Genomic DNA, 72,089 nt, shown 5'->3' on the forward strand with positions numbered 1-72,089 from the left:
AGTGTGACTTGCTCCAGCTCTACGACTGTTGATTTGGTAGCATCGGAATCATAGGGTACTATGAAGGACCGATGAACCCCGTAATCATCATCTTTGTTAGTCCCATGTTCGTCCTGTTGGGTCAAGGCCACATTGGTGATTGCTATTTGGCTTCCTGTTTTGTTTTTGAATGCGGCTCCATTGTTGATGAGAGTGTGGATACAGGAATCACTTCATCGACGATAAACATTTCCTTTGCGGTAGGTTGCTCCCGGTAGATCGTTTTATTTCCCTCTAATGTCAGGCGTTTCAACACCTGATGAAGGTTCGAGGGCACAACTCTCATGTTGTGGATCTACGGTCTTCTGAACAGAGCGTTATACAACATGTTCCTCTCGATCACATAAAAAATTATCTCTTGGATAGTTTCGGCCGCGTTTAGCGGCAATGTTATCTCTCCCTCGGTAGTTTCACAAGCCATGTTGAACTCATTTAGCACTCGGGCTGCAGGTATAATTTGGTCATGTAAGCCGAGTTGTTCTACGGCTCTCGATCGAATGATGTTGGCCGAGCTTCTTAGATCAATCAACACACGTTTAACTCAAGTTTTATTCATGAGTATAGATATTACCGGTGCATCATTATAGGGTTATGTGATTCCTTCCACATCCTCGACACTGAAAAATAAAGTCCCTTCTGGCATGTAATCTCGATTCTGTTTTTCCCTCGTGATTGGTACTTTGGTATGCTTAAATATTGGAACATCGACCTCTCCGATGATCATATGAATCACATGCTGAGGCTCTTCTTGCTCGTTTTATTTATTGGAAATTTGGAATCCCTGTTTCTGAAATGATTCTTGGCTCGGTCGCTCAGAAACTCCCGAATATGCTTGTTGTTGAATAACCGGGCTACTTCTTCTCTTAATTGCCGACAATCTTCCATTTTGTGGCCATCGGTGCCATGATATTCACACATTTGGTGGGATCTATTCAGGCTGGATCAGTTTGTAGAGGTCGAGACCATCTGGTATCCTTGATTCATCTGATAGCTAATACGATGGCGGCTACGTCTACATTAAAGTTATATTCTGATAATTGAGGTGCTTCTTTGGGTCCGATAGGATTGTTGAAGCCGCTCTTGCTCATAAGCCCTTGAGAACTCTAACCTCAATCACTTCTCCTTTCATTCAGTATAGGATTCCACCAAGGTCTGCTACTCCTGCGATTTCCAATATATGGCTGGTATCGATCTCTGTTTGACCTTGGTTCTCGATCAATATCCCTCTTAATTCTATAGATGGCTCTGATAGGATAAACGGACCCGGAAGGAGCCCTGAGTTGGTCATTTTCGACCCTGATTTTCGATTGATACCGATTATGCACATCGGCCCAAGTGACAGCCGAATATTCTATCAAATTCTGCTTTAACTACTGCGAGGCCATCGAGCTTCAAACATTGATTCCTTGGGTGAAAGCTTGAACTGCGCAATTGTCAGCGACTGGTGGCAGGTCCATCTGTTCCATTTGGAATCGAGACACAAATTCTCTAAGCATTTCGTTGTCTTTTTGCCTTACCTTGAAAAGTCTGATTTCCTGGTTTCAACCTTGACGGCTCTGGCGTGTGCCTTTATGAAAGAATCTACAATCATAACAAATTAGTCAATAGAATTAGGTGGTAAATTGTGGTACCATATCATATCCCCCTTCGACAGGGTTTCTCCGAACTTCTTTAGTAAGACAGATTCGATTTCGCCATCCTCTAGGTCGTTCCCTTTGATAGCACATGTGTAAGAGCTGACATGCTTGTTTGGATCGGTTGTTCCATTGTATTTAGGAATCTCAGGCATTTGACACTTCTTGGGGAACGGTTTGGGAGCTACGTTCGGGGGAAAAGTCTTCTACACGAATTTTTTGGAGTCCAGTCCCTTCAATATCGGTGATGCCCCCGAGATTTGATCGACCCTGGAGTTGTAAGTTTCCCCCTCCTTGTCATTTGCGTCAATCTTCTTTTCCCCGGACTAAATCCGTTTTGTCACTTCCTCGAGCATCTTCATGATTGCAGGATCGGTCCCGTCTCTTTATCGTTCGATTTCTTTGAAATCGATTCGACCCCATGGACAACTTCTTGTGAAGGTTCGGGTTCGATCTTGCTCGGCGGGTTATTTTGATTCTGGAGTTGGGCTATCACTGCCTATTGGGCATGCAACATTTCAAATATCACTCACAGGTTGATCCCACCGTCTTTGCTGCCACGTGCACTTTGAGCGGCTGATCGAACGTCCCGGCAGATGCTGCCTTCGGGATTGACTGCCAAATTGGCATTGAGGGCTATATGTGAGCTAACGTCGATTGGATATACATCCAGAACTCCATCGAGGTCAATCGGGGGTACGTCGTTTCCCGGTGCTATGTTATCATTCTCGTCGTGGTGGTCGGAACCATTGTCCATGTGAAGGGGTGCTGATTGAAAGTTCGACATTCTGATCCTGGGATCAAAGATACTTCAAAGAACAAGTGAAAAATAGTGTGTTATGAAAGTTTGCACCGAGTAACCACTATTATCCTTAGCCCCACGGTGGGCACCAAATTGTTACCCTAAAATCGGATAACAATTGAATTTATACGCAGTTTTAAGGATATGTGACATAACTCAGCACAAATTGAGAAAATATATATATTAATATTGAAATTAACTGCAAAAGAAATAGGACATTGCATCAACTGGAAAGGGTGAGGTATGCATGGATGCCTAATATTCCAGTGTTATGGCCAGACATAATTCAATATTTTGAAGGATATAAACCTATATTGATCACTACAAGAGTAACATGGCAGCTTCCTTTTCATGGTTGGTACAAATGCAATACTGATGGAGCTTCAAATGGAAATTCTGGTCCTAGCTCATCAGGCTTTTGTGTGAGGAATGATGAAGGTGATGTGGTGTATGCAAGGGCAGTAGACCTGGGGGTGAAAACTAATGTGGTGGCTGAAGCTAAGGCTATTCTTCAAGGATTGGAATACTATGTGGAGCATGATCTTCACCCTCTCATATTGGAGACTGACTCATTAGTGATGAAGAAAGTGATAGAAGGGGAATGGGATCCTCCTTGGGTAATTGCAAATGATGTGAAAAACAATTATAGAGATGAAGTGCAACTTCAATGTGATCTTTAAACATGTGTTCAAAGAAGGCAACTCAGTGGCGGATTTTATAGCTAACATTGTGTTTTATTTTGTAGGTACATCTGAGTTTCACTCATTTTTGAACTACCTAGTGCAGGGAGGAGGTTGATTAATTTAGATAAGTCTCAAACTCCTAACCTTAAGGTTAGAATAGCAAAGAGAAGAGCCCCAAACTGATGGATTCACAGGATTGGAATCTGCACATACCTACGTGTTTCTTTTATGTCTCATTCTATATGCTATTAAGGTACTTTCCAGTGGTATTAGCATGGTCACATGCTCTTCTCTTTGCTATTCTAATGAGATAAGCAGGTATTGGATGGTGCAATTTATTCTACTTTTGATATGTTCAAATGTTAAGGAAAAGGTTGAATCTGTTATGTGAAATTTTTGGAGATTGTTGAATCATTTCTCAGTGGTATTAGCATGTCTTCATGCTCAATCTGAGGATGGTTTAGCAATGTTTAGAATGATTTCTACAGTAAAGGTTCGGGAAGAGAAGGATCTGAGCTTACAAGATCATAAAATCACCCAACTCCATAGGCTTGGCGGCACCAGGCTAAAGTCTGATGATACCCTGGCGTTACCCTCCATCCCCAGCCTGGCTTTTGCCTTGCAAAGCTAGCCTAAAGCCATCCCCAGCCTGGCTTTTTCCTTGCAAAGCCTGCTTAAAGCTAGCACCAACCTGGCTTTTGCCTTGCAAAGCCTGCCTAAAGCCAGCTCCATCCTGGTTTTTGCATTGCAAAACCTGCCTAAAGCCAGCTCCATCCTGGTTTTTGCATTGCAAAACCTGCCTAAAGTCAGCTTCAAGACATGTGTAGCCAGGCTCTTTTACAAGATAATATTGATGATCGACCACATGATTTATACTTGGATAGATTCAGTACACTGCCTATGGATATTATATTGTAGAAACTCTAAAGATTGGAAGACTATGATGGCTTCAATTCTGTGGTGGAGATATTTGGAATTCATTTTAGCCTATGGACCGCATACCTTGGCGCCTGGTGAGAGCTTGATAGGTGTTGCTTGGTATTTGCCACTGGCAATTGGATTCACATACACTAACAGGAGAAGGAAGCATTCATCGGACAATGTTGTAATAGCTAGTTCATTAGACGTTAGCATTTCTATCTTTTTAGTAACTAGTAGCTTCACGCAACTTCTATTTTGGTTGGACATCTTGTAAGCTTTGGACCCATTTTGGGATTTTATTTATATATTAGCCACTAGGCAGCCTGCCTAGTGGTATATTTGCTATAAAAACAAAGAATAGCCTTGGCGCTCGAGTTCGATCACCCTTGAACCAAGTGAAGTTTCAACTGATATATGAACAGAATAACAAGATAATGAAAACTAAAGAAAGGCAGTATATTGCTTTGTGTTACATAAATGTGATGACAGACCCCCTTTATATAGTAGAGAAATCCTAACCTTGATACAAATCTAAATATAGTAAGAAATCTCATGATTAGCTAATTAATCAACCTCTTTTTGATACGTGCCGGGATTTTCGCCATGATTCTCGCCCAATTGCGGATATTTCGGCTTTCCGTTAGTTGGCTCGGTAAGCTTCCCTGGATCTCGCTCGATCTCCATCTTGCTTGGTCACAAACTTGGCCGATCTCGTTCTTGATCGGTCTCTGGGTCACGAGCTCGACAATCTAACTTTTCACCATGGTTCGATATAACACGAGGTTGAACCTTAACCTATCATATCTCAGTCTCGACTAACCACATAAGCGGCTAGCTCGGTTTCGACTGTATACAATACTAATTTGTATATAATTTATAAATTATATATGATCATGCAGTTAAGTTAAAACTTGATTGGCAGCCAAACTTCTCCGTCCAGTATCCGTGACGCAAATAAGTTTTATATGTATTATAGATAGATAAAAATTGAGTTAGGCGGGTTGGATAGGTCTGAGCTAGCTTGCCACCTTTAGTCATGTGTGTTTAAGGATATGCTTTCCGGGGTAGCAATGGATGCATTATTCACTGTTTTTGCACTTGAAGAACAGTGAAATATATTTCGTACGTACTCAGTAAGAAGAATAGCCTCCAAACCCCAAACACACCCACAAACCCCAAACACACCCACCATAACCATGGAAAAAGTCAAATGAGAAAGGTTCAGATGAATATCCACGTAATAAATAAGATTGGCAGCCAACGTTTAACACCAAGGATTTTCGTCGCAATGGTAGCGCGTCTGACTCCAGATCAGAAGGTTGCGTGATCGATTCACGTCGGGTTCAATTCCCCCGATCCAAGACGGATTTATCCCTTTTTTCCATTCAGATGCTATCTCTTTTACGCTTTTTTAATTGTATACAAATAAGTGGACAAACCCAGAAAGGACGAGACTATTTTAGTTCTACCATCTAACAAAGAAGTTGTTCGTAAATTCAAAAAGAAATATAAAAATAATTTAAAAGGACATCAAACAATTTTACTAAAGAAAATCAAGTATAAAAAGGGAGAAGGGCAAACCATCCCTAATTCTCTATAAAAGAGTTATCGTGTGCTCTTGTGGGAGATGGTAAGATATAAATTAAAGTGAATTGATATGTATTTTATTACTATTAATTAACTATGATTTAACGATAAAGTTCACATAAAGACGTGTTATATATTTAATAGTCGGTCTAAATATCGAATGCGGATAATTTTTTACTAGCTAATCAACAAATAAATGACACCTTAATAGTTAAAATTCTCGATCTTGCTGTAATAATTAGCATACAACAGTTTAATAGTTAAATCAATCAAGCTAAGAAATATTCCAGCAAACTTCTTGTACTCCGTAGCTTTTTCTCCTCAGATTTTCAAAGTAAGCAACAGACTGAAAATCTGAGAAAAAGCTACGGAGTACAAGAAGTTTGCTGGAATATTTCTTAGCTTGATTGATTTAATAAACTGAAGCAAACATTATCTTTATATAGGCTTACAAATAAATAGACCACTAAACCATTAAACTTGTAACAATCTGATCGGTCGTTTTACTTTCTAGAATCTCGTTCCCCTGAATAAGACTTTTCGTACTTACTTTTACTGAATTATGACTTGCGGGGATGGCTAGTTCGGGATTTGGAAGAGTTCAGATTGAAATCGGAACACTTGGTTCCTTAAAGTTGGCTTAAAAGGCCAAGTTTGACTTCGATCAATATTTTGAGTAAACGACCTCGGAATCGGGATCTAACAGTTCCAATAAGTTCGTATGATGATTTCGTACTTGGGAGTATGTTCGGATCAGGTTTTGGATGACCCGGGAGCGTTTTGGCACCTAATAGTGAAAGTTGGTTCTTGAAGGTTTTGGAAGTTCCTTAAATTTGGTTTGGAGCGGGTTTTGGTGATATCGAGGTCCAAACGGAACTTCGAGACCAGGAATAGTTCTGTAATATCATTTAAGACTTGCACGCAAAATTTGGTGTCATTCCGAGTAGTATAAGTACGTTTCGGCGCATTGGAAGAAAATTGAAGAAACTTGAAGTTCATAAGTTTGATTCAATTGGTTTTAGGGTGTGATTCTTAGTTTTAATGTTGTTTTTAGCGTTCCGAGAGTTCGTGCGAGTCCGTTTTATGATTCCAAATTTGTTGGTATGTTCGGGCAGGGCGCGAGGGTCCCGAGTGGCAATCAGACGTGGTTCAGACCAAGTTGAGAATTTGGAACCACATCTAAATGTACCAGATCTGTCATAACCGCACCTGCGGTTGGTCAGCTACAGGTGCGAGCTCGCAGAAGAGAGCCAAAGGACGCAGAAGCGGCCCAGCATGGACTGCCCAGCCATCGCAGATGCGGAAGAGGGACCGCACCTGCGAAAGAGCAGGTGCATTGGCAGTGATCGCAGAAGCGGCTTGAGCCGCAAAAGCGAGACCCCGCCCGCAGAAGTGAAACCAGTCAGCCTTAGGATCCTCTGCAGAAGCGGACCTTTGACCGCAGAAGCGGTCCCGTAGAAGTGAAATTCCCTCTGTAGGTGCGGAAATCCCAGACGGCAGAACTTTCATTTAATACGGGACTTAGGCATTTTTGACTCATTTTCTTCCACACTTGGGCGATTGGAGAGCTTTTAAGGAGGGGATTTCGACCTAACTTTTGGAGGTAAGTAATTCCAACCAAATGTGAGTTAAATACTTAGATTATGGGTAGATTAACATGTAAATATTAGTGAAAATTAAGGGTTTAGAGGAAAACCTAGATTTTTGATAAAAAACGAGATTTGACCACGAAATTGATTATGAAACTTAGTAAAAATCATATAATTTTGTTCCTAAGGTTATAGGTAACAACTTTCTTCGAAAATGTTCGGAATCCAAGCATGTGGGCCAGGGGGTGAATTTTAGGAATCTTGCAATTTGGGTTGGGTAATCACTTTAATAGTGAAAATATGAACTTTTGAGCATAAATTGATTAGCTTATATAATATTTGATTTGTTTCGAGTCGTTTGGCATCGAGTTTGGAGGTTTGAGCGTATTCTTGAATTGGGAAGTAGGCTTTGAAATGAGGTAATTCTCCTTTCTAACCTTGTAAGAGGGAATTAACCTCATAGGTGAATTAAATAAATATTTGTACCTATTTGTGGGGGCTACATATGTACGAGGTGACGAGAGTCCGTACGTAGCTACTATTATGCTATTGTCCGGCCAGTTTAGGACCTGTATCATGCTATATTTGAAATGTTTGCATCCTTACTTGCTAATATAATCACTTGAGTCATGTTAGAAATTGACAAAAGAATTATAGAAGGTTATATTCACTACTTGACTGTATATGAGAAATTTGCGCTTTCTTAAAAATAATTGTTATTTGTGGATCGGGCCGAGCGCTTCGGTAGCAAATAGACGCATCTATGGTTCGCGCCTTTCAACTCTTTGGCAGTGCACAGTTTAATATTATGTTGGACGGGGCCGTACGACCTCGGGATAATTTGCACATGTTGACTATTTGGAACTCTCCGTGATTTATACTGCTTAAATGTCTTGAAATGTAAGCTGTTAAATGATATGACTGAAGTTGAAAATATATTTGTGAAAGAAGAATTTATCACTTTTTGTTTTTGAGCTTTCAGTATTGTTCATGATATCCATGCTTAGCATAACACTTTAATTATATTATTGTTAGCCCATAGTAAGTATCTAAGTCGAGCCCTCGTCTCTACTTCTTCGAGGTTAGACTAGATACTTACTGGGTACATATTGTTTATGTACTCATACTATACTTCTGTACTTAATTGTACAGGATATGAGGCAGGTGCATCTAGTTACCCGCCCAGCATGCGTAGTTGATCCTCAATTCGAGACTTCACGGTGAGCTGCTTTCCGAGCTGTTCTGCAGCAGCTGGAGTCTTTCCTATGTTTTACTTTTCTGTATATTTCCTCTCAGACAGTAGGCTAGCAGTATTCTTTTGTATATTCTACTAGATTGCCCACACACTTGTTACACCAGGTCTTGGCACACTCACTAGTAGACTTATGATTTTGGGTTTGGTTACATGATTCTGATTAGTACTTGTTGCTTCCGCTTATTTATGTTTCACTTGCGAATTTCTAAATCTTTTTAACAAATAAGGAAATGTTACCACTTAAAAATTTATTTAAATGGGAAACCACTGATTTGATCGGTGTAGGCTTGTCTAACAATGGTGTTGAGCGTCATCACGACCTATAATAGAATTGGGTCGTGAAAACATGGTATCGGAGCACTAGGTTCACATAGGTCTCACAAGTTATGGGCAGACCTAATTGAGTCTTGCAGATCGGTAAAAAGACGTCTGTACTTATCTTCGAGAGGTTATGGGGTATTAGGAAACTACTCTTTATTCATCTTCTATCATGCAGTTGATAGTATACTAAATTCTCTCTCTTATTCTCTTACATATGGTGAGAACGCACATAGCAGACGTTCCGGACCCAAGAAGAAATGCTCCCCCCATTGCTAGAGGTCGAGGCAGAGGCCGAGGGAGGGCACCAGCCCGAGGTAGGGGACGAGACGTCCCAGAGTTGCCCAAGTTGCACCACCAGCGGATCCAGTAGAGGATCCCATTATTGAGGAGCAGGGCACGGTGCCCGTAGCAGAGCCTACCGCGGTAGATTTCATGACAACACCGGGCTTTCAGGAGGTCGTGGGTCGTATGCTTCAGTTCATGGATTCTATGACCCAGACTGGTTTATTTCCAGCAGACCCAGCCATATCCCAGGCAGGAGAGGGAGCACAAAACCCTACTGCTCAAGCTCGTGGGCATGCAGCTGCAGTGTATTAGACTTCAGGTACACTACCCACGGACGGGGCCCAGCCAGTTGCAGTGGTTGTGCCTGAGCCTAGACCAGTTGCAGACGGCGAGCTGCAGAAGCTATTGGACAAATGGACTATATTACACCCTCCTGTCTTCGGAGGGGAGCGTCATGAGGACGTTCAGGACTTCATTGATAGGTACAGGGACATACTGCACAACATGATGATATTGGAGTCTCATGGGGTAGACTTCACTACTTTCTAGCTGGAGGGCAGGGCCCGTAGATGGTGGTAGTCTTATCTTCTTGGCAGACCAGCGGGTTCTCCTCCCATGACTTGGGGCCAGTTCACACAGCTTTTCTTGGATAGGTATATTCCACCCTCCGAGAGGGAAGAGTTACGGTATCAGTTTGAGTAGCTTGAGAAGGGTCAGATATCAGTGACCGATTATGAGGCGAGGTTTTCTGAGTTTTCTCGCCATGCACTTACGATACTTCTTACTGAAGCAGATAGAGTGCGGAGGTTTGTTGCAGGGTTGCACTCCATTATTAGGGCCAATATGGCCCGAGAGGTTGAGATGGGGACTTCTTATCAGTTGGTAGTGGAGATTGCTTAGAGGATTGAGGGCTACCGTCAGAGAGGTAGAGAGCAGATGCACCAAGACAAGGGGACCCGTTTCTCTGGGGAGTTTAGAGGTGCCCCGGATAAGGGGCAGAGGTCAATTTAGGAGGAATCAGCTTAGCAGGCCCACATATTCAACACCACCACCTCCTCGGGGTGCTCCGGCGTGACCCTATTTCAGCGCCATACCAGAGAGTTCTTACCACCCACCAGCCATCCAGGGTTCTTCCAATGGGTACTTAGGCCACCAGAGTTCTTCTAGCTCCTATTTTAGTACCATGCGGGAGAGTTCATACCGCCCACCGGCTATTCATGCTTCTTCCAGTAGGGTCAGACATCAGGGCAGCAAATCACCGCACCGAGTGGCTATTTCGAGTGCGGAGATCTTAGTCAAATAAAGAGATTCTGCCCCAGGCTTTGGGGCAAGGCAGTGCAGCAGGGTCAGCAACCCATGATTAACACCGGCTGTCCGACCGCCCAGAGGCAAAGGGAAGACTAGTAGGGGTCGTCCTAGAAGTGGAGGCCAGGCAAGGGGAGGTCAACCAGCTACTGTTCAGTCAGGGGGAGGCCAACGAGCCGGCGCTCTAGCCAGATTCTATGCTTTTCCGGCCAAACCATATGTATTAGCCTTAGATGTCGTGATCACAGGTATTATTTCCATCTACGGTAGAGATGCTTCAAGATTATTTGATCTAGGGTCCACCTATTCGTATGGATCATCTTTGTTTGCTCATTTCCTGGATATTCCTCGTGAGTCCTTGGGTACTCCTATTTATGTGTCCACTCCTATGGGCGATTCTTTGGTTGTGGATCAGATCTATCGGTCCTGTGTGGTCACATTCTGTAGTTACGAGACTAGAGCGGACCTTCTGTTACTTGATATGACCGACTTTGAGGTTATCCTGGGCATGGAATGGTTATCTCCATATCATGACATCTTTGATTGCCATGCCAAGACTGTTATTTTAGCGATGCCAGAGTTGCCGAGATTGGAGTAGAAGGGTTCCTCCGTTAGTACGTCTAGTCGGGTTACTCTTTTCTAAAGGCTCTACATATGGTCAAGAAGGGTTGTTTGGCTTATCTAGCCTATGTTCGGGATACCACTGTAGAGTCTTCGATGATTGATTCAGTGCCAGTAGTCCGGGAATTTGCCGATGTGTTCCCTTCTGACCTTCCAGGCATGCCACCGGATTGTGATATTGATTTCTGTATTGATTTGGCTCTAGTTACCCAACCTATATCTATCCCACCATACCGCATGGCTCCGAAGATTTGAAGGAGTTGAAGGAGCAGCTTGAGGAGTTGTTAGCAAAGGGGTTTGTGAGACCAAGTGTATCACCCTGGGTTGCACCGGTGTTATTTGTGAAGAAAAAAGATGGGACTATGCGGATGTGCATTGATTACCCCCAGTTGAACAAAGTTACCATCAAGAACAAGTACTCGTTACCACGCATTGATGATTTGTTTGACCAGTTGTAGGGTGTTAGGGTGTTCTATAAGATTGACTTGAGATCGGGGTATCATTAGCTGAAGATTCGGGACTCAGATGTCCCAAAGACTGCTTTCCTTACTAGATATGGCCATTATGAGTTTCTGGTGATGTCCTTCGGCTTGACTAATGCCCTAGCGACGTTCATGGATTTGATGAACAAAGTGTTTAGGCCTTATATTTATTCATTTGTTATTGTCTTCATTGATGACATATTGATTTACTCACGTAGCCTGGGGGAGCACGAGCAGCATTTGAGAGTGGTGCTTTAGACATTGTGAGACAAAAGCTATATGCTAAGTTCTCCAAGTGTGAGTTTTGGCTACAGTCTGTGGCATTCTTGGGGCATGTTGTATCAGGAGAGGGTATTAAGGTGGATCCCAAGAATATTAAGGCAGTTCAGAGTTGTCCACATCCCACTTTGGTGACTGAGATCAAGAGTTTCCTAGGGTTGGTAGGTTATTATCACTGGTTTGTGTAATGCTTTTCATCCATTGCAGCACCGCCGACTAGATTGACCCAAAGGGTGCTCCATTCTGTTGGTTCGATGATTGTGAGGCGAGCTTTCAGAAGCTCAAGACAACTTTGACTACAACACCTGTTTTAGTTTTGCCTTTCGGTTCGGGGATGTATACGATATATTGCGATGCTTCACGTGTTGGCTTAGGTTGTGTATTGTTGCAGGAAGAGCGAGTTATTGTATATGATTCGCGTCAGCTGAAGATTCATGAGAAGAATTACCCTGTGCATGACTTAGAGTTAGCCGCGATTGTTCATGCTCTTAAGATCTGGAAGCATTACCTTTATGGGGTGTCATGTGAGGTTTACACTGATCATCATAGCTTACAGCATTTGTTCAAGCAAGGGGATCTCAATTTAAGGCTGTGTAGATGGCTGGAGCTACTGAAGTATTATGAAATCACGATTCTTTATCATCCGGGCAAGGCAAATATGGTCACGGATGCCTTAAACAGAAAGGCAGAGAGTATGGGTAGCTTGGCATTCATTTTGGCAGAGGAGAGGCCACTAGCTTTGGACACTCAATCCTTGGCTAATAGACTTGTGAGGTTGGATATTTCAGAGCCCAGCCGAGTTCTTGCATGTGTTGTTGCCCAATCTTCACTATTTGAGCAGATCAAGGCTTGACAGTTTGATGATTCGCACTTGGCAGTCCTCAGAGAGACGGTACTACAGGGTGGTGCCAAGGAGGTTTCTACTGGCGAGGATGGTGTTCTGCGACACCAGGGTCATCTATGTGTGTTCCTAATGTCGATGGCTTGAGGGAGAGGATTCTAGAGTAGGGACATAGTTCTCGGTATTCTATTCATCCAGGTGCTACAAATATGTATCGTGACCTAAGACAGCATTATTGGTGGCGGCAGATGAAGAAAGACATAGTGGAGTATGTAGCTAGGTGCTTAAATTGCCAGCAGGTCAAGTATGAGCACCAGAAGCCAGGTGGCGTACTTCAGCAGAAGACTATACCTGAGTGGAAATGGGAGTGCATTACTATGGACTTCGTAGTTAGGTTGTCGTGGACCTTGCAGAAGTTTGATGTAGTTTGGGTTATTGTCGATAGGTTGACCAAGTCGGCACACTTATTCCGATTGTGACTACCTATACTTTAGAGAAGTTGGCCCAGATTTATATTCGGGATAAAGTTTGGTTGCACGGTGTGCCTGCTTCCATCATATTAGATAGAGGCCCTCAATTTACTTCACATTTCTGGACAGCCGTACAGAGTGAGTTGGGGACCCGGGTAGAGCTCAGCACAGCATACCATCCACAGACCAATGGGTAGTCGGAGCGGGCAGTTCAAATCCTAGAGGACATGCTTAGAGCATGTGTGATTGACTTTGGAGGGTAGTGGGATCAGTTCTTGCCTTTGGCCGAGTTTGCTTACAATAACAGTTATCAGTCTAGCATCGAGATGGCTCTATTTGAGGCTTTGTATGGTCGGCGGTGTCGTTCTCTCATCGGGTAGTTTGAGCCCGGCGAGGCTAAGTTATATGGTACTGATCTAGTGAAGGATGCCTTGGAAAAGGTGAAGTTGATTCAGAAGCGGCTTCGCACGGCACAGTCCAAACAAAAGAGTTACGCGGATTAGAAGGCGCGAGATGTATCATTTATGGTAGGCGAGAAGGTTCTCTTGAAAGTCTCGCCGATGAAGGGTATTATGAGGTTCGGGAAAAAAGGCAAGTTGAGCCCTAGTTTTATAGGCCCATTTGATGTGTTGAGGCGAGTTGGGGAGGTTGCTTATGAGCTTGCTTTACCTCCCAGCCTATCATGAGTTCATCCAGTTTCAACGTGTCTATGCTCCGGAGGTACCATGCCGACTTGTCACATATGTTTGACTTTAGCACTATTCAGTTAGATAAGAGCCTGGGTTATGAGGAGGAGCCAATTGCTATTATTGCTAGACAGGATCGCCAATTGAGGTCCAAGAGGATTTCAGCAGTAGAATTTCAGTGCAGGGGCCAACCAATCGAGGAGGCGACCTGGGAGTCCGAGGAGGACATGCGGAGCAGATATCCACAATTATTCAGCACTTCATGTATGAATATAAACCTGTTCGAGGATGAACGTTTGTTTAAGAGGTGGAGAATGTAACAATCCGACCGGTCGTTTTGCTTTCTACAACCCCGTTCCCCTGAATAAGACTTCACATACTTGCTTTTACTGATTTATAACTTGCGGGGATGGCTAGTTCGGGATTTGGAAGAGTTGGGATTGCAATCGGAACACTTGGTTCCTTAAGGTTGGCTTAAAAGGCCAAGTTTGACTTTGGTCAACATTTTGAGTAAACGACCTCGGAATCAGGATTTGACGGTTTCAATAGGTTTGTATGATGATTTTGGACTTGGGCGTATGTTTAGATTTGGTTATGGATGACCCGGAAGCGTTTTAGCGCCTAATAGTGAAAGTTGGTTCTTGAAGGTTTTAGAAGTTCCTTAAATTTAGTTTGGATGAGATTTTGGTGATATCGAGGTCCAAACGGAATTTCGATACCGGAAACAGTTTCGTAATGTCATTTAAGACTTGCACGCAAAATTTGGTATCATTCCGAGTAGTATAAGTATGTTTTGGCGCATTGGAAGTAATTTGAAGAAACTTGAAGTTCATAAGTTTGATTCAATTGGTTTTAGGGTGTGATTCTTAGTTTTAAAGTTTTTTTGAGCTTTCCAAGAGTTTGAGCGAGTCCGTTTTATGATTCCAAACTTGTTGGTATGTTCGGGCGGGGTCCCGGGGGCCTCGAGTTCCAATCGGACGAGGTTCAAATCAAGGTTAGAATTTGGAACCACAGCTAAATGCACCATATTTGTCATAACTGCACCTGCAGTTGGTCAGCCGCAGGTGCGAGCTCGCAGAAGCGGCCCAGCATGGGCTTCCCAATCATCGTAGATGCGGAAGAGGGACCGCACCTACGAAAGCACAAGTGTGTTGGCAGTGATCGCAGAAGCATCCTTTTAGTTGCAGAAGTCGGGCCGCAAAAGCGGGACCCCGCCTGCAGAAGCGAAACCAGCCAGCCTTAGGCTCTTCCGCAGAAGCAGACCTTTGACCACAGAAGCGGAAGTCCCTCCGCAGGTGCGGAAATCGCAGAAGGCAGAACCTTCATTTAATACGGGACTTAGGCATTTTTGACTCATTTTCTTCCACACTTGGGCGATTGGAGAGCTTTTAAGGAGGGTATTTCGACCTAGCTTTTGGAGGTAAGTAATTCCTACCAAATGTGAGTTAAATACTAAATTATGAGTAGATTAACATGTAAAAATTAGTGAAAATCAAGAGTTTAGAGGAAAATCTAGGTTTTTGATAAAAACGAGATTTGACCACGAAATTGATTATGAAACTTAGTAAAAATCATATATTATTCCTAAGGTTATGAGTAACAACTTTCTTCGAAAATTATTAGAATCTAAGCATGTGGGCCCGGGGGTGAATTTTAGGAATCTTGCAATTTGGGTTGGGTAATCACTTTAATAGTGGAAATATGAACTTTTGAGCATAAACTGATTACCTTATATAATGTTTGATTAGTTTCGAGTCGTTTGGCATCAAGTTTGGCGGTTTAAGCGCATTCTTAAATTGGGAAATAGGCTTTGAGACGAGGTAATTCTCCTTTCTAACCTTGTAAGAGGGAATTAACCCATAGGTGAATTAAATAAATATTTGTACCTATTTGTGGGGGGATATGTATGTACGAGGTGACGAGAGTCCATACGTAGCTACTATTATGCTATTGTCTGGGTAGTTTAGGACATGTATCATGCTATATTTGAAATATTTGTGTCCTTACTTGCTAATATAATCACTTGAGTCATGCTAGAAATTGATAAAAGAATTATAGAAGTTTATCTTCACTTACTTGAAGATTTGTATGAGATATTTGACTGTAAATGAGAAATTTGCGCTTTCTTAAAGATAATTGTTATTTGTGGATCGGCCGAGTGCCTCGGTAGTAAAAAGACGCATCTATGGTTCACGTCGTTCGACCCTCCGGTAGAACACAGTTTAATATTATATTAGACGGGGCCGTACGACCTCGGCATAATTTGCGCATGTTGATTATTTGGAACTCTCCATGATTTATACTACTTAAATGTCTTGAAATATAAGCTATTAAATGATATGACTAAAATTGAAAATATATTTGTGAAAGAAGAATTTATCACTTTTTGTTATTGAGCTTTCAGTATTGTTTATGATATCCATGCTTAGCATAACACTTTAATTATATTATTGTTAGCCCATAGTAAGTGTCTAAGTCGACCCTTCGTCTCTACTTCTTCGAGGTTAGACTGGATACTTACTGGGCATATGTTATTTATGTACTCATACTACACTTCTGTACTTAATTGTACAAGATCTGAGGCAGGTGCATCTAGTTACCCGCCCGACGCGCGTAGTCGATCCCCACTTCGAGACTTCACGGTGAGCTGCCTTCCGATCCGTTCTGCAGCAGCTAGAGTCTTCCTTATGTTTTATTTTACTGTTTATTTCCTCTCAGACAGTAGGCTAGCAGTTTATTTTTGTATATTCTACTAGATTGCCCACACACTTGTGACACTAGGTCTTGACACACTCACTAGTAGACTTATGATTGTGGGTTTGCTTGCATGATTCGGATTAGTACTTATCCGAATAAATAAGGAAATGTTACCACTTAAAAATTTATTTAAACGGAAAACCACTAGTTGATCGGTGTTGGCTTGCCTAACAATGGTGTTAGGCGCCATCACGACCTATAATGGAATTGGGTCATTACAAAACTGACCACTATTACCACTAATAAAGAAACAACTATCCACTACAGTTAACCATAAAACTGTACCATAACTACTGATAACCAATCCAAGAATATAGGACACTACTAACAAACTCAAATTTGACCAAGTCCTACTTTGAATCATTCGTCAATATGCCCCCTTGATTCAAAGTTACAAACACCAAGCAAAGCTCTTAAGTAGACAAACTTGTCTACTGCCAAAGACTTTGTCAGTATATCAGCTAATTGCTCATGAGTGCTACAATGCTTCAGAATTATCTCCTCCTTCGCAAACAGATCACGGATAAAATGAAAGCGGACATCAATGTGCTTAGTTTTGCTGTGAAAAGTCGGATACTTTGTCATGGAGATCGTTGCTTTGTTGTCACAGTATATCTCAGTTGCACCTTCTTGCTTATGTCGAAGTTCTGCTAATATCCTTCTTAGCCTGATAGCATGGCAAGCTGCTGAAGTTGCTGCAATGTAATCGGCTTCAGAGGTGGACAAGGTTGTTGTAGCTTGCTTCTTTGAGCTCCAAGTTATTACTCCTGATCCAAGAGAAAAAACATGTGCTAAAATACTCCTTTTATCATCTAGCGATCCAGCATAGTCACTATCAGTGAACCCACATAATCTGAAATCGAAAATTTTTGAGTACCAAATCCCATAGTTCATAGTTTCTACAATATAGCGCAAAAATCTTTTTGCTGCTCCAAAATGAACCTTTGAACGTTGCATAAACCTGGAAATAACGCCAACTGGGAATGCAATATTGGGGCGAGTGAGGGTTAGATAAATTAAACCTCCAACCAAGCTTCTGAAAATTTTAGCCTCAGTCTTCAGTGCTCCATCATTAAGCTGCAATTTTTCACTAGCATTCATAAGTGTAGCTACAGGTTTGCAATTAACCATGCCGAATTTATTAAGACGATCTCTGGCATATTTCCTTTGTGAAAGAAATATTCCATCTTCAGCTTGATGGACTTCAAGGCCAAGGAAATAATGTAATAAACCCATATCCGACATCTCAAACTCATTCATCATTTGAGACTTAAAATTCATTCACAAGAGAAGTAAAAGAACTAGTGTAAATGATATCATCAACATAAAGACAAACAATGATGAAATTATTACCTTCCTTATTCACATACAAGGTGGGTTCATTTTCACTTCTCATATAACCTTTTTTTCTGAAAATACCCATCGATCTTGCTATACCCCGCTCGAGGGGCTTGCTTCAAACCATACAATGCCCTTTTTAGCTTGTACATCCTTGTCTCATTGCCACCCTTTATGAAACCTTCTAGTTGTGTTACATAAACTTCTTTTTGTAAGTCTCCATTGAGAAATGCTAACTTGACATCAAATTGATAAACTAGCCATTGCAATTGTGCAGCCAGTGCTTGAACAAGTCTCACAATTTCAAAACGAGCTACTGGAGAAAATATTTCTTCAAAATCAACATCATATTGTTGTGCATAGCCTTTTGCCACAAGATGAGCTTTGTGCTTCTGTAGGCTCCCATATGCAGCGAACTTTGTCTTGAACACCCACTTCAAGCCAATTGCATTTTTGCCTTCCGGTAGTTACACCATCTCCCATGTGCCATTCATTTCGATAGATTTTATCTCTTCTAATTATAACATCGCTTTCTACCATTCTTCCTTTTTAGCTACTTCTTTGAAAGATATAAGATCTGCAACATTGAGAGCAAATTGACAGGTGTCATAAATATCATTAGCATATTTAGGATTCGACTTTTTAAGCCTTGTTGATCTTCTTTTTAGCTCATCTGAAGACTCTTCAAGAGTTGGAGATGAAGAGCTTCTGCTAAGTGATGTCGTAGTTGATGAATTTGGATAAGCTGTAGAAGAACCAACTGGTGTAGCAGTAGGTGTTAGCTGTTGACTTCCATCAGAAGTAATTCCAATGGGCATAGGAACCTGCTGTTGTATCTTCTCATCGTTTCCACTCCAATCCCAGCTAGCATTTCATCAAATACTACATAACTTCTAATTATGGTCTTGCCACTAAGTGGGTTATATAATCTGTAAGCTTTAGATTGTGTACAAAAACCAATAAAAATGCATTTTTCAGATTTCCCATCTAGCTTATGACAAAATTGAGAATTTACCAAGCATAAGCAATGCATCCAAAAATTCTTAAGTAGCTTACAGATGGTTTTCTACCATGCCAAGATTCATATGGAGTTTGATTAATGACATCCTTTGTGGGAGAAAGATTTAATAAATAGACTGATTGACAAAGTAGGGGGAGGTGAGTCTTGTCTCCTTTCACTTTGTCGTACTCGGAGCTTTAGCCCAAAATTGATTTGGAAGTCCTTTCGCTTGTAACAGGCTTCTTGCCATCTCCACAACATTGCTATTCTTACGCTCAGTGACACCATTTTACTCCGAAGTATAAGGTGTTGTCAACTCCCTATGAATGACATTTTCTTTACAAAAAAATTAAATCCAGTGGACAAGAATTCACCGCCTCTATCAATGCGAAGAGCTTTGATGAACAAATCACTTTGCTTCTTAACTTTGACTTTGAAGTGCTTGAATTTCTGAAATGTCTCTGATTTGTTTTCCAAAAAATAAACCCAACTCATACGACTACAATCGTCAGTAAAAAGTAGAAAATAACTATCACACCTCCTTTTTCAACCCGAAAGGGTATAGGAGAGTTTTTCCAATTAAAGTGACATAATCGAAAAGGGATTATTTATTTTATTCAGAGTCTCCACTTGGAATATTTATGGTTCCCAAGTCACTGGGTTATTTTAAATCCCAAGTTGAGGAAAGTTTGACTCTATTTATGGTCTGCAAACACAGAAGATCGGGTAAGAAATTCTGTTAACCCGGGAGAAGGTATTAGGCATTCCCGGGTTCCGTGATTTTAGCACGGTCGCTTTAATCATACGTGGCTTAAATAAATTGTTTAGTTATGTACTTTAGAACCTATGTGAATTTTACCCTTACCGCTCTAAATTAAGAAATTAACCTGAAACGAGTCACGCGTACATGTACTCATTTCGTTTGGCGCGTCAAGAATCATGTCACGCATACGTATCCACAATTAATCACACTTTATTATTATTATTAAGAAAGTTTGGCCGAAGTTGCGCGAACGCATACCTCAATTTATTTTTAGAATCATAATTATATCACGCAGATGTGTACACAATCACGATGATAGATTAAGTCGCGCCTAAAGCAAGCAATGAATATTCATTTTAGAAACTGTAATTATGTCACGCGAACGTATACATAATTACGATATTAAATTCAAAGTGCGCCTAAAGGTTCGCCTACCGGGTGTTGACGGCCTAGCATGCTGCTAGCGGACAATATAATAAAACTAAAATAAATAAAACTAAAAGAAACAAAAATTAATTTCACTCTCATTCCCTTTTAACTTCTTATTTCATGCATTCGACCAAGCCCGATCCTAAAACATGAGAACAAATTAATCATTATTGGGCTTTGGTCATCCCCATTACTCCCACGACCCAATTCAGCCTAAGAAGCACGCAAACAGTTGCGATCCAATTTTAATCTTTAAGAGTTCTATCGTAACTCTTGTTAAACCAACTCAATATTCTAATGGAACAAAATAGAGTTTATTTTTAGCAGAATAAGCCACTCTTTGTCATCCAAATAAACCAAAGACACGAAGGTGCTAGTTAAATGAAGAATTGTGAATATAACGAAGTGAAAACCACATACACTATTTACTCAAAAAAAATTATAAGAAAAACTATTTAATCATAGGCAGACAGAAATGTAGAAGCTGATTTTGAAGTAAATGCATACCTTTTAGCTTATTGAAAATCCATTTTTTTGTCTTTTCTTCAACAGTGTTCGACAAATTCTCAGTAGAGCTATTGATTGTTTCACCGAAAAATACGACGAACCGCGAACGGAGACTCGAATCGGTGATAAGAACTCGAACCGGAATCAACCTCATCTCAAACGAAACTCCATCTCACCACTAGTGAACGCACAAGTTAATCCCACAGCAAAGGCTAAAGCAACGTAAACAACCCAAGAAGCAAGAAGTTGAATGGATGATTCTGGTGCAAGTAATACAACGGACACAATGTAATGAAGGGAGTAATTATAAGAACATTGTACAGTGCTTATCCTGCCCTTGTTTCTGTCCGTCCGTTTCCTCTCTTTTTTTCCAGTATTTGGGCATTTTCTAGTTGAGAAATGGAGATGAAGGCCTGGTCTTGTGGGAAATAATGTTCAAAACAAGCTATCTAGTAGCTATCTCAAATGTCACTACCTAGTTTTAATTTGTTAAGCCCTTCAAGGATATTAAACAAACATAACACTCTGGAGATATAAGTTTAATTCAGAAAAACTATCCGGTGGTCATTAATCAAAAAATAGAAGCAGCTAATGGCAGTGATGATATTAAACCGGACGGATTTAGGAGAGGAAGGCATCCTGCACTCACCGCTAGCATTTCAAGCATTTTTGCACCTTATTTCCAGTCAGAAAACATGCAATGTTGACAACAAAATAATAAGGCCTATTTCTGTGACTGTGCATGTGATCGCAAGTGTGTTTCATAACAGGGAGATCGACAGGGAATTAGTTGAGTTGGCTATATGAGGGTGGTGAGAGACAGCGGACGGCGACAGATGCGGCTTCGAGAGGAGTAACGACTGGAGATGGTCTCTCTAGGTTTTGGTTCTGAAGAAGATGGGTGGGGAGCTGGTTGTTTTGGGAGTTGCTGCTAGTTTTGGTGTTGGAAGGTGTGAGGTCATTCGTGGGGATGGCAAGGAGTTGTGTTGTTCTTTTGAAGGTGAGTCCATGAATGGAGGAACTAGATGGAGTTAGGGTTGGTCGCTGGTCTGGTTGGGTGGTTTCCGGCGAGGTGAGGGTCGTTTGGACAGGAACAACAGCGCCTTGGAGAGGAATGGGACGTTGGTTTAGGCGAGTTTGGTGGTGAAGAGCGTTGCTGCGTGTGGAGGCGTAGTAAAGGCAGCAGCGGCGGGCCAAATTTGCCTTTAAAAATGGCCATATAACTTTACTAGATTAAAAAATATTGATTCCTAAAATAATAACTATAAAATTATGAAATCAATCCTAATTAAAATAAATTACTAGAATAAAACTAAATACTAAAAGGGAAATTATTTTTGTATATTTTTTAATTTTATGAAAGATAGATAAACTAAAAGTAATAAAATATCATTTAGCTAAATAAGAGAAAATATTTTTTGTAGTTTTTATTTTTGTGACAAAATAAAGTAAAAGAGTCAAAACTAATTGAAATAGTGATATTAGGACTAAACTAAATATTTATATGCTAAAATATGTAAAATCTTGGGGAGGGTCAAAAATTACATGTCTACAACTGCCCCTCTTTGACTGAAAACGCGAAGAGTTTTCAAACAAAGAACAACGAGACAGGTTTTTTGACGCGACCCTTATATAGAGAGACCAAATACTAAGAGAAAGGAGAATGTGACCGAGCCCTAGTATTTGAGTTGCCTACATATCCTTGGTTGTAAAGGAATCAAGCCACGTGTAGTTCAGAAGTAGGAACAATGATGGAGTGTACCGAGGTGGAGAGCAGATTGAGGTGTCGTTCCTTCGAGATTCCGTTCTGCGGTCCTGTTATTACATCGAAAATGAAAAAGACTAATTAAGCCTGTCAGCTATGAGTTACAAGATTCCTATCTATAAGTCTTCTGAAACTTGATCTTGAGTCTTGAATGGTTCTTCATGCAGACTTTTGATTTGAACCTTGATGCTTGATAGCTGCAGGTGCTGGTTCATTCTTCCACGACCTCTTCGGATCAAGACCGGACACGCAGTGCTCATGACTTCAGCCATGTCTTGAGAAGCTCACATCTTTTATCTGCTTCTGTATTTGGATTCACTTCCCTCTTTTTCTTTTCTTTCTTTTTTCTTCGATTGAGACTTCTTCTTTGGTCATCTCAAACCCCCATGCCTCGAGATAAAAACCTTATTCTTCAAGCAAGTCGTGCTACCTCCAATTTGAAACTTGAAATGAATTCTGAAATGACTTCCCCCATTCTCCAGGTGGATGCCTGCTACTAACTGAAAACTTGAAATAAATTCCCTTGTTTTCCAGGTGGGCGCCTGATGCTTAAACTTTGAGATAATTCCCTTATTTTCCAGGTGGGCGCCTGCAACTTAAACATTGCGATGAATTCCCTTGTTTTCCAGGTGGGCGCCTGCTGCCAAAACTTGAAATGTATTCCCTTATTTTCCAGGTGGGTGCCTGATGCCAAAACTTGAAATGAATTCCCTTGTTTTCCAGGTGAGCGCCTGATGCTGACTCGAAATGAATTCCCTTGTTTTCCAGGTGGGCGCCTGATGCCAAAACTTGAACTTGAAATATACTCCCTTGTTTTCCAGGTGGGTGCCTAATGCTAAAACTTGAAATGTACTCCCTTGTTTTCCAGGTGGGCGCCTGATGCCAAAACTTGAAATGTATTCCCTTGTTCTCTAGGTGGGCGCCTGATGCCAAAACTTGAAATGTATTCCCTTGTTTTCCAGGTGGGCGTCTGATGCCAAAACTTGAAATGTATTCCCTTGTTTTCCAGGTGGGCGCCTGCAATTGTGACAAAATAAAAGAAACTTTTCTGCCCCAATTTGGTACCGGGGACATCTGCGAGTGTTAATCAAATCTTGTTATTCAAATGAGCTCTGAAAATTTAAAAGCTAAATCCCATTATCCATGAGGGCCCTGAAAATTTAAATTAAATCTCATCTTAAGAGTGAAAACCTGAAAGCTAAATTCTATTTCCTAAAGGTAAAACTTACGCTAAATCTCATTATCTATGAGGGTCCAAAAAACTTAAAACTAAATCTAATTATCCAGGAGGGCCCTGACAACTTAAAACTAAATTCCATTATCTAGGAGGGTCCTGACAACAAAAAATTAAATCCCATTATCCAGGAAGGTCCTGAAAACTTGAACTTAAATCTCATTATCCAAGAGGACCCTAAAAACTTAAAACTAAATCTCATTATCCAGGCGGGTCATGAACACTTAAAACAAAATCTCATTATTCAGGAGGGTCCTGAATACTTAAAACTAAATCCATTATCCAGGAGGGTCCTGAAAACTTAAAACTAAATCCCATTATCCAGGAGGGTCCTGAAAACTTGAAATTAAATCCCATTATCCAGGAGAGTCCTGGAAACTTGAGAATGAACTTATCTGAGCCATGCTCTCTTCCTGGAGGATCTTTGTAAAACGAACAGAATTCCTTGCCACTAAACCATGCTTTCCTCATGGAAGGTTCCTGCAGATCGAACAAATTTTCTTTCCCCTGTAGACATGTGATTTTTGACCCTCCCCCAAGATTTTTTATATATTAGCGTAAAATATTTAATTTAGGCATAATATAGATATTTTAAGTAATTTTGACTCTTTTACTTTATTTTATTACAAGAAAACAAAAATCACAAAAATAGGTTCATTAATATTTTGTAGTCATTTTTAATCTAATTTTTTTTTTAAAAAATATATAATACAAAAATAGTATCGTATTTTTATTTGAAAATCCCAAAAAATAGATTTGTTTTAATGGTTAGTTTTATTTTAATAATTATTTGAATAGTAAGAATAATTAATAAATGGGCCCGTATTTTTAAATCTCGTTCGCAGCGAAGGAATAGAACTTAGGCTCGAGCAACTCATTTTTAAGCCTAATTTTGGACCTAGCCCACAATTGCCAAGCCCATAATTCTTAGGTCCATACTCCTCGGCCTAAAAAAAACCGTAAAAACCTACAATATAAAAAGGGACCTAAAAGCACTAAAGGGAGGGGGGATTGAAAAAAAAAGCTGCTCAGAACAAAAGGCTGCGCATGAAAAACGAAAGGCGGAAAACAAAAAGAAAACAAAAAAGCTTAACGAAGAAGGAACGGAAAAAGGGAGATAACGAAGGAAAACTAAAAGCAGCAAAAGGCTGCGCATGATCGAAACGAAATAACGAAAAGAACGGGGGGCTGAAAACGGAAAGGAACGAACAAGCTAAAAAGCAAAATCAGCGCAGACAAACACGACCCCCCCTCCGTCGGTCTGGTTTTCTTCTTCTCCAAATCCTCTCACCAACCTAACGACCCTAGAGACAAAGCTGCGCAGCAAATAGCAGCCCCTTCCCCGCTGTTCTTCACCTCAACCAGACCACCAGCCCACACGACTCACCCCCGGCTCCAAAATACAAAGCCAACAGCCACACTCCCATCAAACACACGCACACAGGCGCAAAGGGAGGGCAGCAGCAGTGGGAGATCGGGAGTAAGAGGGAGGAGGCGAGTGACATTCTAAAAATCGATGGAACAGTAGCCTCGATTTAGGTTCGTTCGAGCTGTCCGTTTGGGAATCTGAGGTTGCGATGCGAGGTCCATTGTTGAACTTTGTCGCGGTTCCGGCGAGTTTCAAGTTCGTTGAGGTCCCCGGTGCAAGCTTTCCGTTTAGTCATTGATTCGAGTAGTGTTTGACTTATATCGGTTTTATTCAAAGGAGTTGCTGGAACAGTCGGACGCTACTTCTGTATTGCAAACGTAAGTTAAGCTCTTATCTTTTTTTTGCAAGCTGTGTTATTTGGCTGGACATAGATTAGCATTCCATCATTTATTAATTGTGAAATAATTATGTGTGAAAGTAATTTATTTTTTCCGAGTCCTTGATACTTCAAGATGACGTTAAGTTTAGAAATGTTAATAGCAATGCATCTGACAATATTTGTCTTCAAATGTGAATGAGAAAAGTATTTCCTTGATCCAATTGGAATCACGCCTAAGATTATTAGTGGATTTCCTTAATTAGAACCTCCGCTAGTCATCTTGTTTCTTAGGAAATTAATTAACCTTTTTGTATATTCGCTAGTATACTCTAGGCGCGTATTAACCAATCAACCATCGTTATTGTGTACACGTTCGCGTGATATAATTATAATTTTAAAAATAAAATTGGAGTATGCGTTCGCGCAACTTCAACTAATTTATTAATAATAAAAATGCGGTATTAATTGTGAACACGTTCGCGTGACATGATTTTTTGACGCGCCGAACAAATGGGTACACGTACGCGTGACTCGTTTCAATATCATCTTCTTAATTAAAAAGCGGTGAAAGGTAAATTCACATAGGTTCTAAAATCAGTAATTAAACAATTTAGTCAAGCCAAGTATAATCAAAGCAACAATGCTAGAACAACGGAACTCGGGAGTGCTTAACACCTCCTCCCGGGTTAACAGGATTCCTTACTCGGATTTCTGGTTCAGAGATTGTATAACAGAGTCAACCTTTCCTCGATTCGGGATTCAACTGGTGACTTGGGACGCCATAAATTATCCCAAGTGACGACTCTGATTTTTTAATAAATAAACGATCCCATTTCGATTGTCCTTTAATTGGAAAAACTCTCTTGTACTTATACACCCTTCCGGGATGTAAGGTAAAAAGGAGGTGTGACAGCTTTGGCGACTCTGCTGGGGAGATCCCAGAATCTCTGGTTCAGGGTTCAAAATTCGAGCTTATTAATATGATTTTGCTTGGCTTTATTTATTGTTGATATTATTGTATTTTGTGAACTTTTTGTGCTAAGTACTATCTGTTTATCGCTTTAATATTGTCTGGATTGTGTGAGCACGTGATTTTTTGCCCTATGAGAACTACTCCCAAAAAATTCAAAAAAACAAATAAAATGGTGTTGTGTTGTTTGTGATTTATTTGTATTTTGTCTGTGCATGTTTATTTCTACTTTAATTAAGAAAAATACAAAAAATATATGTTACATGCACATTTGAGATTTAATTGTGCACTTAGGAATTAATTGAACCATGTTTTGTTTTTAAGAGAAAGAAAATTACAAAATAATGTATTTTTGCATTTTTAGCATTTCATGTCCAAGTTATGTGATTTATTTGATTGTGTGTGTTAATTGTTATTAAAAGTTAGTTAGTACTTTTATAAATTAATCTAGTCCTATAAGTTAATTTAGGATTTTTGGAATTTTTAGTTTTATTAGTTTAAGAAAAGAAAGGCAAAATAAAAGAGTGTTAAGTCATATTTGGGCCAAATCAATTTAAACTCTATCATCCCAAATAATTTTTCTTCCCCTTTGAAATTGAAACCCAGATACCCAGCCCATACCCCATCCCCGACCCGGTCTGCCCCATAGCCCAAACGACCACCCCCCCCCCCTTTCCATTTTTCATTTCTCATTTCCAACCCCTAACAACAAACCCTAAACCACCCGCCCCCTCTCCTCTTCATCTTCTCCAAACAGCTCCTCCAGCTCCCACGACCACGTCCATGGCTGCCCTCCGTCTTCTTTTTCTCCAAACGACCCCTCCAGCTCCCACGACCACCCCCATGGCTGCCCTCTTCTCTTTATCTTCCCCAAACAACCCCTCCAGCTCCAAACGACCTCCATGGCTGCCCTCTTTCTTCTTCTTCGAACCAACGACCCCCCCCACTGCCATCTCCAAGCTCCCTCGACCTCCATGGATGCCCTCCTTCTTCTTCGAACCAACGACCACCCCACTGCCAAACGACCACCTCCCGTCGATAACCTACAGCCCAACGACCCTCCAGTCGCGAGCTCCAGCCTTCTCCATCGACGTCCATCGCCACCTGAAACAGCCTGCCTCACCTTCTCCATAGCCACCCTCCAGTCCAAAACGAGACCAGCCACCCTCCAGTCCAAAACGAGACTAGCCATCCGAGGTCGTGCTCAGTCGTACGTCAAGGCAGTGCGTCGAGGTTCCGTCCGAGCCCGTGTTTGTTAGTCAAGCGTCGAAACAGTGTTGTGAACGAAGCTGTATTTCATCGGAAGTTCAGCATTGTTCGACGTCGGATCGTTAGCATAAAGGTCAGCCATAGCTCATTCACGGATTTTTGCTTTTTCTTTGGAGTTTTGTTTTCACTGTGCGTAACGGAGCAAGAAAGTGCAGTAGTAAAGGTCATATCTCTTACCTTGAATCTATGCTATTCACGGATCTATTTGTGGTTTCGTTTTAATGTGGGTTCATTTTGATAAAGTTTTCGCATGAAGTATCCTACTGCATATTCGTTGAAATTATATGTGTATGCGTTTTGACGACTTTCCTACTGTTTTGAGTTCAATTGATGATTGTGTTTAGTGATTTGGATATACTTGTTTGTTCTGTTAAGTTTGTTCTGATATGAATCTGACCTTATTGAATTGTCCTAATGTTGTTGATTGCGAGTTAGTTTCATGTGTTTAATTAGTCAATTGTTAGGATTTCTCAATTAAGATTGGTTATAGCTGCTATAGTTTGGTTAATTGATTAGGAGGATTGGATATAGCTGATGGGGTAGAATGGTAATTTCAATAGTTTCAGGGGTATTTTGGGATTTAAAGTTTTAAAAATGATTAATTTGATTGCTCTGTCCACTAAGCACTAATAATATTAAAATATGACATTGTTTAATACATAGTGGGGGACAAGACATTTGCTAGTTGGGAACAAGACATTTGCTAGTGGGGAACAAGGCATGCAAGTGTGAGGAACAAGGCATGCAAGTGTGGGGAACAAGGCATGTAAGTGTGGGGAACAAAACATAATGGTATGAAAAGCTTAAAAATGGTTGATTAAAATATGTTGCCCATACCCATTTTTGGGTTATAAATAGGGTCATTTCAAGACAGAAAAGGGGCTGATTTTTTTGGAGAGGAAAAAATCAGTTCTCTTTCAGTCTTTTTTTGAGAGAGTCTAGGCTGGATTTTTAACATTTAAAAGTTCAGTAATCTGAAAGTAAAAAAAGAGGCTGGTTTTTAATCCTAAAAGGTTCAGTGTTTGGAGAGCTAAGAAACTAAAAAGTGAGTCTTTTCTTTTACTGCTGAATATCAGAACTAGTACTGTTGCTGTTTCATTGGTGTTGCTGTTTGGTATTTCTGGGGTTTCAATTGGTTCTTCATGAGTTTGCTATTGGTTATTGGCTATTGTTTTCACTGGGTTGTTCTGTCACTGTGTTGCTGTGTTATTACTGTTGCTGATTGCTCCTTCATCTTCTTGTATTTCTGTTATCCAGGTACACGTTCTAAAGCTCTCAAATTTAAAGGAAAGGAAGTAAAGAGTTGTTGGAATGGATTTCTGAATTTCTCTTGTTTCTTTGTGTTTAATTTGATGTATAAGCGGTAGTTCACTTGATATTTCATAGTATGTATTGGAATGACTTTGGAATGCATAAAATGGACTGATTGAATCTATTTCTACAAATATGGAATATCAATTGTAACTAATCTTAGTTGGTGATTACTAGTTACGAATTCCCCTTCTTCATATAGACCCTAATACACATTTTAATTAAGCTAAAATCCCTACCCAAAAAAATGAGAGCAGCCGCAATACACAATAGATCCCTCAGCCGTTGAGCTTCATCTTCTCCACACCTTGAGCAGCGAACAAACACAAAAAATAGACCCTTTCCTTCTCAACTTTTGGCAGCGCCTCTTGCAAAAGGTACTAAAATATCAAGATTCCTCCTTATTCAGATTGTGGACATTTTTGTATACTTGCTCTTCCCGAGCACGTTTTACTGCAAAAGCTTCCTCATCAAGCACTTTAATTGGCGACCACTCAGGCAATTTTAGCCAATCATCTTTTCTATTGACAATAGAGTTATAGAAGCTTCTCAAGGTTGGTTTTATTTTGATGGTAGCATAATTAACTGTCGTTCCAGCAACTGCAAAAATGACTGAATAACGAATAACACTAAGTTGACCACCTGACAATTTCATCAAAAATAACAGTTTTTTCTACTCTTTGCTGTATTTTCGAGAGCTGATAGCCGCAAACCATCCCAAATAGTTCACTTCCACCACTATTCAAGCGCAATCGAGGTTCGAGTTCGAGTTTTGGTTGTGGTTCGATTTTGTTTTGCTGTTTGTTTAGATCTGCTTCTCCCCTCATGCTCAAAGGTACTGTTCCATAAAATTTGGCTCAAAAATTGGAATATATCATGGATTAATGTATGAGTTTGATTTTCTTATTTATTATGATGAGTGTTTGAGTAAATGTTATGGTTTATATGGACTGATTGCTTGAGCATGTTTCTTCTTTCTGTTCATTGTGGGATAAATTAGTTTTGTCATGTCTGTTGGTTTAAAGTTTTAGCCATAGAATGTTTTGTTTCCTTTAGTCCATAAATAAAAGGTTTTTTTTGGCTCTTAGTTAATTTGCTTAAAATAATTTAGTTATCTTTAGTAGTTTAATTTTATTGGAAATGTAGTTCCATGAATAGCTGAGACGTAAATCTTTCATTGGTTGTTATTAATTTAACATAATTTGGAAAAAGCTCCAAAATTTCAGAATGATTCTTATATCTGTTGCTAAGTTATTTGATATTATGAAATTGACTACTCTTTATGTAGTTTCTTTGGCTGCTTCACTCTCAAATCTTAAATTATTATCGTTACTGTACACATTTGCGTGATATAATTATGGTTTTTTGTTTTAAAAAATAAATAAATCGAGGTATGCGTTCGCACAACTTCGGCCAAACATTCTTAATAATAACAAAAGCATGAATAATTGTGTACACGTACGCGTGACATGATTCTTGACGCGTCGAGCAAAATGAGTACACATACGCGTGACTCGTTTCAAGGTAATGTCATAATCAAGTGATTAAAAGCAGTTAAAGGTAGAAATGTACATAGGTTCTAAAATAAGCAATTAAACAATTTAACTAAGCCATGTATGATTAAAGAGACCGTGCTAAAATCACGGAACTCGGGAGTGCCTAACGCCTTCTCCCGGGTTAACAGAATTCCTTACTCAGATTTCTGTATTTCGTGGACTGTAAAAGAGAGTCAAACTTCCTTGATTCGGAATTTTAAAACCGATGACTTGGGATACCATAAATTATCCCAAGTGACGACTCTGAATTTAAATAAATAATCTTGTTTCGATTATTGTCATTTTAATTGGAAAAACTCTCCTATACCCTCTTCCGGGGAAGAAATAGGAGGTGTGACAGCTCTGGCGACTCTGCTGGGGATAAGGACCCAGAACTTCTGGTTCAGGGTTCAAGAATTCGAGCTTGTTAATATGATCTATGGTTGGATTTATTGTTTGTTGATATTACTGTATTTGTGGACCTAATGTGCTAATTGCCGCTTATTTACCACTTTGATATTATTTGAATTGTATTAAACTGTCTTTTTACGCCCCCCCTTCTGAGTGTTCTAAAATATGGTGCACACGTACGCGTGACCCACCTTTTTATTAGAAGTCATACCAAATATAACGAGGCTGGGTCAGTAACTAGGCCAGGTAGACTTTCATGCTCCTAGTACGTTGCCCCCATCTCGGCTCGAGTTGTCCGCTCGGGTAAGCCAGGTCTAGAATACAACCCCAGGTTCAAACTTAGAATAACATAGCCTCATGCCGGATCTCTAGTAGGAACGTTTGTTTGCATCACGTGTATTTGATTTTGGGGACTTAACACAGGGGTTGGGTTCGTCTAGGACAGGTGTACCCAAAAATAAAAGACCATCCTAATGCATCTTATGTGCTACATGTTCCATTCTTCAAGGGTAAAAAAGGGTAATTTGGCGGACCAATGATGGTTGAGGGTAAATGAGAAAGAAAAGAGGGCGAAGTGTGAAAATAAAGCAAGTAGGGCCCAGTTATGTTTTTCTTTCACGTTTTTTAAGAAAAAGACAAAAAAAAAGATTTTACATTTTCCTATCAGTTTTCAAAAAAAAAATCAAAAAAGGAAAAAGAAAATTCAAAAATAGTTTACATGTTTCATCATTTTTCAAAATAAAAAAGACAAAAAAATATTTTCTCTAAATTAGTTATTTTTTTTAATTCTCACCCGTATCCAATCTTCATGAACTACGCATACCTGATTTTTGTCTTTCGGGGCGTGATTCGTAGGCATCCCACATAGGGTCCGATCTTTCCAGTGAGTCTTAAGTTCTTCGCTTCGCGAGGTCTTAGCCAAATCTTGTATATCTAGCCACTTTTGGCCACATCAGTCATTTTGCAAAAGTGGTTTGTTTAATTGTTTGGAGAGTCTTGAATCCACAATTAGGTATCTCTTTACTTTAAGGCCCATCCTTGTCGAATTTGCATGCCTAGCCGCTTTTGGCCACATCAGCCATTTTGCAAAATAGGGCTATTTTCGCAAAAGTGGTTCAATTAACCCATGTCTTTGAGTCCTAGGTCCACAACAATATGTTCTCTTTAGTTTAAGGTCCATTACGTTGAATTTGCATGCTTAGCCATTTTTTGGCCACATAGGCCATTTCTACAAGTAATTTTTCCATGTCTTAAAGGTCTTTTGTTGAGTTTGCACTTCTAGCCATCTTTTGGCCACATAAGTCATTTTGTAAAAATAGCCTCAATCATGTCTTGCATGTGTCCAATAGGGAGTGTTATTGTCTCACATAGTGTTCTAAGTCTTTAACTCTATTTGGTTTTAGTTTTTCATACAGGTGTGGATCTACTTACTAGAGATTGAGCATGACAGACACCCCAGGACCATCTAGTCAGGACCGCAGCATCCACAAGTTGCTTAAGGAGATTTTTTTATGTTTTGAGTCTGTTTATTTTTATGTTGTCTTGTACTTTATAGTCATGTCCAGTAGTAATGATTCTTTTAGTTGGTGTCGGAGTTTGTCGTAGTATAGTTGAGTTGAGTCTCTCGTTATCATATTTACTGTTTTGTATTTAAAAATAAAAAAAGTTGTAATGAATAATCCAAAAAGATTTTTATTTTTTTAGTTTCATTTATCCATTACTTTTCTAGAACTACGCTTGGTCTGATTCATGTGGAACATGATACGTAGGCAACCTACATAGGGTTCGATCGAATCATTTTAAAAAATTAAAATTGAAAGAAAAAAAAAGAGAGAGGTGAAATTATGGGATGTGAGAAATGAGGGGAAAGAAAATGAGCAAGCCAAGAAGTGCTAGAAAAGAAAGAAAAGAGAAGATTGAAATGAACAAAATTGGGATGATGCCAAGTGACCTTTTGATCCTCGAAGTCATTCTAGAACCGTTAATTGTTGCTAGGTGCATTGCACGCAATGTGATATTTTTAACTATTAAATGCCCTAATGCTAACAGGATGACCCTATTTTGTTCCTTTTGTTATCTTCATTGAGCGGAAGGGTGGTTGGTTTGTGGTTCTTAAGTAACTCATCCATACAACACAAGGTCAAAGAGTAAGGTAGCCATGACTAGCAAAGACTTGGACACATGAGTTATTGATCCGTCTAAGGAGATTATTGAATCAGAATGTGAGTTGAAAGAAGAGGTCTTAAGGTTGAAAGGACAGATGGCCGAAGTATACCAAGCCTGGATTAGTGGGCGTTCTCCACCATTAGTTCCCGCTAACTGCACTGAAAGCCTCGTCACCATTCCGCCATTGTCACAAATCCAGCTTTCTGCTGCTGTTGATATCTCCCCACAACCTTTTCACACTCCACCCACCAAAACCACCTCATATTCCGCTCCTTTGACCACTCATGTTTTTGTATCCCTCCACCGGCTACTTTTCCTCGATCCTCTAGCGAGACTGGGTTCAAAGTCCCTGATGCCCGACACTATGCTCTAGAACCAACTTTAAAGGTCTCAGATCCATACTCTTACGCTTATAATTTTGAGCCTCCCGGTGAAACTGAAAAGTCTGCTAAGACAGTGGAGCAAGATGAGATAACCAGGATGGTGAAAATATTAGAGCAGTCTTTAAGAAACATGCAAGGGATAGAGAGCCAGGTAAGCGTGCCTTACAAAGACTTGTGTTTGTTTCCTAACATCCAACTGCCTGCTGGGTCTAAGATGCTAAAGTTTGATTTGTATGATGGGCGTGGAGATCCAGTAGCCCATCCAAAGGGTTATTGTAGTGAAATGAGAAGTGTTTGCAGGAAAATGAATTGTTGAGTGCATATTTCAGTGAGAGTTTGAGTGGGGAAGCCTTGGAGTGGTATACTCGTCAAGATGTCGGTAAATGTGATGCATGGGGTGACATCTCTCAAGATTTTGTTTGGCACTATCAGTACAATGTGGACATTATCCCAGATCACTCTTCCTTATCTCAGATGGAAAAGAAATTCGAGGGAAATTTTAGGGAGTTTTGGTTCAGATGGAACAATCAAGTTGCTCGGGTCAGTTCTCCGATTGATAGAAAAGATGTTGTTGAGCCCCGCCAACGATAGTATCCAGTGGGCATTCCTGCTAAACGCCTTCAGCCTCAATACCGACCCTATGAATATCCCCAAGCTCCACAAAATCCACCCCAGTATTATCCTCCGAACAATGTCCGGTCATCTGTCCAACCACTGGGTCATTCCTCATGGCGAGCGCCAGCACCGCATAATGCACTTTTACCTTCACAATATTTTCAAGCATCCAACAACCCTAGGAAACAGGGCCATGGAGGGGAACAAAGGCAAAAAAATAATTTCACGCCAATCGGAGAATCCTACACAAGCTTGTTTGAAAAGTTAAAACATTCTGGCCTGATTGAGCCGCTCCTCGGCTATACTCCGGACCCATATGCAAAAGGTTTTGATCCTACTTTACGGTGCATGTACCACTCTAATGTTCAAGGTCATAGCATTGAATATTGTCGTGCTTTGAAAAGGGAAATAGAAAGAATGATTCAAGAAGGGATAATCGTGATCAAAGACAGTGACATGGAGTATGCGAATCCTCTTGGGAACTTGCTGACTAAAGTTAATGATATTGAAATTGGTAATGGTCTTGATAATATTGATGTGGTACTCATCGGCTAAGATGCCGAGCTTGATAATTGGAAAGACACTCCATTTCTTGGATAGCCAGGGAGGAGTCTTGGTGGTTTAATTTGTTGTCATTTCTGTTGTCCGGGTTATTTCAGGGTGGTAATCCGGATATTGTCTTGCGGCTCAAACCCTTCTATCCTTTTATTTTCCTAGTTCCTTTAGTCGTAGTAACTCATTTAGTGTTATCTAGGTTTGTTCCAGGGTTAACCCCAGTTTATTTTACTTGTTTTATTGTTCAAACCCTTTCACCATCTGTCTAATATAATTTTTCTATTTTCTGTTATTTCTAGTCATTTTTTTGTTTAGTTCTCTTTTCCTTTTATAGTTCTTTTCAAGCTGGCTCTAGTGACATGATATACACACATAATTCTAGGCATGGTCTTAAAAGTTAGTTTAATCATGAAGCAATGAAATAATTTTGAAGATGATAGAGACACTTGAGGGAATAAGTACAGATTTGGACATTTCGAGATCATTTAAAGCCCGAACTATGTGAAACTGGGGCAGATGGTTTGGGAAGTTATGAGGACGACAAGAATTTGTTAGAAGAAAGTGCGTCCCAGATAATTTGAAGCAAGCAACTCACTATTAGAAATTAGTCCCGTGGTGACGGTTCCGAAACCGTTGCGGCAGGAATTGAAACCGTTGCCGTAGAGATATTGCGACGGTTTTGCGGCCGCTACAACAGGTATCGTCGCAATAGAGCTATAGGGATGGTTGTGTGTAACAGTTTCATAACCGATGCATAAGATGTCCTATTGCAACGATTATTCTATGAATGATATTGCGACGATTCTTTACTCTATAAAACGGTTAAAAACCGTTGCAATAGAGTTTATTATCAACTGTTGTTCAGGCTATTGCTACAGTTATTTTATAATTTTGCAGCAGTTACTTAATGCTAATGCGACGATTACGTTATACTATTGCAACGGTCACTTTTGGCTTATGCGATTGGGGCTCATGCTATTGCAACGGTTATAGTGATATATTGCGACGATTATTTTATGGGCTACTGCAACGCCTATCATATCTCTATTGCAACAGTTATACAAACCAACAATATGTAACATACCTTGAAATATATATAATTTACGAGAAAAATTTATTTTTAAACAAAATCAGAATCCATAATAGGTGTAATATCCATAAAAGCAAAACATTTAACAATATCTGCCACTGAATTGGAACACATAAGTTTCCAAAGTGTACAAAAATAAAATATTTCTAGTTTCATCATGAATCAACCTAATACTCCTAAGTAAGATCTTCATCAGTTTGGTCGCCTACTTCAAGTTCTCCACCTACAAATAATCAAAAAACAAACAATTTAGCAAAAGTTTTATAAAAGGATTTCATTTAAAGATATGTATATTAATGTCATGACACACGGTAAGATTAAACAAATTGACAAATACACAAGGCCAAACCCATATGTGGCCCCTCTAACTTGGCGCCAAAATTCATTTGGAGGTCAACTTAGCTATGTTTCATTTAAACACTCCAACTATATTTCAATTGTTCCACTTAAACACAATTTACAAACTTAAATCCTTGTAACTTATACAGCCAACAAAAAGTTGCAACTGTTTTATCTAAACACCTATCCTAGAAATTAATATAAAGAAGCCACATACAGGATGCTCTTCTCAACCATCAGACCTACACCCTCGACTCAGTCGACCTCTCACCTGACTTCTTTAAGCTACCCAATATACCATCAATCGACTTATCCTTAGTATCCACAGATTGGTCAGTTACAAACGAATAAGTCTTCTGCCTCCTCCCAGTGGCAGAATTTTTCATTTTGTCAGCTAATATTGAAGTATCTAATTTTGAACCATCGGTTGAAGATTCTACCATGCCATCAAAATTTACAAATTTACATAGTACAATTACATCCCCATGCAACAACAAGAACCCCTTTTAGTTCTAAGCTTCACATTAACAATATTAAAACCATCTTTAGAAACAACAAATTACAGGAATAGCAAAAAATTCCAATGTCAACACCATTTAACCAGCATAAGAAACCAGCAAAGACAACATTAGTTTCTACGACCAGTAAACCAAGAAAACACCAGAAAAGCTTGGTTATAAACCAAAATTTACAATTAGAACTAGAAATTCAACAACAACATAAAAAACTAGTGACATCCTACAAGTGAGGAAAATGAAACCAACAATGTATGAACCGGAAAAAATAGATGGAAGAAAGTAATAGCAATAGCGATAGCAATAGCAACAAGCACTAACAATGACAAGGTACTAGAAAACCGATGCGGAAGATAATATGAAAACATCCATAATACTAGCAATCTAAGAACAACAATTAAATTCTGATGCCTTTATAAATCCAATGTTGGACTGGTTTCACCTATAATAGTCTAATAAACCTTGTCATATCATATCAACTGTCAATATATGCACATAAGTGGGAAAGAAATTGAAGAAACAGAAAAGAAAATGACAGACAAAAGTCATTAGCAGCATTGCATTCAAATTGAGTTCTCTAGCAGCAAGAATACTAAACTACATCCCTCAAGAATAGCAACAAGTATATGATACAATGTGACAACACTTCAGAACATAAAAGGTGACATAGCGCAACATTAAATAATGAAGTACATATACCTCAACTAACCAAAAAACATTCTGTTGATCTAAGGAACCACATAAAATCTACAACCCACATCTTTAATCAAGAAAATGACAGATCAAGCAGTTTCTACTACAAAAAGTACATGAACAAGAAGCAGATTCTTTTACAAAAGATACATGAACGGAAGTCAACACAGGCAAAAACAAATTCTCCAGCATTTTGGGCAGAAACTGGAAAAATTGGGCAGAATTTTTCTAAAAAAATTCGCCAGCATTTCGGCACTTTTTGGACGTTTAAAAAGAAGAAGAAGAAGAAGAAGAATCAACAACAATCTAGACTCCAATATGGAAAACTCAAGCCACAGTAAAATTCAATACATATATTAACAAATATCAGCAGCTCTACAGTTGCTAAAATATAAATTTTAGTCTGGGAATAAAGTGATGCTAACCTTGATTATTGCTACCTGTAGATGGTCGACGGATCAGTTGATTAGCAGCTTGTGGTGCAGAGGTAGTTTCTCCTAGTGACGAAACAAACAATGTTGCTAGTATGTTTGGATTAATTAATCCTGCACGCTGAAGTTGAGCAATTACATCTGCAGTAATTTCTTGTCGCATAGTTCTCATTTGTTCCTCCATCTTTCGAATCCTTTCTTGTATTTTTTGCACTGTATCATTTGTGGAATTTGAAGTCGGCATGAAATGGCCCACTTTTCCTTTCAAATTAGTCTTTGTAACCCTCCGTCCATATAATCTTAAACGTCCTGGATGTTCAGGACCCATGACAGATGAAAATGCATCAATAGACTGACTGTCATCTACACTTTATTGTATTTCAATTTTTTTCATTTCAGCCTAACAAAGCAAATTCAACAAAAGAATTAAAGTAAATAAAAAATAAGAAAGAAGAATAAATAAAATGATCTCATCTAAAACTTGCATATAGATAATATTCATAAAATTTTACTAGTTGTATTTTCGTGTGAGTGCTTGTACGCATGCCCAGGTTTTCTTGCTCTTGTGGCCACAAACATCTCCTTAAGTGATACAGGTTCCTTTGTTTTTTCCTATTCGCACGAAAATGGATATAATAGATCTTTAAAAAACATAATAGATATAATAATAAATAATAGTACGCACCAATTCATTACGGATTACTGGAAAACTTATTTTGCCAGCAGTGTGTGGATCCGTCAACTTTTTTCGATTCTCCTTGTTGATTTCGGATGATCTCTACAAATAAAATGAATCAATACAATACAATAAACCAAAATAGAACAACATTATTTGCAGCAACTTGTGAGATGCACAGAACCAATATGTAGAGTTATAGCTCAGCTACTTGTGAGTTATTTGCAACAACTTGTGGTCTCTAAACTAGCAAAGAATGAAGGAGAGTAATTGACAAGATTCACTATATCAGAGTATGCTAGGATATACAAACTGTAGAGTTATAGCTTTATGTTGCAGCGACTAAGCTTGTTGGGATACTTTTCGTTGAACTTGATAACCAATCTATGAAGTTCTTATTTAAAACCCTTCCTTATCTTTAGAGTATTCCAAGCAAAAAAACATTATCGGTATCTTTGGATACTTATGAATTTGAGTAACAAGTGTCGTGAAGACGACCACAACATTTGCAACAGGAGCATTGAAGATGTATCCACGTTCACAAACAATTACATAAGACTCCACAAAATCCCCACAGTTTCCTAAGTTGAAGGCCGTTGCAGATATCTTGAACATATCAGAATTAGAGTGAAATCTAATGGAGAAACCTAGAAGCTAAGTGAATTCTCCATTTTAAGAGTTTCCCCACCAGCTAGAATTTGATATTTGACATGCTCAAAAAGTAGAATGCACTAGCAACTATATCAGAAGAACCATGAGATGCACAGAATCATGAGTTGCACTTCAAAGGCCCTTAAATCATGCCAGAAGAACCATGAGATGCACAGATATGCACTAACAGCTATATCAGAAGAACCATGAGATGCACAGAACCATGATCATGGTTTATATACTGGTTGTAACTATTGTCAAAATCATGGTTTATATTTACCTGTAGTTTATCAGAACTCCAATATTTCAGGAACTCTTTAAACTGATATTCTGGTATATAATCGGGCCTTTTTGCCATTCGAACTTCATCATTTTGATAGGCATCATAATGATCTTTCTTCAGTTGACTTTTATGCCTTCTCTAAGCATTTCCAATTGAAAATAAAGTCCATATTTTTGCAGCATCAGGAATATCATACTTCAACTACAATTTAATTTCATTTGATTAGCAGAAATTGTAACATACTTTTAACAAATAACTGAACATTTGTATCGGAACTTCAAACCTTGGTATATGTCCATAAATCGTCTTTTGTGTCCATTTTCCTCCAATCCAATATATCCATTGGGCAAAGAGTTGCAGTCCTTGCCAATGTACCGAGAAAGCTACCAAACTCTCTTACATCTTCTTTAGTAGGACCAATGGGCTGATTTAAATTGTTAAGTGTGATCACCTTACGCGTCTTTCGGCTATGGACACTATGCATTTGTGTCCTGCCTCTTTTATTTTTGGAGTTACAGGACCAGAAGCTACAACAAAACACAAAAAATCAGAGGTGACGGATGAATTCAGTAAGATTCTAAGTTATGTAGACTTACCTTGTTCTTCGGATCGTTCATTAGCTGTAGGAGTGGTAGAATATATTTGCATCTGCTCATCTACAATGTGCCCCTCTACAAATTGCTCCTCTACATGTCGTTCATTTGCTTCAGATCGTTCTCCTATTGTTGGTTGTTCTTCAATTAGTTTTAGCAGATGCTCTTTCTCTAACCGTATAGCTTGAACGGTTTCTTTTGTTGTCAATGTTTTTTTTTGCCAAACATGATAAACTTCCAGCTTGAACATATGACAGGTTTTTCTTTTTTTATTTTTTCTTGAAGACCCTTCTTGACCCATGACATCTAAATCTGTGTAAGTTTAAGAAAATCAAAGCTAATCAGGTTAGACAATGGAACATAACAAAGAAAAAAAGGAAGAAAAGGCGTGAAAGAGAAATTTTGTGCCACTTACTTGAAAGAGAAACTTTATGCAACTTACTTGAATCTACCATCAGTAACAATTGCTGGTATAAAACCTGTAAAATTGAAGCAATTCAATATAGAGCTGTAAGGAAAAAACAAATGCAAAAAGTCTAAAAGCATACAAACAAGAAAAACAATCACATAATATTTCTAAAAAATGGCATTATTACTCACTACAAAACAATGACGACTATATATTTAAAGAAGTTCAGAAGATCATTTATCAATCATTAGCCTCCATCCAATCCCAATCAGTATCATCATACTCATCCTCCTCTTACGATGTTTCCATAGTTGTATCTTGTGATTGAGAAGGCGTATCAATGATATTAGCAGGTATATCTTCTCTCGACCATCTGGCATCCACGTCGAGTAATATATTTGATGAACCAATATCATCATTAGGCTCTCTCCAAAATGTTTCTCCAATATTAGGACAATTCTCTTCTTCCAAATCATATAAATCAACAGGGACTTTATTTCTTGCATAATAAACATCTTTCTCAATTGGATCCTCCACATAAAAAACTTGATGTACTTGAGATGCTAGTACAAAAGTATCATCTATACTGCATTTTTGGTTGAAGTACACCCGCGTTAATCCATATCCATCAATTTCATTATGAAACCAATCATATCTAAATAGCACAACACTAAAACAGTCCCAATAATTAATTTCAATTATATCCTGAATAGCTCCATAGTAGATAACCGTTCCACCGATGGAATTTTGGTCCCTAGCACTAGCAAAACTATCTGTTGTTGCTGACAAAGTCACTCCATTATTTTGAGTCTTGCATGGAGCATCTCGTTCCATTGTATGAAATCGATATCCATTAATGAAATAGGCAGTATATCTTTTAGCCACTGTGTTAGGCCCTTTAGCTAGCCATCTTAAATGATTGGGCACTTCAACATTTTTAACTTTCTCTCTAAGCCAATTTTCGAATTCTCGACTATGAATTCGTGCTTTTAGCCATGCATTTCCTTTAGTATGATTGTCAATGAAATTCTTATGTTCCCTGTAAGTATAAATATAAAATTTAATCATTAGACCATAGGAGATACAGTTTAGAATATCTTATCATGAAAACAATAAAGTTTAAATTACAAATGACAGTTATATATTTTATCTTACTTGATAAATGCTTCAACTTGTTCATCTCCAGTATTGAACAAAACATATCGATGTGCTTCAGACTATAACTATAAATCCATGTCAAAAATCTTGCCTTTCCTTTTATTCTTACTTCCGATTGTCTTCACCCCATCATGTAAGTATCTCGAACAAAAGTTCAAGCATTCTTCTGCCAAAAATTCCTCTGCTATTGATGCTTTTGGATGAGTTCGATTACGAACAAATGCTTTGTACTTACACAGGTTTCTCTCTAAGGGATACATCCAACGCAAATGTGTCGGACCGCCAAGCTTAATTTCATTCACTAAATGGATAGGCAAATGTGTCATTATATCAAAAAAGGTTGGTGGAAAAATTGTTTCGAGGTCACATGCTATATCTATAATTTCAGACTGCATTTTATCAAGATCACTTTGCCTTATAACCTTACTACATATGGTTCTAAAATAATTTCCCAACCTAATCAAGGCCAAAGAGACATTCTTGGGTAACACTTTTAAAACCGCAACTTGGAGCAAGTAATGCATTATGAAATGACCATCATGGCTCTTGTATCCTGATATTTTCATCTCCTCCACTTGCACTCGATGTGATATATTTGAGGCACACCCTTTTGGTAATTTGGCATTCTTTAAGACGGTGCAAAATAATCTTTTTTCTTCCGGTTTCATGGAGTAACAAGATTTAGCTAGATGAACTTTTCTATTTTTATCATCTTTTAATGGTTGAAGCTCCTTGCGTATCCCCACTTCTTGCAAGTCATAGCGAGAATTTACATGATCCTTGGACTTTTCAGGTATATCTAACAAAGTCCCAAGCTAGCTATCACATATGTTCTTCTCTATATGCATCATGTCAAGATTGTGCCTCAATTTATTATGTGCCCAATATGGCAATTCAAAAAAGATGGATCTTTTCTTCCACGGACCGTCATTACGCCGAGGCCTTTTCTTTTGGCCTTTCCAAAGATAATATTGAATTCACGTAGTTCTTCGAGCACTTCTACCCCCGATAAGGGAGTAGGCATGGCTCGATGCTCCTCTTCACCACTGAATGATTTCTTATCTTTCCGAAATGGATGATCATGCGGTAAAAATGCTCGATGCCCCAAGTAACACATCTTACTACTATGTTTGAGATATTGAGAGCAAGTATCATAATTACAAGTGGGGCATGCCCATCTCCCCTTGGTGCTCCATCTGGAAAGCATTAATAATGCTGGAAAATCACTAACTGTCCACAATAAGGCTGCACGCATTAAAAATATTTGGTTAGTTTTCAGCATCATATGTTTCTACTCCCTTTTTCCACAGTTCCTTCCACTCATCAATTAGTGGTTGTAGGTATACATCTATATCCTTTCCTGGAGATGATGGACCTAGAATGATCATTGACAACATTATATACTCCGGCTTCATGCAAATCTATGGTGATAAATTATAGTTCATTAACATGACTGGCCATGTACTATGGGAAATGCTCATGGTTCGAAATAGGTTAAAACCATCGCTTCAAAGACCCAATCTAACATTACGAGGATCTTTAGAGAAGTCTGGGTACAACAAGTCAAAATCCTTCCAAGCTTCCCCATCAGTAGGATGTCTTATATTTCCATCTTTGGGTCGTTCAGTAGCATGTCATCTCATTGCTATAGCTTCTTCAGAACACATGAATATCCTCTGAAGCCTAGGCTTTAAAGGAAAGTACCTTAAAACCTTTGCAGAAACTTTGGTGTTCCTATTAGTCAAGCCATCATGCACATTCTTCCATCTAGAAGATCCACACACAGAGCAATTATCTGCCTTCTCATTCTCATTCCAAAATAACATGCAATCGTTAGGGCATGCATGTATTTTATCATAATGAAGACCCAAATCTTTTATCATATTTTTTTGCCTTATGAAAAGACTTAGGTAACTTAGCAAATGGAAATGCCTCTTTTATCAAGTCTAACAAGTCAGAAAATGCCACATTACTCAACCCATGAATGCATTTAAACAAGAACAATCGAATGGTGAAATCCAGTTTAGAGAAACTTTCACACCCTGGATACAACTCTTGTTTTCCTTCCTCCACTAATTTAAAGAATCTCTTTGCATCTTCAGATGGTGCCTCTCTCACTTCTTCATGGCTCAAGTCACCTTCTACATTTCTAAAAGTATCATGAAGCAGACCATCAATATCGTCATGCATATCGGAACCATCATCATCATTGGTTGGATGTGGCAAATCTCTCGAGGAAAACCCTTCTCCGTGAAAAACCCATTTGGTATATCCATATGTAAACCCATAAGAAATTAAGTGATCCTCCACCACATTTCTATAATGCCAATAACGATTAAAGCACTTTTTACAGGGGCATAATATTTCATTTCCTTGGGAAGATCGTTTAAACGCTTTGTCGAGAAAAACATTTACTCCACAAATATAATCATCGGTGGATCTTCGAAGACCCATCCAACTTTTATCTCCATTACTCATTGAATATCCTATGAGACACATAAGTAAATTAACAATCAGTAATCCTTGTTCCAGTAAGCTACAATTGTAGCATTCAAGTGATGTTGTATCAATAAACCATTTAATAATTACTTTCCACTATTCCAAACTAGTTGTAAATATTTATTACAAAGCTGGAAGCCACTAGAAAAGAAAAATAGAAAGGTTATGAAGTTGATTAGTGATCAACGACACCTAACCTGCTCATGACATGAGGGAGAAAAGATCATATTTTATTGGAAAGTAATAGAATTGCAAAGGAATCAATTTACCTCTTATATTTCAATTTTACACTCAGAAATATACTGGTAATTTTGGGACATATACTCGACCATAAGCATCTAAAAGGGACCTTTCAGAAGGAGGATTTTTTAAAAATTACCAAACTTTGGGATCTTTTTGCAAGAGGATTTTACTAAAAACTCAATATAATATTATATCAATTCATAATTAAAATTCAAAAATCCAAAGTGAAGTTGTGGAAAATTGAAAAACAAAAAACAGAGCTGAAAAAAGAAAGAAGAAGAGAAGAAGAACTGAAGAAGCTCTCTGAACTGAAGAAAAAACAGAGCTTTTCTCAGGCTGTTCTATTGAGTGCAGCAGCAGTGATAAAAAATAGAACCAAAAAAGAAAAAGAAAATAAAAGAAGAAGAAAAATGAAGAAATTAAACAGCGAAACACAGGCTCTGTTCCGTTGCAGCAACAACGACAAAAAACAAAGCCCAAAAAAAGGAAAGAAAAAGAGAAGAAGAAGAAGAAAGAAAAAAGAGAAAAATTCGACGAAGTCACAGAACAAAAACTCGAAGAAAGAAGAAAGGAGATGAAGGAAGGAGAAGAAAGAAGAAAAGAGGTGAAGAGAAGCATACCTGATGAAGAAACTTGAAGAATAAAGGAAATTGCTGGTCTGCTGTCGACTAGAATGAGAAAGAGTAAAGAAATAGCGAGCCCTAATTTTTGTTTTAACAGATCGCTGCTGCTGTATTCTTCTTTTCGTTTTTGCAAAAAAACGACACTACAGCTCGCCACACGCTATAGATAGGCAGAGGCACTCGATAATACCATTTTCAGCTTCCTGCAAAAATTTGAGAATACATAAATCAGTTACTTTTAAAAGTAATATAATTCATCAGTTAAAATTTAAAATAGTAATAAAGTAAAAGCAAGTCTAGTAAAACAGGTCCTCGAACACAATGCTAAGTGTAATATCCAGATCTACTAAAAGCAGTATGTGATGGCACATAAAAGCAGTGACTGAGTTGAAATAACATTAAAAGCAAGAATAAAAGGAGAAAGAAAGAGAGACAAAAGGGTTGTGGGTGGGGAAAAATAAATCTTTTTTAGAAGTATATTGGATCTGCCTAGTCTTCTGCATGAAAACAAATCTTCTTAGTTTACCTTTGTCATCTTCATTTCTCAATCTGTCATATCTTGCAACATAAGAACCTAATATCCTAAATTTTACTTCTGATTACTCCTAATATATTCTAGTTGTTTGACTAGCCAATGACTTCCGCATCTTATGTTAGAAAAATAAAATATGAATACCAACTGTCACACCTCCTTTTTCCGCCCCCGCGAGGGGTGAAGGAGTTTTTTTCAATTAAAGGACAATCGAAACGAGATTTGTTTGTTTATTTCAGAGTCGCCACTTGGGAGATTTAGGGTGTCCCAAGTCACCAATTTTAATCCCGGATCGAGGAAAAGAATGACTCCATATTACAGTCTACGTGCCAGAAATCCGGATAAGGAATTCTGTTAACCCGAGAGAAGGTGTTAGGCATTCTCGAATTCCGTGGTTCTAGCACGGTCGCTCAACTGTCATATTCGGCTTATTTATCTGATTTTAATACAATTATGAACCGATGTGCCAATTTTAACTTTTTACCACTTTATTATTATTATTTTTAAAAGGATGTGAACATCGCTTAAAACACGTCTTTGGACTGCGTCACATGAAATGCACCCACAATCCGGAACACATTTTATTTGATGTTTTGGGATTTGGATTTGGGTCGCATGAAATGCACACCCAAGCTTAAGAAAGTAAACTATTAAACACGCGCCTAAAGAGACTATCGCGTTATTATTTTGGGAAGGCCGTGAAATTCGCTAAACGGCCCTCCCGAATTCTAAGTAATTAACACATATATTTTTGTGAGGGCCCCGCAATCTGTGTGTTTTATTTGGCGAGGCTCGTCTCATTTTATTTAAAAGGATAAACCTATAGTGACTACATTTCTTCTATTAAGTTCGTCTCTAAAAATAAAAGGAAATCCCTCAATTAATTACATGCTGAAAAAGTCGAACTTATTAGTTATTAGTTTACGGCTAATGCAAATGGAAAATTGCAATCGAGTTTGTACAAAGAGAGATTGCTTCCGTTCTATATTCTATTATTTAATAACACTGGAACATGAGATTTACGCACAATAATATCAAAACAGATTACCTGTTCTTTGATTAATTTAAACTAACATTATTAGATGACGAAGTTGTGCAACTTCATTACTCATTAATCAGTCAACTACATTTTTATACAAAGGAAGGAAAATTATATTCAAACACAAATCTAAACAGGAGGAATTCAACAGGGACAAAGCCTGATTAATATTTCATTTCGCTTCAAGCCGAGAGTGTACAAATGTGTACCTGGAAATGGCAGTACAAGAACAAAAGAAGGAGGAGTCAGCAGCAGTAATAACACAGCAACATCAGATTCAGCAACACCGCAAAACCAGTAACAACCAGTAGAATAACGCAGTAACAGATTAAAAACTCAGCAATACCAAATTGCAATCACAGTCAAAGCAGAAGAGAGACGGATACAAGATGCAGTAGTTTACTGACTTTGAATAACACTCGAGGAAAGGCAAACGGAAATTATTCGAGTGAAAGTTCAAATTGTCTCTCTCTTTTACTCTCAAATTCTGATTTCTCAAGATTCTTTCAAGTTCGAGTCTCTCTCCTCTAAGTCTTAGTCTTTTCAAGTGTAAAAGTCTTTTCTCAGTTCAAGTCCTAAAACTCTCTTTCTTTTTTAAACTCCCCGTTTTTTTCAGTTCAGCTCTCAAGTATAAAAAAGTCTCTCTTGTAAAAGTCTGTATTCTCTTCTGTATTCTGTCCCTCCTCTATTTTTTCTGTCTATCCTCTTAGTCTCTCTCTTTAAAATCTGATTCAAAACCTCTTATTTATATCCCATTCCAAACCCTTTAATCAATTAATAACAACCACTTTCTCCTACCAAACCCACTATCTTCCCACTCATCCCCCACTACATTAAACAAATATATCAACTCCACCCCATTACATCTTGTCCCCCATGCCTAACATAAACAATTACCATATTCCTCTCCACTGCATTATGTCTTGTCCCCCATTTATATTAAACAATTATATCACCCACACCCCAATACATTTTGTCCCCCATGCTTAACATAAAGAATTACAAAATGTTCAATTACCAACCCCTCCGACCTTATTGCAATTACCATTTTACCCCCGAACGTACTGCGATTTACCAAACTACTCCATCCGCTATAACCAATCAATTAATCAAACTTAACCAAAATATAGCCAATATGACTAATTTCTAAACAAATTCAACAACAACTCATATGAACACAGATGAACAATATCAAATTAATATGAATAAATCAACCATATTTGGGAACCAATCCTGGTTAACTTAGACCAAAAATGGAAAAGCAATGAAACAACAATATTAACAACACAATACATGATTCATCAACGAATCAAAAACCAAAACATAAACTCACATTAAATCACTGGATTAAAATGAACTTCAAACCAAGATGAACATGAATTAAATCCATTTTAAACAACAAAATATGACGGATTCACATGATTAAACCAACATATTTTCCTATTACAACTAAATTCTTTTAGACAAATAACAAGATCGAAGAAGAAACAATTATGAATTTAAACTTGAATCTAACAACATTAACAATTTCTGAAAAATACATAAAACACATGAAATAAATTGAAGAATAATTAATTAAATTTCAATTTGAATCTAACAAACATTAAACTAACAATTTCTACCCTAAAAAAATAAACAAGAACAATAAAACAAACATGAAACATACTGAAGAAAAATAAGAAAACGATAAATACGAATAGGTTAAACAACTAACCGGAACGGAACGACGATAAACTTGAATGAGGACAAATCTGTCCGGACACGATTATCGCGCCAAGACTGCCAATGACCTAACGGATCTTGAATTCAATGACGAACTCACCTTCCTTTTAACCTTGACGAACTTAAAACGACGATCGATGACCTCGACAAAACTTCGAATAAACGAAATGGTGGCAGCGGCACAGCTGAAACAAGATAGCTGCTTGTCGAGCAGTGACAATGCAGCAGAAGCGAGGTGAGTTTGGACGTAACAGAGCTTGGAGTCGAGGTTGTAGAAGACGATGACAGAGGCAGCAAGAAACAGCTGGTTGAGCAGCGGCAACAGCAAGAAGCAGAAGCAGCAGTGGACGCAGCAGCAGCAGACGTGAAGGGCAGCCGTGGGGAGCAGCGGGTGGACGAAGATGGTGGTGGGTTCAGCTGGAGGCTGCTTGGGTCGTTACTGGTTGTCGACTGTAGTCGACGGGAATGGGAGGTTGACGACGAGGAGATGAAGCAGCGGCCATGGATGCTTGAACGAAGAAGAAAACGCAGAGGTCGTTTGGGACGAAGATGAAGAAGCAACAACCATGAATGACTGCTGCGTGTGTCCATTTCCACTGTGTGTGTGTGTATATTGACGTGGTGAGGGGGTGGTTGTGAGGATGAGGGGGAAGGGCAGCTGCCATGGGAGGTGATGGTGGAGCTTGAAGATGGTGAAGGAGAAGAGAGAAAGAGAAGGGGGGGTGAGTTTAGGGTTTTTTAGGGTTTTCTTTTTTTTTTTTTGTTTTGTTTTGTTTTATTTTTGAAATGCAAGATAGGGGGTGTTGGGTTATGGATTGGGTCGACCCGTTTTGAAATGGATCGGGTCGTGGGGAAGGTTGGACAATTGTTTGGGCCTGGGGTTGAAATTTGAAGAAGTGGCCCAATCCGATTTTTCTTTGTATTTTTGCTCTCTTTTCTTCTTTTATTTTTCTAAAACTAAATTCTAAAAATCCTTAAATTATTATTAAGAACTAAAGTAAGTTATAAAAGCGCAAATTAACTCCCAATAACAATTAACGCACAATTAAGTAATAATTAAGCATAAAATTGTATATTTGGACATTAAATGCTAAAAATGCAAAAGATGCCTATTTTTGTAATGTTCATTTTTTGTAAAACAAACTTAATTACTAACAATTGTAGAATTAAATCCTACATGCAAAATGCGACATATTTTTGTTTTTTTATTAATTTAACAAATAAACATGCACAGACAAATACAAATAATTATTTAAAAATATCACAAAATTGCACACCAAGGAAAATCATTTTTTTTTTGATTTTTTTGGAGTAATTCTCATATAGGGCAAAAATCACGTGCTTACAGCTGCCCCTCTTTTCCCGAATACACGAAGGGTTTTCGTGCAAAGATAAAGTGAGCGATTTTTGCCCATCCGAGTACTCCGTATTAAGCATTTTTTGAACAAGATTTGACCGAACCTTTGCTTCAGAGGTTTCCTACATATCCTGGGCTAAACAGGAATCAGGTCAATGTAGTTCGGGAAGTTTTGGTAGCTAGGACTACCGTGGGACTACAATGTTACTGCTGTTGCATGCTATTACCACTGCTTACCGATCTCCTTGTTACACCGTGCTTAAAAGAAAACAAGAAGCTAGGCTAGACTGCAACTTGTTCTTGTTGCCTTGCTTTCTTGTCGGCTTGTGTTTCCTCCGGTGCTTTTCTTCCGTGAATTTGGGGATGACACTGGCCCTTTGCTTTTCTGAATACCAGTTTTCATCATTTTGTTCGGTCCGCTGGGGACATGGCTTTCTTCATTAAGCTTTTCGGCGGTTCCTCTGGGGATACGACTTTCTTCATCAGATTTGTTATGCTGGGCATAATTTAATGTTCACAGGCCACTTCTTTCAAAACGCGTCTTTTCTTCCTTTTGACTCAGGCGCTTGAATTTGTGCTGGGACCTCTTGTTGCAACCTTCTGCTTCCCGGTGCTGGGATTTTTATTGTTTCCTGCTGGGGATTCCTGTTGTAACCTTCTGCTTTCCGGTGGGGTTACTGATTTCAAAATCTGCAGTATAAGACTAAAAAGTATTCCTCTTGTTATACAGGTGGGCGCCTGACTTCAACAAACAACTTTGGAAATAAAACGCCATTCCTCTCTTCAGGCGGGCTCATGATTTCAAAAATAACTTTTAAAAATAAACGCCATTCCTCTCTTCAGGCGGGCTCCTGACTTCAACAAACTTTAAAAATAAAATGCCATTCCTCTCTTCAGGTGGGCTCCTGATTTCAAAAACAACTTTAAAATAAAATGCCATTCCTTTATTTAGGTTGGCGAGATTTCAACAACTTTAAAAATAAAACGCCTTTCCTCTCTTCAGGCGGGCTCCTGATTTCAACAACAACTTTAAAAATAAACGCCATTCCTCTCTTCAGGCGGGCTCCTGACTTCAACAAACAACTTTGAAAATAAAATGCCTTTCCTCTCTTCAGGCGGGCTCCTGACTTCAACAAACAACTTTAAAATAAAAATGCCATTCCTTTCTTTAGGTTGGCGAGATTTAAACAACTTTAAAAAATAAAACGCCATTTCTCTCTTCAGGCGGGCTCCTGACTTCAACAAACAACTTTGAAAATAAAACGCCTTTCCTCTCTTCAGGCGGGCTCCTGACTTCAACAAACAACTTTAAAATAAAAATGCCATTCCTTTCTTTAGGTTGGCGAGATTTAAACAACTTTAAAAAATAAAACGCCATTCCTCTCTTCAGGCGGGCTCCTGACTTCAAACAAATAACTTTTAAAATAAACGCCATTCCTCTCTTCAGGCGAGCTCCTGACTTCAACAAACAACTTTGAAAATAAAATGCCTTTCCTCTCTTCAGGCGGGCTCCTGATTTCAAAAACAATTTTAAAATAAAAATGTCATTCCTTTCTTTAGGCTGGCGAAATTTCAACAACTTTTAAAAATAAAACGCCATTCCTCTCTTCAGGCGGGCTCCTGATTTCAAAAACAATTTTAAAATAAAAATGCCATTCCTTTCTTTAGGCTGGCGAAATTTCAACAACTTTTAAAAATAAAACGCCATTCCTCTCTTCAGGCGGGCTCCTGATTTCAAAAACAACTTTTAAAAATAAACGCCATTCCTCTCTTCAGGCGGGCTCCTGACTTTAAACAAACAGCTTTTAAAATAAACGTCATTCCTCTCTTCAGGCGGGCTCCTAACTTCAACAATAACTTTAAAAATAAAATGCCATTCCTTTCTTTAGGTTGGCGAGATTTCAACAACTTTTAAAAATAAAACGCCTTTCCTCTCTTCAGGCGGGCTCCTGACTTCAAACAAACAACTTTGAAAATAAACGCCATTCCTCTCTTCAGGCGGGCTCCTGACTTCAACAACAACTTTGAAAAATAAAAACGCCATTCCTCTCTTCAGGCGGGCTCCTGACTTCAACAACAACTTTGAAAAATAAAAACGCCATTCCTCTCTTCAGGCGGGCTCCTGATTTCAAACTTTAGGAGGAAATGCCTCTCCTATGGGTAAAACTAAATTTAGGAGGAAATGCCTCTCCTATGGGTAAAACAAACTTAGGAGGAAATGCCTCTCCTATGGGTAAAACTAAACTTAGGAGGAAATGCCTCTCCTATGGGTAAAAATAAACTTAGGAGGAAATGCATCTCCTATGGGTGAACCATTTCCTTCTTCCTGAATTATTTACTTACCTGTGTTGTCTTCCCTCGAAACTGCTGGGGATTATTTTGCTGGGGATGAATTTTCCTTTTCTTCCTTACCCACTCTGGGTTGTCCGACCCTCTTGAAACTTGGTCGAAACTCTGTTGAGGATGCTTCTACATCTCGATGGTCCGCTGGGGATAACACTGCGAACTGCTGAGTAACCCTGCTGGGGATAACACTGCTGAGGATAACTCTGCTAAGTAAATATGTTATCATACTCCTTCCAAAACTACTTCCTTTTAAGTAGGATGTTTCATTCCTCTGCAAACTACTTCCCCCTTTTTTTTCTTTTTCTTTTTTTCTTTTTTTTTCTTTTTTTTTTCTTTTTTGTTCTTTTTTTTTCTTTTTTGTTCTTTTTTTTGCATAGCTTCTTCCTTCGAAGACTACCTCCCTTAAGACTCGTTTTGCCTTTCCCCGAAAGGAGCCGCTGAGGATACCGATTTTCACCAAACTTGTGTTGGACTCCTCGAAACTGCTGGGGATAACATTTGTTGGGGAATTATTTACTTACCTGTTGGGGTTATAAAATGTTATCAGCTGGGGATAACGCTGTCGAGGATAACACTGCTAGGGGATTTTGATTCCTTCAGAACTAGTGCTTCACTCTTCGGAAGGCTGTTGGGAATGATACTGGCCTTTTGCTCTTTCTGAGCTCAAGTTTCATCCCTTTGTTTTGTCCGCTGGGAAACAACTTCCTCCATTGAAACTTATTATGTTGGGGGCAACACTGGTTCAAAGACCACTTCCCTTGAGACTGGTGTTATCTTTATTCTTCCCCAAATGGGTACCTGACTTCCAGAAAATTTTCTAAATGAAAGGAAAATTTTCTGCCCCAGTTTGACAGTCTCCCTTATGGCATGCATTTCTGTCATCAATGCCATTTCCTTTACCTGTTTCAAATCAAACAAAATTTGTTAGTTTAAAATGCGGTGGTTGGTTGTGATACTCCTACTGGGATGGATTTTCCCTTTCTCCTTCCCTGCTCTGCGTTCTACAACTTGTTGGGGATGATATTATTTGCTGGGGATAATCCTTTTTGCTGGGGATATCCCTTTTCTTTTGTGGCATAGCTCGGAAACTGGCATTTCCCCGACCTTTTAGTCTAGTATGAATTTCCCCAAATCATGCTCACCGCTCTCCTTGCTTTGTCCATGGGCCTCGGCCTTGAGGTTTATAACCTTTGATTTTGGCAAGGATATCCCTCTTGACATTCGTCAATCCTTTTGTCAATTCCCTTTTGCTGGGGATATCTTTCTTGACACTGGCCTCGCGCTTGTTCCTTGCTGACTATACCACTTGGATGTACTAGCCAGATCTCATCTTGCATAATTGTAAAGCTGATGGCATATTTTGAAGTCAATTCTCACTTGTTCTGACCAAACAGACTCTACTGGGGAATTTTTCTATAAAAGGAGAAAGATAAACAAAAAAGGGGAACCGAATAAAGGACAAGGAAAAATATGACTCTTTAACAAAAAAGAGACTATAAATAAAACCCTATCAAACGCAGATACCGACTCTAATGGTCATGACATGTGCATGTGGCCTATTCTCTGCCGTCAATCGTCTTTCAAGATCTTCACTTGGCAATTCCCCATCTGATTCTTAATCTTATTCGACTTGTAGTGCCCGAAGGGTTTTCACTATCAAGCCTCTCTCATTTTGGTTTTCTCTCAGCTTTCATCGCCTTATGGTGTTCGTGAAGATTTTCACCGATAAGACTCTCTCATTTATATCACTTTCCAGCTGGGGATTTGGAGTGTTGCTGGTATGACTCTTTCTGCTGGGGATTAGAGTCTTTTCTGCTGTGGAACAGAATGTTATGTTCACCGGTAAGACTCTCATTTGTCTGATTTGGCATCTTTTGAAGACTGGTCAGAAGGTCTTTCTTTGGACCGTAATGTGGGTTTTGGATAGGCTAGAAAGAAAGGGTATTAAAGGCTCAAAAACAAACTAAATTTGGGGGTTCAAAATTACAACCTTCGGAACCATATTTGCTTACAACAAGCGCAACCCTTGCCCTAATTTCTAGCTTGGGGATTTTTTTTATTTTTGTTATAATTTTTATTACATTATGCATACTATGACCATTATGGCCATTATGCACCCTATGACCGAGCCATGAAGCGCCTACGTATCCTCTTTGAGGAATCAGGTCAAACGTAGTTCCCAATTCCTCTATTTTCTTCTGACTTTCTTTTGTTTTTTGTTATCATTTTTCTCTTCTTTTCTCTTTTTTTTTTTTCATTTTGTTGTTTTGCTGTTTTCTTTTCTTTCTCTTTTTTTTTCTTTATCTTCCATGTTCGTACTTTCTAGTCGTTGCTATTGATTTCGAACGAGGGGTATGAAAGAAAAATAAATAAGGCTCAAAAGGGGTAACGAAGGATAAAGTGTTTAGGTAGCAGAACAAAATGCCTTCGTCATTCCAGTCTTCAAAACATGCCCAGTGCAAACAACACATTTAAACAAAGATTTGTAGCCTCTTCCGATGGTGTTGTACTTGGCAAGTATATTCACACATTTGCCTTTACGTTGGGCGACACCCTCATGCCAATTTGGCGAATCTTGCTTTTAAACGGTTTTCTTTGTGTTTTACTTGCCCTAGTTCCATATGACTCGAGCTCCGAATAATCTCAAACCGTCCTTATTTCCTTTAAACGTTCTGATCACCTTTCAGGGGTTTTATGATTAACTTTTAAGAATATGCCCAAACTGTGTGCGCATGTCATGTCACGAGAATCGGCGCTGAACAAAAATGATAAAAGGACTGGAAATAATAAAAGACCGGATTTTGCATTAGACTACAGTGAAATGGTTTGAATAATAAAACAAAACAAACCAGAACAAAACCCAAAAAACAAACTGGACAAAACTTAAACAAACTGCTATGACAAATGGAAAGATAAGAAAGTTTGACACAACCCTAAGAATAATCCGGTAAACAGAAATGACAACAAAATAAACCATCAAAAAACTTCTCTTTTGATAACCAAGGAACGAAGCGCCCTCCCAATTATCAAACCTGGCATCTTAGCCACTGAGCTTTGCGTCAATACTGCCAAGACCATTACCAGCTTCAACATCATCAACCTTGGTCAGTGAGCTCTCAAGAGGATTCGCGTTCTCCCTGTCACTGTCATTGATCACAATTGCCCCTTCCTGAATCATTCTTTCTATTTCCTTTTTCAAGGAACGACAGTCTTCAATGCTATGTCCTCTGACATTGGAGTGGTATGCGCATCGTGCTGCCGGATCAAAGTTCCTTGCACGTGGATCTGGAGTACATGCGAGGAGTGGCTCAATCAAGCCAGCATGCCTTAGCCTTTCAAACAGACTGGCATAAGATACTCCGATATGGGTGAGAGCCTTTCCTCGTTTCAGCAACCTCTCATTCCTAAATACTTGATTTGGCCGGAAACCTGATCCAGGGGGCTTCCGGTAGGCTTGTGAGGGTGGATAGGCCTTCTGTGGAGCTGGGTATTTGGACAGTGAAGTCCGTCCTTGGGAATCTCATGGAGAATAGTAGCGTTGGGGAGGGGAGTAGTGTTGACGAGTGATGGAGCTACTCGGGTAGCTGGGAAAGCTGCCATAAGTGGGTTGGGATGGAGAGTATGGGGGATATTCCGTTATGGTGTTGGGTGCTTGGGAAATGACAGAGTTCAAGAGGCTTGGTGGTGGAGGGGGCGGTGTTTTCCCAGTTATCCATGCCTGATACATGTCTGCCACATGCTGTCTCAGCATTTTCACTTCTTCTACTAACCCGTTGTTCCGTTCGACCAATTGTTGTCGGTCATCAGTACCGACCCACTCTGTTCTGAGGTTCTGTGTCATTTGCTTTGCAGGGAGGAGTTACCACAACCAACCACTTTTCTATATATGAACACAGCAAAGGGAAGCCATCACGTTAGTGTTAGGGCATTTGACAGATAATCACATATCAGAGATGCAATGCACCTAAGCAGTTAAACCGTTCTATCAGAGATGCGATGCACACGCGCTTTCCTTTATTTTTCTTTCTTCTCTTTTTTTTTTCTTTTTCAGTGGTGGTCGAATCTTATGGAGATTGCCTACGTATCATGACCCCGCATGAATCAGACCTTGCGTAGTTCGGACAAAATGAAAGGTAACAACAATGAAACATTTTTTTTGGAATTATCAATTTTCATAATAAAACAAACTGGGTTTCAAAGGTTTAAATATGACCTACAAACTTGAAAATCAAACAAACCGCCTATTCTAATCAAAAGATTTACAAACTCAAAAACAAACGGCCAGCTTCTTTTCCCCGTTTGACAAATGCAACCAAACGACTATTTTTGCAAATGTGGCCCCTTCCAAATCTCATATGAATTTTGAGGCCGAGGAGGATTATTTTACGACACTTTACAAACTTGTCCGTTCTTTTACGAAAATAGCCTTTCGACAACTGAAAGATACTCTAAGGCTATTTCGGCAAGAACGGTTTAAGACGCGGCAGAAGCTGGCTCGGCTTATTTTTGACTAAAAATCCAAACGGTATTCACTTGACCGCTGACTCTTTGTTTTTTTTTTCAAATTACAATAAAAACCTGGTGTTGCAAACACGACCCTTCAGTGCCTCGGGGACGAAGATTTTTAAGGCTGTGTAGGTCAACTGGACCAAAATCCTAAACACCCAAAAGGTGGTTGTTTATGCAAAGTCAGCCTTCCGACGTCCCTTTCGGGAACATTCGGCTATTTTTGACAAAACAGCATCACCCGGCTTATTTATGACTCTTTTTATCATTTTTTTAAAAATAGAAAACTCAATATTGCAAACACGGCCTTTCAACGCCTCGGGGACGAAGATTTTTAAGGCTGTATGGGTCAACTGGACCAAATCTTAAAAAATGACCCAAAGGTGGCTGTTTATACAAAGTCAGCCTTCCGGCATCCCTTTCGGGAAAATTCGGCTATGTTTTGACAAAACAGCGTCACCCGACTTCTTTATGACAAAATTAAAATTTGACATATATTTTTTTTTATTATTTATTTGTTTTTGGCTATTTTAGGAAAAGGTGGGGTTGGACCCGATGAGGGTTGCCTACGTATCTCACATCCGGTGAGAATCAAACCCGCGTAGTTCGAGCAATTAACTGAACTATTTTAAAGATTTTTTTCATTTTCAGCAGCAAATAACAAAACCACTTTCAAAGCACGACTCTTTTCGTTTTCATTTTGGCATTTTCAGAAACAAATAAAAAACTATTTTAAAAGTAAGACTCTTTTTCATTGTCATTTTTCATGGGAAGACAAACTATTTTCCTTTTCTATTTTTTTTTGAAAAATAAGACAGAACAACGACTCTTTTTTTCTATTTTTCTTTTAATAAAACAAACTAATAAGACCTTTTTTTTTATTTTCTCAAAATTTCGGCAGAGTTTTGACAGTATTTGGGCATTGGGTTTTTTTTTCAAAAATACCCTAACCGCTATTTCTTTTTCTGTTTTTTTTTTCAATTTCACAATATTCCTAATATTCAAACACCGGTCAGCATGCGGGCGCGAGACAAATAAATGCACGGAAAACAAATAGGATGCATCAGGATGGTCTTTTCATATCAGGTTGCTAGTCCTAGACGGACCCAACCCCTATGTTGAGTCCCCTAAGTCAAATGCAACGTGATGCAAATAAGCGTTCCTACTAGGGATCCGGCATGAAGTCACGTTATTTTATGTTCAAAACCTGGGTCGGTGTTCTAGACTGTGTGCCCGAGCGGACAACTCGAGTCAAGGAGGGGGCAACTTTCCGGGAACCAAAAGGCCATCCGGCTTAGTAACTTATCCGAGCCTCTTTCTTATTTCAATGTATGACACTAACAGAATAGGGAGTCTCAACCAGTAAGCACATCCCCGGAGGTAAGAAGAGAAAGGTTTCGACACAATTTATATACAGTTCAGATAATATCAAAGCGGTAAAAGCAGCATTTAGCACATTAGGCTCAAACATGCAACAAAATCAGATAATAAATAAAGCCAATTATAACAATTATTCTAAGCTCGAATTCTAACCCTGAACCAGTGGTTCTGGGCTTATATTCCCCAGCAGAGTCGCCAGAGCTGTCACACCTCCTTTTTCCGCCCCCGCGAGGGGTGAAGGAGTTTTTTCCAATTAAAGGACAATCGAAACGGGATTTGTTTGTTTATTTCAGAGTCGCCACTTGGGAGATTTAGGGTGTCCCAAGTCACCAATTTTAATCCCGAATCGAGGAAAAGAATGACTCCATATTACAGTCTGCGTACCAGAAATCCGGATAAGGAATTCTGTTAACCCGGGAGAAGGTGTTAGGCATTCCCGAGTTCCGTGGTTCTAGCACGGTCGCTCAACTGTCATATTCGGCTTATTTATCTGATTTTAATACAATTATGAACCGATGTGCCAATTTTAACTTTTTACCACTTTATTATTATTATTTTTAAAAGGATGTGAACATCGCTTAAAACACGTCTTTGGACTGCGTCACATGAAATGCACCCACAATCCGGAACACATTTTATTTGATGTTTTGGGATTTGGATTTGGGTCGCATGAAATGCACACCCAAGCTTAAGAAAGTAAACTATTAAACACGTGCCTAAAGAGACTATCGCGTTATTATTTTGGGAAGGCCGTGAAATTCGCTAAACGGCCCTCCCGAATTCTAAGTAATTAACACATATATTTTTTTGAGGGCCCCGTAATCTGTGCGTTTTATTTGGCGAGGCTCGTCTCATTTTATTTAAAAGGATAAACCTATAGTGACTACATTTCTTCTATTAAGTTTGTCTCTAAAAATAAAAGGAAATCCCTCAATTAATTACATGCTGAAAAAGTCGACCTTATTAGTTATTAGTTTACGGCTAATGCAAATGGAAAATTGCAATCGAGTTTGTACAAAGAGAGATTGCTTCCGTTCTATATTCTATTATTTAATAACACTGGAACATGAGATTTACGCACAATAATATCAAAACAGATTACCCGTTCTTTGATTAATTTAAACTAACATTATTATATGAAGAAGTTGTGCAACCTCATTACTCATTAATCAGTCAACTACATTTTTATACAAAGGAAGGAAAATTATATTCAAACACAAATCTAAATAGGAGGAATTCAACAGGAACAAAGCCTGATTAATATTTCATTTCGCTTCAAGCCGAGAGTGTACAAATGTGTTACTGGAAATGGCAGTACAAGAACAAAAGAAGGATGAGTCAGCAGTAGTAATAACACAGCAACAGCAGATTCAGCAAAACCGCAAAACCAGTAACAACCAGTAGAATAACGCAGTAACAGATTGAAAACTCAGCAATACCAAAGTGCAATCGCAGTCAAAGTAGAAGAGAGACGGATACAAGATGCAGTAGTTTACTGACTTTGAATAACACTCGAGGAAAGGCAAACGAAAATTATTCGAGTGAAAGTTCAAATTGTCTCTCTCTTTTACTCTCAAATTCTGATTTCTCAAGATTCTTTCAAGTTCGAGTCTCTCTCCTCTAAGTCTTAGTCTTTTCAAGTGTAAAAGTCTTTTCTCAGTTCAAGTCCTAAAACTCTCTTTCTTTTTTAAACTCCCCGTTTTTTTCAGTTCAACTCTCAAGTATAAAAAAGTCTCTCTTGTAAAAGTCTGTATTCTCTTCTGTATTCTGTCTCTCCTCTATTTTTTCTGTCTATCCTCCTAGTCTCTCTCTTTAAAATCTGATTCAAAACCTCTTATTTATATCCCATCCCAAACCCTTTAATCAATTAATAACAACCACTTTCTCCTACCAAACCCACTATCTTCCCACTCATCCCCCACTACATTAAACAAATATATCAACTCCACCCCATTACATCTTGTCCCCCATGCCTAACATAAACAATTACCATATTCCCCTCCACTACATTATGTCTTGTCCCCCATTTATATTAAACAATTATATCACCCACACCCCATTACATTTTGTCCCCCATGCTTAACATAAAGAATTACAAAATGTTCAATTACCAACCCCTCCGACCTTATTGCAATTACCATTTTACCCCTGAACGTACTGCGATTTACCAAACTACCCCATCAGCTCTAACCAATCAATTAATCAAACTTAACCAAAATATAGCCAATATGACTAATTTCTAAACAAATTCAACAACAACTCATATGAACACAGATGAACAACATCAAATTAATGTGAATAAATCAACCATATTGGGAACCAATCCTGGTTAACTTAGACCAAAAATGGATGAGCAATGAAACAACAATATTAACAACACAATACATGATTCATCAACGAATCAAAAACCAAAACATAAACTCACATTAAATCACTGGATTAAAATGAACTTCAAACCAAGATGAACATGAATTAAATCCATTTTAAACAACAAAATATGACGGATTCACATGATTAAACCAACATATTTCCCTATTATAACTAAATTCTTTTAGACAAATAACAAGATCGAAGAAGAAACAATTATGAATTTAAACTTGAATCTAACAACATTAACAATTTCTGAAAAATACATAAAACACATGAAATAAATTGAAGAAATAATTAATTAAATTTCAATTTGAATCTAACAAACAATAAACTAACAATTTCTACCCTAAAAAAATAAACAAGAACAATAAACCAAACATGAAACAAACTGAAGAAAAATAAGAAAACGATAAATACGAATTGGTTAAACAACTAACCGGAACGGAACGACGATAAACTTGAATGAGAACAAATCTGTCCGGACACGATTATCGCGCCAAGACTGCCAATGACCTAACGGATCTTGAATTCAACGACGAACTCACCTTCCTTTTAACCTTGACGAACTTAAAACGACGATCGATGACCTCGACAAAACTTCGAATAAACGAAATGGTGGCAGCGGCACAGCTGAAACAAGATAGCTGCTTGTCGAGCAGTGACAATGCAGCAGAAGCGAGGTGCGTTTGGACGTAACAGAGCTTGGAGTCGAGGTTGTAGAAGACGATGAAAGAGGCAGCAAGAAGTAGTTGGTTGAGCAGCGGCAGCAGCAAGAAGCAGAAGCAGCAGTGGACGCAGCAGCAGCAGACGTGAAGGGCAGCCGTGGGGAGCAGCGGGTGGACGGAGATGGTGGTGGGTTCAGCTGGAGGCTACTTGGGTCATTACTGGTTGTCGACTGTAGTCGACGAGAATGAGAGGTTGACGACGAGGAGAAGAATCAGCGGCCATGGATGCTTGAACGAAGAAGAAAACGCAGAGGTCATTTGGGACGAAGATGAAGAAGCAGCAGCCATGAATGACTGCTGCGTGTGTCCATTTCCACTGTGTGTGTGTGTGTGTATATTGACATGGTAAGGGGGTGGTTGTGAGGATGAGGGGGAAGGGCAGCTGCCATGGGAGGTGATGGTGGAGCTTGAAGATGGTGAAGGAGTAGAGAGAAAGAGAAGGGGGGGGGGGGGCTGAGTTTAGGGTTTTTTAGGGTTTTTTTTTTGTTTTGTTTTGTTTTGTTTTTGAAATGCAAGATAGGGGGTGTTGGGTTATGGATTGGGTCGACCCGGTTTGAAATGGATCGGGTCGTGGGGAAGGTTGGACAATTGTTTGGGCCTGGGGTTGAAATTTGAAGAAGTGGCCCAATCCGATTTTTCTTTGTATTTTTGCTCTCTTTTCTTCTTTTATATTTCTAAAACTAAATTCTAAAAATCCTTAAATTATTATTAAGAACTAAAGTAAGTTATAAAAGCGTAAATTAACTCCCAATAATAATTAACGCACAATTAAGTAATAATTAAGCATAAAATTGTATATTTGGACATTAAATGCTAAAAATGCAAAAGATGCCTATTTTGTAATGTTCATTTTTTGTAAAACAAACTTAATTACTAACAATTGTAGAATTAAATCCTACATACAAAATGCGACATATTTTTATATTTTTATTAATTTAACAAATAAACATGCACAGACAAATACAAATAATTATTCAAAAATATCACAAAATTGCACACCAAGGAAAATCATTTTATTTTTGATTTTTTGGGAGTAATTCTCATATAGGGCAAAAATCACGTGCTTACACCAACTTTTAATCCAGACAGGTACTTTAAAAAAAAAATTCTAAGATCAACTATGTTGTGCTCCAACTTTTAATGCTAGCATTACAAGAAATATAAATTGTGCTGTTGATAAACAGATTTATCATATTTCCAACAAAACAAAATTAAAAACAGAGAAACAAAATTCTAAGAGGGCGCCGGCCTTCCACTCCGCAAGCATATCGAGAAAAAAATTCTTATATTTTCTCCTCGAACATTTTACTACATCTTTTACAAAAATCTCCTGCCAACCAACGAAATGGAAAAGTGCATCTGATTAGGTAGCTAAGCCATAGCGAGATTAAGGTTCATCATCAGCTTCAACTATACATGTGTGTGTTTCGATATATTTATCATTTAATAGCTTTTTGTATTGACATTTAACTACCATATTTTACATTAATTTTAATAGTTATTCAGCTGTAGTGACATTATTCTAAGGTATGTATGAACATGAAATATTAGTAGTTTGAAGTAGTAACTAAACCAAATGCAATATAGTTTTAGAATCTAGAAGATAAATGCCATCACTAGGATGAACAGAGATTTTGGGATGCTTTTCATAATGTTGCGGAGCAAAATGATGTAGATAATTTTAGTTTCAACGATTTCACTCTCTAGAAGAGGTATGCAAGTTTCACAGATACTTGCCTGAGAGAAAAGGAAATGGAAATCTTATCCAATTTATGTCAAGAGCTTCTTTTATCACCTTCAAGTTACTTCTTTCTACAAAAATAAGACAAATTCAACCATAATACGCTAAAGTAAATTCAACCATAATATGCTAAAGTATATAGCTAACAATTGCTTGTTCCCTTTCTGTAATGATGTGAACATGGCTTCCTAAAAATAAAAATAACATTCACTAAATCGTATGAATGCATACATAAGGCAAGACTTTTATATCAGCAATCTAGATTATGCAATAACTTTATAGTGAACTCCACACTATGACCTCATAAGAGACGACATATATATCACCCAATGAACATATTCAAGAATTGAGTAGAGGACAAAAACTATATCCATACCTAAAACTTGTATATTCTTTGTTATGAGAAAAAGAATAGCATTTTCATACACAAAGTTGCAACCAGAGGTTTAAGATTAACGCTAATAAGATTAACATTAACATACTTTTCTCTTCTCCAATCACACCAATCATTAAGATAACAAAATGTAATATTTTCTTGCACATAGAACAATTCGACGAGGAAATACACATACAATACATTTCTCAAACTTACCCCTCAACACCCATTTTAGAACAGAAGAGCCAAACAACCAGAAAACAAACAAAAAAAGTAAAATTCCCATATATATACAGCAATTTGCTCTAACTCTCCCAACTTTGAATTTTTCTATTTATGTTTTAGAATATTGTCGACCTCAACAATGAAGTTTTGAAGGGTATTTGTCACTTTAATTCCTCCCAAATAGCAGTAAACTCAATATTCAGTACAAAATAAACTTCAAATAAAATTTTGGCTCAAAGAATTGAAACCCAGTTTCTCAAACTCCAATTTTACTAAAACCCAAAATTTAAGCAATCTTCTTTGATTTTTTATCACAGATTTTTTCACGGAAAACTAAAATCTTCACCAAATTTGAGATACAAACTTTAAACCACACTAAAACTAAAAATCAAACATAAATTAGAACAAAAGACAGTAACTTCATAGAAACCCATTTGTGTATTCTTCAAGCTTTTCCAAAAACACTTGAATGGAAAATCTAGAGATGGGGAATTTATAAGCTATGGAGGAGAGCATGCAGACCTATTGTGGTAGAGAGCAATATGAATCGAAATCCTTTGTTGGTCGAAATCCTTCGGTGATGGAAATCTTTCGCTGGATTTGGAGGCCATTTTTTTCTTAAAGAAGCTTGAGGATTTTTTGTTCTAGTGAATCAATTGAATAGAAAAGAGGTAAGAAGACTCCTCTTTTAGTTTGATACGTGTAATTCTGTATTTTTAAATTATTTTTTAATTATAAAAAGGAGCATTCGCGGGTTTAGTGAAATAATTGGAGGGAAATTAAATCCTCTTTTTTACAAAGAACCGTCCCCACAAAGTTATTTTACCAAACTGTCTTCATAGACAGGTAAGTGGCAACGGTTATTATACTACTGCGATGGTTTAGTTTTAGTACTGTCTTAATAGGCTCTAGAGGCTATTGCGACGCTTATAACCTTTGCAATAGACCGTCTATTGCAAGGGTTATATAACCGTTGCTAAGTAACCGATGCAATAGGTTTATTTTCTAGTAGTGACTTTGAGTTCAAATACATCTCAAGTTACAACATAAAGCCAAGGGATTTAGCTCCAAACAGATGGAAGGTATCCATTGTGGAGAAGAAATCACCCAACAAGAGTTATGTACTTGACAAGGTAAAAAAAAGGGAAGGCATATCAGTGATATCAATGCCGGAGCTGCAAAAGAAATGTTGTACTTGGCATTTTCGGGGATTGAGAGGCCCTCTTTCAGCTACCCAAACACTTTATACCATTCGGTACCCTTTTTGAGCCTATGCTAATTTTATTGACCTCCCCTCTTTTGGAATTGGGTTAGAGTCATTACATAAAAGAAAAGGAAAGGTTGGGATAATTTATGGCGTCCCAAGTCACCGGTTGAATCCCGAATCGAGGAAAGGTTGACTCTGTTATACAATCTCTGAACCAGAAATCCGAGTAAGGAATCCTGTTAACCCGGGAGAAGGTGTTAAGCACTCCCGAGTTCCGTTGTTCTAGCACGGTCGCTTTGATTATACTTGGCTTGACTAAATTGTTTAATTACTGATTTTAGAACCTATGTGAATTTACCTTTCACCGCTTTTAATTAAGAAGATGATATTGGAACGAGTCACGCGTACGTGTACCCATTTGTTCGGCGCGTCAAAAAATCATGTCACGCGAACGTGTCCACAATTAATAACGCATTTTTATTATTAATAAATTAATTGAAGTTGCGCGAACGCATACTTCAATTTTATTTTTAAAATTATAATTATATCACGCGAACGTGTACACAATCACGATGGTTGATTGGTTAATACGCGCCTAGAGTATACTAGCGAATATACAAAAAGGTTAATTAATTTCCTAAGAAACAAGATGACTAGCGGAGGTTCTAAATAAGGAAATCCACTAATAATCTTAGGCGTGATTCCAATTGGATCAAGGAAATACTTTTCTCATTCACATTTGAAGACAAATATTGTCAGATGCATTGCTATTAACATTTCTAAACTTAACGTCATCTTGAAGTATCAAGGACTCGGAAAAAATAAATTACTTTCACACATAATTATTTCACAATTAATAAATGATGGAATGCTAATCTATGTCCAGCCAAATAACACAGCTTGCAAAAAAAAGATAAGAGCTTAACTTACGTTTACAATACAGAAGTAGCGTCCGACCGTTCCAGCAACTCCTTTGAATAAAACCGATATAACTCAAACACTACTCGAATCAATGACTAAACGGAAAGCTTGCACCGGGGACCTCGACGAACTTGAAACTCGCCGGAACCGCGACAAAGTTCAACAATGGACCTCGCATCGCAACCTCAGATTCCCAAACGGACAGCTCGAACGAACCTAAATCGAGGCTACTGTTCCATCGATTTTTAGAATGTCACTCGCCTCCTCCCTCTTACTCCCGATCTCCCACTGCTGCTGCCCTCCCTTTGCGCCTGTGTGCGTGTGTTTGATGGGAGTGTGGCTGTTGGCTTTGTATTTTGGAGCCGGGGGTGAGTCGTGTGGGCTGGTGGTCTGGTTGAGGTGAAGAACAGCGGGGAAGGGGCTGCTATTTGCTGCGCAGCTTTGTCTCTAGGGTCGTTAGGTTGGTGAGAGGATTTGGAGAAGAAGAAAACCAGACCGACGGAGGGGGGGTCGTGTTTGTCTGCGCTGATTTTGCTTTTTAGCTTGTTCGTTCCTTTCCGTTTTCAGCCCCCCGTTCTTTTCGTTATTTCGTTTCGATCATGCGCAGCCTTTTGCTGCTTTTCGTTTTCCTTCGTTATCTCCCTTTTTCCGTTCCTTCTTCGTTCAGCTTTTTTGTTTTCTTTTTGTTTTCCGCCTTTCGTTTTTCATGCGCAGCCTTTTGTTCTGCGCAGCTTTTTTTTTTCCAATCCCCCCACCCTTTAGATCTTTTAGGTCCCTTTTTATATTGTGGGTTTTACGGTTTTTTTTAGGTTAAGGAGTATGAGTCTAAAAATTATGGACTTGACAATTGTGGGCTAGGTCCAAAATTAGGCCTAAAAATGAGTTGCTCGAGCCCAAGTTCTATTCCTTCGCTGCGAACGAGATTTAAAAATACGGGCCCATTTATTAATTGTTCCTTCTATTCAAATAATTATTAAAATAAAACTAACCATTAAAACAAATCTATTTTTTGGGATTTTCAAATAAAAATACGATATTATTTTTGTATTATATATTTTTAAGATTTTTTTTTTAGATTAAAAATGACTACAAAACATTAATGAACCTATTTTTGTGATTTTTGTTTTCTTGTAATAAAATAAAGTAAAAGAGTCAAAATTACTTAAAATATCTATATTATGCCTAAATTAAATATTTTACGCTAATATATAAATAATCTTGGGGGAGGGTCAAAAATCACATGTCTACAGCTGCCCCTCTTTGACTGGAAACATACAGAGTTTTCAGACAAAGACTGACTAGACAGGTTTTTGACCCGAACCTTATTTGGAGAGACTAAAACTGAGAAAGAGGGGAATGTGACCGAGCCCTGGTATCTGGACTGCCTACATATCCTTGGCTATAAAGGAATCAGACCACGTGTAGTTCAGAGATGAGTGAGATGACGGAGTATGTCGAGGTGGAGATCCGGTCGAGGTGCCGTTCCGCCGAGGTTCCGGTCCGCGGTCCCTGTTGTTACATCAAAATCAAAACATGAAAAAGACTAGCTAAGCCTATCAATTACGAGTTACAAGATTCATATCTATAAGTCTTCTGAAGCTTGATCTTGAGTCTTGAGTGGTTCTTCATGCAGACTTTAGATTTGAACCTTCACGCTCGCCAGTTGCAGGTGCTAGCTCGTTCTTCTCCAGATTTTCGGACCAAGACCGGACATGTATTGCTTGTGACCTCGGCCATGTCTTGAGCAGCTCACATCCTTCATCAACTTCTGCATTTGGATTAACTTGTTGCCTTTCTCTCTTTTCCTTTATTGATTAACTTCTGTTGATCATCTAGGACTGCTGACTCGCATTCTTGACGCGAGCTTCTTTCGTTACATGACTTGAATTGCATTCTGAATTGAATTCCCTTTTTCCCAGGTGGGCGCCTAATTGCTGAACTTGAACCGTCTTATCTTGTTACTTGACACTGTTTTTCCTTGCACCTTGAACCATTTTCCCTTGAAACTTAAACTGTCTTCCTTCGAAACTGCTTTCCCTTGAAACTCGAGTTGTCTTCCTTCGACACTGCTTTCTCTAGAAACTTGAGTTGTCTCCCCTTGTTCTCCAGGTGGGCACCTGATTACAACAAAATAGACAAAACAAAGAAATATTTTCTGCCCCAGTTTGCACTAGGAAGATTTGTGAGTTGTTAGCAAAATTATAAACCACTTGTACTATTGATGTAGTGATGAAATTAAACTAAAGAATAGACTAGGAAAACTATAAACTAAGCTTGACTAAAGTAAAAACTGACCCTATTCTCCAGGCGGGGCTCCCTGACTGCTGACGTGAAATGTATTCCCTGCTCTTCAGGCGGGCTCCTGACTGCTGACGTGAAATGTATTCCCTGCTCTTCAGACGGGCTCCTGACTGTTGATGTGAAATGTATTCCTTGCTCTTCAGGCGGGCTCCTGACTGCTGACTTGAAATGTATTCCCTGCTCTCCAGGAGGGCTCCTGACTTCAACTTGAAATGTATTCCCTACTCTCCAGGCGGGCTCCTGACTTCTAACTTGAAATGTATTCCCTACTCTCCAGGCGGGCTCCTAACTTCAAGATAGACAAAACAAGGAATTTGAAAGCTAAAATTTAAATTGTACTCCCTTGTTCTCCAGGCGGGCTCCTGACTGCTACGCTTGAAAGTATTCCCTGCTCTCCAGGCGGGTTCCTGACTTCAACTTGAAATGTATTCCCTGCTCTCCAGGCGGGCTCCTGACTTCAACTTGAAATGTATTCTCTGCTCTCCAGGCGGGCTCCTGACTTCATAATAGATAAAACAAGGAATTTGAAAGCTAAAATTTAAATTGTACTCCCTTGTTCTCCAGGCGGGCTCCTGACTGCTAACTTGAAAGTATTCCCTGCTCTCCAATCGGGCTCCTGACTACTGACTTGAAATGCCCTTCTCTCCAGGCGGGCTCCTGACTTCAAAACAAAGCAAAGAATTTGAAAAATAAAACTTTAAATTGTACTCCCTTGTTCTCCAGGCGGGCTCCTGACTGCTGCGCTTGAAAGTATTCCCTGCTCTCCAGGCGGGCTCCTGACTGCTGCATTTGGATGTCTTCTCCCTGTTCTCCAAGCGGGTACCTGATTTCAACAAAATAGACAAAAATAAAGAAAATTTTTCTTCCCTAGTTTGGTAACTGGGCACATATGTGAGTGTTAAACTGAATCATATTACCAAATATTACTAAGAATTTGAAAGTAGGTCCCATTATGCAGGGGGGTCCTGACAACTCTTAACTAAACGACAATTTTAAATCTAAGTTATATCTTCTACAGGTGTGACTTCTGCTAAATCTTGCTATCTAAGAGAATCTTTAAACTACTTCCCATTATCCAGGAGGGTCCTGAAAATCAAAGGTCAAATTTTATCTTAAGGGTGACAACTTTCATGGCTGAATTATACTACCCTACAACAGAATTTACGCTAAATGTTGTTATCTAATCGAAATCTTAAAGCTAAGTCTCATTATTCAGGAGGGTCCTGGAACTCCTAAATGGATCCTATCTCGAACATGCAAACTTCTAAGCTAACTTATATTCTTTTGGAATACATTTATGCTAGATTATGCTATTTCTGAACTTTAAACTAGGTCCCATTTTCCAAGAGGGTCCTGAAAATAAAAAATCAAACCTGTTTGGTGACTGCCTTTCTCCACGGAGGGTTTCTCCGAAACAAACAAAATTGTCCGCCCCTTTTTCAATCAAAGAAAAATCTTGTTAGTTTAAAATGTGGTGGTTGGTTTGTGGCCTTGACTTTGAAGGCGATTGCTCCTCCACTTCCCATGATAACTTTGACTTCCACTCGAAGACATTGCTTGCTTATAGACCAACCACTTTCTCTGTCATCCTTATCATAGAAAATACCCCTTCTCCGTTCAGACCAAATTCCCTCCATCTGTTGCATTGCTCATGAACTGACATTTACCAACCTTTGTGTTTTACCGAAAATACCTTTGATTCGTTCACCTAACACCCTCCATCTTGTTGCATTGTTCCTGAATTGATATGTACCAAACATTTGTATTTCACATGAATCCCAAAGCACGTCAATTACCATCCACTCAATGTGCATGCTGTTCTTTCCTGACTTGAACCACTGGTATTGGCCTTGAGGTCTATTGCTCCTTCACTTGCCACGATAACTTTGATTTCTGCTTGGAATACCTCGCTTGTCACTGGTTAAACACTTTCTTTATTGATCTCATCACAGAGAGTACCTTTGACCCGTTCACCCAACATCCTCTATCTGTTGCACTGTTCACGAATTGAAATATACCAAACCTTTGTATTTCTCATGGACCCCAAAACATGTTGGTTACCAACTCAGTGCGCTTGTTATTATTTCCTGACTTATGATACTGATGTACTGGCCAGATCCCGTTTTATGCAATTGGAAAGCTGGTGGCAAATTTTAAAATCATTTCTCACTTGTTATGACCAAACAGACTCGAGAAGAGGAGGTAAACAAGACAAAGGAACAGAGTAAAGGACAAAGGAAAGAGGTGATTCCTAACAAGAAAACTACAAAGTAGAAACCTATCAGATGTGGATACCAACTCTAATGACCATGTCATGCACCTGTAGACTATTCTGTTGATAAAGTTTGATGTTCAACTCCTGTTATACCTCTAAACCGTGAAACTGGGCTTCAATGTTCCGATCATCCAATCTGATTCGCAATCTTTATTCGACTTGTAGTGCCCGAAGGGTTTTCACCATCAAGCCTCTCTCATTTTGTTCTTTTTCTCAACTTACCGTCGCCTTACTATGCCCGCAAGAGTTTTCACCAATAAGACTCTCTCATTTTTTATTTCTCTCAGCTCCCGTCACCTTACGGTGCCCATAATGTTTTCACCAATAAGACTCTCTCATTTTTCTTTTTCCTGCTTGAACCAGAGTGCTGCCCCTGACATGAATTACCTTTACCTGCTCGACTTGGCATTTCTCAAAGACTGATCAGAAGGTCTTTCTTTGGACCGTAATGTGGGCTTTTGGACAGGGTTAGAAGGAAAGGGTATAAAAGACTCAAAACAATTCAAATGGGTTAAAGTTACAACTTTTGGAATCAGGTTTCTCACAACAAACACAACTTCTGCCCCATTTTCTTGCATGGGGGACTTTTGGATTTTTGTTTTGATGAGACTGAACCGTGAGGCTGCCTATGTATCGTTAAAAGGAATCAGGTCAAACGTAGTTCATGACATAGGAATTGCTCTGTTGTTGTGATTTTTCTTTTCTCTTTCTCTTTTCTTTTGTTTTCTTTCTTCCTTTTTCTATTTTTGTTGTTTTGTTGTTTTTTCTTTCTTCTTTTTCCTCTTTTTTTCTTTTTTTCTTCTTTTCTTCAATTTTCATTTTTTTTATTCTCTCTTTTCCTTTACTTATCTTTCGCGCTTGCATTTCTGATCTTTGCTACTGATTCTAGAAGAGGGGTACGAAAGGAAGTAAATAAGGCTCAAAGGGGGTAACAAAGGATCAAGTGTTTAGATAGCAGAACAAAATGCCTTCGTCATTCCAATCTCCAAAACATGCCAAGTGCAAACTACACAATTGAACAAACCAAGGAAAACATTCGTAACATCTTTTGATTACGCTAGACTTAATGACCATATCCACATATTCGCCTTCTACATCTGTTACATATAAAACACCATTGGACAACACTCCCACTCTCATTACCACGAGCGACCCCCTACAAATTTGGGGCAAACTTGCCGTTATCTTCACCCGGTGCAACATGATGCATTTCAATAGTGTATTTTTATGTTCTATCTGCCCCAGTTTCACACAATTCGGCTTGAAGTGATCTCAAAATGCCTTCACTTATTTCCCTCAAATGTCCCTACATTTTTAGCATTGTTTCGTTGCTTCGTGGCTAAACTGACTTTTAAAACCAAGCTGAAAATTACGAGTGCATGTCATGTCGCTATAGTCAACAGGAAAAGACTATAAAAGGGAAAGAGAGCTAAAAAAATGACTAAAAATAACAGAAAACAGAAAATTGTATTAGACAGATGGTGAAAGGGTTCGAATATTCAAAACAGGCAAACTAAACTGGGGTTACAACGCTGGAACTAACCTAGACAACACCTAACGAGTTACTACGACTAAACAAACCAGGCAAAATAAAAGGATAAAAGGGTTTGAGTCACAAGACAATATCTGGATTACAACCCTGAAATAACCCGGACAACAGAAATGACAACAAAAATAAACCACCAAAACTCCTCCTTGGCTAACCAAGAAAGGAGCATCTTTCCAATTGCCAAGCTCGGCATCTTAGCCACTGAATTCCGTATCAATATTACTAGGACCTTCACAAATTTCCATCACATTGTTCTTAATAAATTGCTTTTGGGTTCCCTTTGCTGGCTCATTCTTAAGATCAACCTCTGATAGTACTAAAAACTTTGCAGCGCATGGACATTCGAGGATCTCAGAAGAATTCTCATATTCCTTTTCAAAACAAATCATACTCACCATATGCGTCTCATTACGAACATGCGGTGGACTTTGGCTAGTGTCTGCTGCATCTGGATTTTGCACGACAATGTCACCTGCATCAATAAGCTTCTGAATTGCTTTCTTCATATTCCAACACTTCTCTATGTCATGCCCCGGGGCATCTAAGCAATATGCGCACCTTTGAGAAAAATCAAACTTCTTTGACAGAGGGTTTGGCATTTTTATATGAATCGGCTTCAACATGTCCAACTGCTTCAACTTTTGGAACAAACTGGCATATGACACACCCAATGGGGTGAAAGCCTTTTCTTTTTTCAACAACCTCTCATGGAAACCTAATCCAGGGGGTTTTCGGTAGGCTCGTGGGAGTGGATAGGC

At 38.8% G+C, this 72,089-nt stretch overlaps 2 long non-coding RNA genes across 2 annotated transcripts; one reads left to right on the forward strand and one right to left on the reverse strand.

The window, feature by feature from the left end:
• The first annotated feature begins 24,605 nt into the window (after positions 1 to 24,605).
• LOC142166272 (uncharacterized) lies at positions 24,606 to 29,071 on the forward strand. Its single transcript, XR_012696541.1, has 2 exons — positions 24,606 to 25,339; positions 28,838 to 29,071. It is a non-coding gene; the product is annotated as an uncharacterized LOC142166272 (long non-coding RNA).
• A 29,715-nt stretch (positions 29,072 to 58,786) lies between these two features.
• On the reverse strand, positions 58,787 to 65,952 carry LOC142166274 (uncharacterized). The gene is made up of 2 exons (XR_012696542.1): positions 65,216 to 65,952; positions 58,787 to 58,943 (listed from the first exon to the last, which is right to left on the reverse strand). It is a non-coding gene; the product is annotated as an uncharacterized LOC142166274 (long non-coding RNA).
• Positions 65,953 to 72,089: the final 6,137 nt, after the last annotated feature.

This window comes from Nicotiana tabacum, chromosome 11 (genome assembly GCF_000715075.1).
Source record: "Nicotiana tabacum cultivar K326 chromosome 11, ASM71507v2, whole genome shotgun sequence".
NCBI lineage: Eukaryota > Viridiplantae > Streptophyta > Magnoliopsida > Solanales > Solanaceae > Nicotiana > Nicotiana tabacum.